The sequence below is a fragment of the Saccostrea echinata genome, unplaced genomic scaffold (assembly GCF_033153115.1).
Source record: "Saccostrea echinata isolate AGI-Se365-2 ecotype Australia unplaced genomic scaffold, CSIRO_AGI_Sech_v1 ptg000008l, whole genome shotgun sequence".
Classification (NCBI taxonomy): domain Eukaryota; kingdom Metazoa; phylum Mollusca; class Bivalvia; order Ostreida; family Ostreidae; genus Saccostrea; species Saccostrea echinata.
In genome coordinates, this window is record NW_026889757.1 from 12489343 (window position 1) to 12561431 (window position 72089).

Genomic DNA, 72089 nt, shown 5'->3' on the forward strand with positions numbered 1-72089 from the left:
ATTTTTCACATATATAGAGACGTCACCATATACCGGTGAAGGGCTTCAAATTTTGACCTTTGCTCGGCACTCAAGGCCATTGAGCAGTGAGGGATCTTTATCGTGCCAACGCCTGCCGTGACACGGGGCCTCGGTTTTTAAGGTCTCATCCGAAGGACCCGCAATTTTCACTTCAAAGTGCCGAGCGCTTGGCGAAGAAACAGTTGCTACTCATTTTTTATCGACTTAGGTCAGTCGCGGCCGAGATTCGAACTCACGATTTCCCGATCAAGCGCTCTACCGACTGAGCTACCGTGAACGGTCGTGTTGGTTTCCAAAAAGGTCCCTTACATATGTGAAGTATGAAAACCCTAGCACCAACTGTTCAAAAGTTATGTCCAAAATTTAAGTTGGGTAAAATTTTGCAAAACTGGGTAAAACTCCAAGGTCAATAGGTCAAATATGATGGTACCCGCAGAAAGGTCTTGTCAAAGGAATACCTATGTGAAATATGGAAGTCATAGCTCCAACCAATCAAAAGTTAGGGGCAAGGTTAAATTTTTGCGGACAAACAGACAAACAGCTAGACAGACAGACGGACGGACGGACGGACAGGGCAAAAACTATATACCCCCGAATTTTCGATACGGGGGCATAAAAAAGAATAGGCTCATTTATCAGATATCTCAAGATTAGTCAAGAATCATGGTATCTTGACATATCACAGTGATGTACAACAATCCTGGACACAACTTTCTGACCAAAAAGTTTTCTCCCTACAGCATTGCGGGTAATGCTGTCTGTCTCCCTCCGTGCGTGTGTGTGTGTGTGTGTGTGTGTGTGTTTGTCAATCTCTCTTTCCTTTCTCAAGTAAATATTCGTCAAAACAATATATCGACGAAAATATATGCCGACCTTGATTGTACATATTGTCGTCGACGACAATATGTGCTAGCGCTTGACTGTACATTTTGTCGTCCATTATGCAGGAAGAAAATAAGGCTTGTCTTGGTACATATTGTCGCTGGCGACAATATGTACCAATGGACGATAATATGTGCAGTGAGGGAAGGTACATATTGTCGCCGACGACAATATGTACAAAAACGACAATATGTACCGTCACATGCAAATACCTCACGTAATCCTTTACTAGGTGAAAAATGAATCAATCTTCGGCTGTTGTATTTACAGATATTCTAAATGTTAATAAAGACGGAATGCTTAATTAATTTGACTATTTCATAGAAAGCTTATAAATTTTCAACATAAAAAGTTTATATTTCTTACAGCTTAACTAATCAATCATATAAATTTAAACGACAAACTTTTTTATTTAAAAAGAACGGAAAATTACTGCAGGATTTTAACATTACTTTATTATTTATATTCATATAATTGATAAACTTTGATATTTTCTACTCCAATAACTCACTTGGTGTACTGTTAATTTCAAAAGAACACGCCCTGTAGAAAAAAGGGAAAAAAAAAAAAACAAAAAAAAACAATCGAGATTAACATCTGAATTAAACTCCAGTTTTTTTTAAAAGATAAAATATTCACAATACTAGTAGTCAAACCAACATGAAAGATTATAAGGGTATGTTCGTAGAAGGTATATGCTACACAGCAGATTGAAAACACAAAAAACGTTTCGTGGATACTTATGAAAAGGATTAAGAAAACGAAAAGTGATCGGTCTCGAAATTCTTTTAAAAAAAAATACAAGTTTGTCAACAGGGCATATAACAAAGCCCCTAGAGACTTAAAAGTTGGATCATATGCCTAGGAAGAGTAAGTATTCCCTTTCGACCGGTCACACCCACCTTGAACCCTATGTATTGATGAGGTAGAAAATAGTCCGTAGTCATTTCAAGTATTAAAAACAATGGTTTAACAATAATTATGAAAGATGTTAGTCAAAATAAGATCCAATTATAGGTTGTATTTGCAAACAAAGTTCCTATAATGAGCCTTACAAAGACTATATTGTTAGAAACCTAGTCAGTTAAAACAACAAATAACATATAATACATGTAATCTTTCTAAGTCTCTTTCTTCACCTCCGATTTAATGAAAATGGAAGGATAGATGGTTTGCATGTGAACTTTCTAACAAAATTCTATGATAATCTTCTGAAACGTTTCATCTATTCTAACAAAGTGTCAAGGTCATGGTTTCAAATTGTGCCCATGGGCTGTCATAATCCGCGACAGAATTCATTTCATTTTATTTGAAAAATTGGGGCTTCCTGTATTTAGGACGTTTTAAAATGATAGCTTTTAGATCGTCATCTTAATTGTATTTACATCACTAGTAATGATGTGTCCAGCAAGACTATAGCTGAAAGAGGAGGGGAAAAAGAACACATAAGAGGATTTTGTGTAGGAAATGCAGGATGTAGCTTTTAACTTGAAGTATTGTTGAATGCAAGAATGAACGTATTGATGTTACTAATGTTTACAGCATCTATACCTTTGATGGCAAAGAGCTAGGTTCACTTTATGCATAAAATGGCCCTGCCATTATATCAATTAATTGATTATCACCCTCTGTCCCATTTCAAGTATCAAAATAAAGTAGAGACTTAGTGCTTTCATTTCCTATAACAAAATTTCTTTTTGAGAATCCAGATATTGGAAAACAGGTTTTGACAAAATGCAATGTTCTTGAATTTTGCAGAAATCATGCGTATTTGACTACCTTCAGCAAAGAATTAAAATATGAGCACAGCTCACGGTCCAAAAATAAAAACATGTTTTGTGATCTTCAGAAGCAATTCTTTCATTATGTAATTGCATATTTTGGATCATAGGTTGTGCTCTATATGAAATATTGAAAAAAACACCTCAACTTTTGGCCATTTTTAAGGGAATTTACAGGATATGGGAAAACTGACGCATTTTATGACGTCATTATGCATTGATTAGAGAGAAAATTACGTCATGTTCAATAGATACACGGCCACCAAAGGTCCAAGTTATAAATACTGCATTTTCTACCAAAACTGAGCAGTTTCGATTTATCAGAAATTCTCAGGGCCAAAAAAGGCCCTAAGTGGCTCTTGCTCTTTAAACTTAAAGAAATGAATGTGTGATTCAAATTATTATGTTTCGTTAACATATGGCGGCATAAAGAGCTTGTGTGGCCACAAACCCAAACACTAGCTTGTATTCTGCAATTGAAGAATCGAAGTATGGACAAGTATGCCCTGATCAAAGATGTGTATTGTTTGCAGGTTTTTTTGATATCGATCTCTTCACATATTTCATTTAGCATCCTCAAATAGTCAATTCAAAAATTTCAATGGAACAGAATGTGTAGCGCGAATGTGATAAAACCCTAGCTAATTATTTATTGGCATATGTAAATTGATACATCATGTATATTTTATCTATTGTATGATCGATGACCATGACTAGGTCCACGTCAGTCGCCCGCGTGGCACAGTGGTTAGAGCGTTCGCTCTAGTGTCGCGGAGTAAGGAGTTAATCCTTACGTCGCGGGTTTTCGAATCCCACTGTGGGACGTGGAGACCAGTCCTTCGAATGAGACCGTATAAACCGAGGTCTCGTGTCGCAGTAGGTGCTCGCACGAAAAAATCCCTCACTGCTCATTCGCCCTAAGAGCCGAGTATAGGTAAATACGGTAAGTAGTGGCGTCTCCATATGAGTGAAAAATTCTCGAGAGGGACGTTAAACAATAAAACAAACAAACAAACAAACAAACAAAAGTCCACGTCATGGTATATTTTTAAAAAGTTTCATCACATTCTCATTGATACATTGTGGGCTTGAAGCATTCTCTATTTTACTTGAGTCATTACTACAGCGAATTCTCATTGTAATTTTGAGGGGGGCGGAGCGAGATTGTATCTCTGTTATAATGATGTTGGAGGACATTTTTGAACAAGAGGATGCAGGGAACCCCTTTATCATTTTGATAATCACTGATTCCAAAAACAGATCAAAAGTTACAACAGCACAACTTTATTATTATGAGGTATATCCCTTATTTGTTAAACTCCTTTTAATGACAATGAAAACCTGTGTGTCAAGCAAAGCATTATTGAAATGGTACGAATTTGGTCTCAAAGTTCTTGTTTGGAAACCATGTGTTTTACATTTTCAATTGTATAAGGCCTGTACATATTCTACTTTGCTTCATATCTGGCTCCTTTAATGGCTCTATTTTCAAACGGTTCCACTGCCGGTGAAACGATGATCACAGCGAAGCTGAGCTTGACGCTGAGAATATAGTTGAAGATACTAACAAGTAATGTGTTATAGATTGCTTTATTGTTATGTGACTGTACGCACTAAGTGACATATTTTTTTTTATTTCGCAAACGTGAGCGATACTGATGCTTATTACAGGTACTTGGATAGTGCTGTGAAGACAGTAGGTGTTGTATTGGTTTAAATGTGAAAGGAGTTAAATGTATTTATAAAATTATTTGCTATTATATTTTTATTTTAAGCTACAGAAAACATCTGAATATAACAAATTTCTGATTACTTGGTTGATTGTATGTTGTTTTACGTCCCATTCGCGAATATTGACCATTAAAAAGGTGAAGGGCTTCAAACTATATACCTATAGTCGGAACTCAGGATCATTGAGCAGTTAGGGTTGTTTATCGTGCCAACACCTACCGAGACTTGATTTTTTAATGTCTCATCCGGGAGCTTGGCGAAAGAACAGAAAGTCTATGTTTACGTCTTAAGTTTGAAGTGGCGTGGTAAACCAGAATCGAACCCGGGCTTCCCGATCACGAAGCGAACACCCTATCACATGGCTTCCGAGATATATATTTTTATTTCATAAGCAACGTTAATTTATACATTAGTTGAGTATATGATTATATATTATCTCCCTTCGGTAAACAATAGTACAACCCAAACCCAGGAAAACATCTTTATTTTGATATGAATGACTTCAGTAATAATGAAAATCCACCAAAAATCAAACACGCAGAAGAATCCACCCACATAACATCAAGTCTTTTCTCGTATAAAACCTGTAAATATAATTTGTTTAGAGGCATGTGGTTCTTACATTTTGCCGACTGAACTATTTTTGGAATTACATATACATCGCACTAATCTTTATTCTTCGCTAAAGATCTATTCGAGTCTTGTACCCTCGTGCATTAAATATGACTGAATACATCATTTTAAGAAGAATTGATGATTGAGTGTTAATGTACAATGATTCCAACTTACCGACTAGTGTTGATGTTATAGCAATCGATGTCCCTCTTGTTACAGTGCCCATAACTAAACCATGGCTAAGATTTTCTAATCCTATGAAATCAACTATTAGAACGTTTATCAATGAATAGTATGTGCCACCAAATGACGCTTGCAGAATTCCATATACTGCAAGCGTAAAAAAGTTGTAATAGAACGATGCCATCAGACAGACAATTCCATTTGCCATAATTGCTATGGTCATCATATGACACCTTTGGATCTTTTTATTATCAGAAATAAATATAAACAAAGTTCTTCCAATTAAATCACTTGCTGATGAAATCGTGAGGAGGTATTCATTCATATCTGTTTCTAATCCTTTGTTCATTGTAAACGGTGCTTTGTAGGTCACAGGAATAGTACAACCAGCAGCAATAAGAAAGGAAAACACCATTAAAATAACGAATTTGGCATCTTTGAACAGAGAAAAGTCAAATAACACAAACAAAAACTGAATGCAACAATTCCTTTTATCGTTGTATTCAGAAGATGCCGAGTCCATTTGTTTCTTTGATTTTGCCGTATTAATCATATCCAGGAATCGTGCCAACGCCTACCGTGACACAGGGCCTCGGTTTTTAAGGTCTCATCCGAATGACCCGGAACCTTCACTTCGAAATGCCGAGCGCTTGGCGAAGGAATAGTTGCTACCTCTTTTTTTATCGTCAGTCGCGGCCGTGATTCGAACACACGACCTCCCGATCACGGAGCGAGCGCTCTACCGACTGAGCTACTATCTGTAAATAGAAAATTAATCATAAAAATAGCTTTTGGGGTATACTACATTTAGATATTATCCTTGGAACATGACAAACATTTTCAGTTTTGGTGTAACGATACTTTATTAGAACAAAAGCATGTATAAATGTTATTACCGAAAATACAGGATTTTGGAAACGAGTTTAATAAACTTCTATTAATTCCTTTCCCTTTGATAATTTGTAATTTAGTCATTTTTAGTTGGGCTCGTTATGAAAACTGCATTTTAGAACTTGGCTTTAACGAGGTTCACTCCTGAGCTTTTGAGCAGATTTTTGTCTTAAATTATATTTTAAAAATTCTGCATCATGTTTTAGTTTTTACAATAAATTTGGACTCCACAATTCCAATTAAACTGTATTCAGTTAAAACTTCTTAATTTAATTCCATACCAAAAGCATTAAGTGAGGAACTATATTTTGTGGCGGAAGGTTTTTTAGAATCATCATCATTTTTTCTCTTTCGACGTATTTAAAGTATTTTAAGTTTGGATTCCTATTTTTCCATGCAGCCAGCTTACAGAGTTATTCTATGCCATGAACTGTTTTATGCTGGTCCTAAACTATATATTAAATAAACTATCATGAATTCTATCATCATATGTGATAAATATAGCAAATAAATTGTGAAAATCTAGAAAAAATAGCTCTAATTTAAGCTTAAAATTAGACTATTTTAATATCTAAAAATTAACTTCACAGAATTCTTTTTTAAATATATAAGATACTTTTAACCATTCTTCTTAAATTCAGTAAAATGTCATTACACTCAAATGATTTTATTCCTTGTTAAATTTTTAATGCCAGAAAAATTATATTTTTTGAGTGCAAAAAGGTCAAATAATTGAACATGCAGAGTTATTTTAATTATTTTGTTTTCACAAATTTTAATGTGTCTATTTAAGATGGAATAAGACTGTGTTTTTTCCCATAATTTATTTGAATAAAAAATATAGGAGAAAAAACTTCAAAAATTGATTTATGTGTAAGACGCATTTACAGTGCAAAAAGGTCAAACTAAATGCCCTGAGCCCCCCCCCCCCCCCAAAAAAAAAAAAAAGCGCATTGACTCCCGTTTTTTGTTTTGATTTTTAATTAAGCTATGTGTGTAGATTCTAAAAATATACTTGAAAAAAAATTCTCATTACTTTTGGTGGCAGGATCCAACCTCCATAAATCTACACTACTGTAATGATTTTCCCCTTAGATTCCAAAAAATCCCCTGACGTTCCCCTGTCTGTCCCTGACATTTTCCTGTCTCCCCCTGACTTTCTCCTATGATCCCCTGTCGTTGTCCCTGATTACCCTGTCTACTCCCTGACGTCCCCTGACTTTGCCCCTGTTACCACTGTCTAACCCCTGATGTCCCCTGACATTCGCTGACGTCCCTGTCAACTCCCTGATGTCCCCTGACTAAGTCCCTGACCACCCTGTCAATTCCCTGCCGTCCCCTGACATTCATTTTGACCAAGAAAAGGGTTAAAATATGTTTTTGTTGCTATTTACTTGTAAGAAATCGATACCTTACTCCTAGCAATTTTCAAGTTTTGTGAAAATGTAGATTTAATCATTAGTTTTCTGTTTGAAATATCTTTAGCGAATTCTTTCAAAATATTATTTTATTGATTGTTACTAGTTTTTATTCAATTATCAACAAACAAATGGATTTATTTAAAATTTTTATTTATTTATTTTATTTATTCACTTCAATTAAATTTAATTCATTTTGTGTAGTTCTTCATATACAGAGTCCGGGTAAAACAAATTTGCTTCAAACTATTTTTTAAGCAGATTCAAATTACTTTTCAATCTTTTAATTTCATGATGGGTATCAAAATCATCGTCTCATTACAAACAATCTGAATCTGGAATTTGTTTTATTGTTCCCTTTTACTTTGGGAAAATAAAAATTTCCTCAAAAACTTGTCACGGTTGTGAAAGAAATTACACCTAGAGTGGATACGGTTGTGCTGCCACAGAATAAACAGTGTGTAGTGGTCAGTCAAAAGAACAATAGGTGTCTGGTGTACACAGAGTCACTGGTCAACTATCAACAGCTCGGAACTACTCTAACAACCGTGACAGTTTTTGAGGAACATTTTTAATTTTTTTATCAAAGTAAAAGAAGCAATAAAACAAATTCCGAATTCAGATTGTGTGTAATAAGACGATTATTTTGATATCCATCATGAAATTAAAAGAATTAAAAGAAATGTAAATATGCTTAAAAGATACTTTGAAGCATATACATGTACTTTGTTTTACCTTACGACTGTTTATGCGAAACTCACAAATTAATTGATTAAATAGAATTAATTAATTAATTAAAATAAAGTGAATTAAAAACTAAATAAATATATAACATTAATCAATTAATAATTCAATAAAAAAATATCTAAAAAGAAATATATGAATAGATTTAATTAATAAATTAGTCAATAAATAAATAAAACAAATAAATAAATAAATACATGTGGATATATACCGGTAGATTAACATATAAATAAATATAGATATATTTACTTGCCATTCATGACAAGACGCAATAAATATGTAATTCATTCTTTTCAAAGTAACTGGCATTTACTCTCCTTATAATTTCTCTAAAAGCTACACGTACTAAACTAAAACAATCAAATACAATCATATTAAGAAATAAATTACTCAAAATATTCAAACAAATAACAATTGAATAAATATATACCCCGGTATTTTCACAAAACTTGAAAATTGCCAAGAGTAACGTATTTCTCACAAGTAAATAGCAACAAAAACACATTTAACCCCTTTTCTGGGTCAAAATGAATGTCAGGGGACGGCAGGGAATTGACAGGGTGGTCAGGGACTTAGTCAGGGGACATCAGGGAGTTGACAGGGACGTCAGCGAATGTCAGGGGACATCAGGGGTTAGACAGTGGTAACAGGGGCAAAGTCAGGGGACGTCAGGGAGTAGACAGGGTAGTCAGGGACAACGACAGGGGATCATAGGAGAAAGTCAGGGGGAGACAGGAAAATGTCAGGGACAGACAGGGGAACGTCAGGGGATTTTTTGAAATCTAAGGGGAAAATCATTACAGTAGTGCTACATATGGAAATCCAACTTATTCCCATTGTTCTATTTCAAAAATAAAATGTTTCAGTTTAAAAGTATCTTTAACATCCCAGACAAGGAATTGAAATTGAGTTATACTGTACCTACACTTAATTCGAAAACTTTATTAAAACCCTTTCCAAGACACTTTGCAGTGTGCAGTTAATGTTCTACAGAATCCCTGCCTTTACTCACAAAAATATTGACTGCTGTTCAGGAGAAACTTCAGATGTACCATGCTACAACGGAAAAAAACGGAAAAATCACTAGGCAATCCAGTTTGTAAATAATGGCCAAACAACTAGTATGAAAAACGTCAGGTATTTGACTTAATGACAGTTGTCATAAAGTTGTTTTTAAAAGATATGATGAGCTTGAAGAATAATTATAAATATCACTTTCTGTGAAGTGAAGTGATCCACATTTACTGATGCTGGCCAAATCTCTCTAAATTAGAATCAGCAAAACTTAGAACAATAAAACAAAGACAACAAAGTTTATCATTCTCAAAAGGCTAATTGAACAATACAAATGAAACAAGAGGCCCATGGGCCACATCGCTCACCTGAGCACATTGGCTAAATTCAGTACAGTATTGAAAAGTTTACAAGGAGGGGGGTGTTGAATTTTAAACTACCTGATGATGCTTTCATATCAATATAACAAATGGCTTTGTTGTTCTTGAGCAGCAGATTTTTTTCCCATATATTCATTTGTTTGATCCCCCATTGTGGCCCCACCCTACCCCCGGGGGCCCTCATTAGAACAAATTTCATTCTACACTACCCAAAGATGCCTCCATATCAATTTGACTAATTATGGCTTTTCTGTTCTTGAGAAAAAGACTTTTTCCTATATATTCCTCTGTAAACTTTGATCACCCATTGTGGCCCCAACCTATCCCCGGGGTAATGATTTGAACAAACTTGAATCTTCACTATCTGAGGATGCTTCCATATAAATATGACCAATCATGGCTTTACTGTTCTTAAGAAGAAGATTTTAAAGATATTTTCCTATATATTTCTATGTAAAACTTGGATCCCCCATTGTGGCCCAACCCTACCCCCGGGGGTCATGATTTGAACAAACTTGAATCTACACTACCTGAGGATGCTTCCATAAAAATATGACCAATCATGGCTTTGCTGTTCTTAAGAAGAAGATTTTTAAAGATATTTTCCTATATATTTCTATGTAAAACTTGGATCCCCCATTGTGGCCCCACCCTACCCCCAGGGGTCATGATTTGAACAAACTTGAATCTACACTACCTGAGGATGTTTCCACATAAGTTTCATCTTTCCTGGCCCAGTGGTTCTTGAGAAGAAGATTTTTTAATGATGCCATTATTTTTTCACTAATTCCTAATTATCTCCTCTTGAAAAAGGGCGTGGCCCTTCATTTGAACAAACTTGAATCCCCTTTACCCAAGGATGCCTTGTGGCAAGTTTGGTTGAATTTGGCCCAGTGGTTCTTGAGAAGAAGATGAAAATGTGAAAAGTTTACGACAACGACGACGAGGCCAACGACGACAACGACGACGACAGACAACGGACAAATTTTGATCAGAAAAGCTCACTTGAGCCTTTGGCTCATGTGAGCTAAAAAAGATGATTGATATACAGAAAAATCTACAAACAAAACAAATATATGTATAGGGCATAAAACATTGACCTCCGGATATTACAGAAGTGGGATCAGGTGCATAGCAGGAATAAGCATCCTCTGTCGACCACTCACACCCGGTGAGCCCTAGTATTGATAAGGTACCCAGAATATTCTGGGTATTGATAAGGTACCCAGAAGCAATTGGTATGAAAAAACGTAAACTAAAACTGAAAACTTGCTTGGCTCTGGGGATCTTGTTTGGATTGTAGTTTCCTCTGAGAATCTGATATCCACACAGTTTTGTTGTAATCTACACAAAATTCGCTAGATCAAATTAAAAAAAAATATGTTTCCATGCTATTTCAAAAATGGTAATATGCCAATATGTTATATACATTCCATTGTTGTTCTTTCTCATAAAATACATGGTAAATGTTGCTTTTTAGCTCACCTGAGCCGAAGGCTCAAGTGAGCTTTTCTGATCACATTTTGTCCGTCTGTCCGTCTGTCCGTCCGTCTGTAAACTTTTCACATTTTCGACTTCTTCTCCAGAACCACTGGGCCAATTTCAACCAAACTTGCCACAAAGCATCCTTGGGTAAAGGGGATTCAAGTTTGTTCAAATGAAGGGCCACCCCCTCTTTCAAGGGGAGATAATTAAGAATTTGTGAAAATTTGGTGGTATCTTTTAAAAATCTTCTTCTCAAGAACCAATGGGCTGTAAAAGTTGAAACTTATATGAGACCTTCATTACATAGTGTAGATTCAAGTTTGTTCAAATCATGACCCCCTGGGGTCGGGTGGGGCCACAATGGGGGATCAAAGTTTTACATAGGAATATAAAGGAATAAATCTTTAAAAATCTTCTTCTCAAGAACAACTAAGCCACGATTAGTCATATTGATATGGAATCATCCTCAGGTAGTGTAGATTCAAGTTTGTTCAAATCATGACCCCCAGGGGTAGGGTGGGGCCACAATGGGGGATCAAAGTTTTACATAGGAATATATAGAAAAAATCTTTAAAAATCTTCTTCTCAAGAACAGCAAAGCAACAATTAGTCATATTGATATGGAATCATCCTCAGGTAGTGCAGATTCAAATTTGTTCAAATTATGACCCCCGGGGGTAGGGTGGGGCCACAATGGGGAATCAAAGTTTTACATAGGAATATATAGAAAAAAATCTTGAAAAATCTTCTTCTCAAGAACAACAAAGCCTTGTTAAGTCATATTGATATGGAAGTATTCTCAGATAGTGTAGATTTAACTTTGTTCGAATCATGACCGCCAGGGTTAGAGTGGGGCTACAATGGGGGGATCAACATTTTAACAAGGGAATATTTAGGAAAAAAATCTTGAAAAATCTTCTTCTCAAGAACAACAAAGCCACAATTAGTCATATTGATGTGGATTCATCCTCAGGTAGTGCGGATTCAAGTTTGTATCAAATCATGACCCCTGGGGATAGGGTGGGGCCAGAATGGGCGATCAAAGTTTTACATAGGAATATATAGAAAAAAAAACTTGAAAAATCTTCTTCTCAAGAACAGCAAAGCTTTGTTAAGTCATATTGATATGGAAGCACTCTCAGATAGTGTAGATTTAACTTTTTTTGAATCATGACCCCCAGGGTTAGGGTGGGGCCACAATGGGGGGTCAATGTTTTACATAGGAATATATAGAAAAAAATCTTGAAAAATTTTCTTCTCAAGAACAGCAAAGCCTTGTTAAGTCATATTGATATGGAAGCATTCTCAGATAGTGTAGATTTAACTTTGTTCGAATCATGACCCCCAGGGTTAGGGTGCAGCCACAATGGGGGATCAACATTTTAACAAGGGAATATATAGGAAAAAAATCTTTAAAAATCTTCTGCTCAAGAACAGCAAAGCCATTTGTTTTATTGATATGGAAGCATCCTCAGGTAGTTCAAAATCCAAGCCCCCCCCCCCCCCTTTAAACTTTTCAATACTGAAGTGATTTGTGCTTTTTCCTAGCCAATGTGCTCAGGTGAGCGATGAGGCCCATGGGTCTCTTGTTTTATTTCCTCTACAAGACACGCGTACAAGTATTCAACATTGCTATCATGTAACAAGTCACAGAGACAAATCACAATGGCAAGAGTATAAAGAAAAATTATAGTGGTTGATTTTCAATACAAAATATAATTGATAAATACTTTAAACGTACTTTTTTCCAAGGGTCATAATTCCGTGGAATCACAATTTCTGTTCAACGGATTTCTTTAATTGCAACTATATGCCTTAAAGGAACTTTAAGTACGCTGGGGCTTTCTGAGGAAAACTGTGACCGCGTATACATAGCATAAATTAATACAACACAGAAAAAAGTACTCTACAGTACCCTGAAGTGTGTTTTTCTGAAAGAATAAGTGTGGAAAAGAAACATAATACATGTCAATTAAGATACACCTATAAAGAATAACCTTGCCCACAAACAGTTAAATTCTCTACCTTGTCTGTTAATGATAACGAACGTCGCTAAGGATAGTTGATCGTGCCCCCTCAACTGAAAATGTATAGCTGTGCCCCCCCCCCACCCCCCAAACTGAAATTGCTTCCTACGGGCCTGTCCTTAATCAACAATTTGACCAGATTTTAAATTGTAACTTATTCTGGAAAGTTCTTTTTCAAACATTTTTTCTTGTCGGTGATTTTGGTGGTAGTTTTTAGAAGTGGATTTCCTGTGCTGATATTTTCACCGATATATTTAATGAGACTGGACTTTGTTCATCAATTGATAAGTAGGAGTACTTTTATAATGTGGTTATCATGTTGTACTACGTTGTATAATACTATAAAGGCTAACGTCCCGCTTCAATTAATAATGGTATCTTCTTAACCATGATTTACAAATAGAAATACAAATAACTTATAATTGAAAAATTGAAAAATAACGTAGACTGTCAAATTTTACAAATCTCTATATGTTTTTTATTAGAGATGGTTTACTTATATTTTATAAAGCCTAGCCTATACGATTAGTTTATGATATTTAAATTGTCAAACAAAACAATTCTGAAATACCCAAGAAACTTAATTTGACAAAAAATAAATCTAGCAATTTGTATTCTTTTACTTTTAGACGAAAAAAAAGAAACCACGAATTTTCCCATTGTGTTTGCTTTCAATTTGACTATGTTCAGGTAAATTATCTTAGTCGGAGACGAAACAGAAGTATTCAGGGCACAATACTATAAGGAAATGGACTTATTTGAAAGGATCGAAAATAGGATCCCTTTTACTGTATTGAATATATATTTATATATCCTGACTTCTCTTTGTAGATTATTGTTCAATTATCAAAAATGCATTGAAACATAAATATTTTTTTTATTTTTCAGGTTTTTAACTGTCAGCAATTTGTTAATGCATAGAAAACCCAGAGCGTTAAACAAAATGTTAATTCTCAACTCTCTGTATAATGATTAAATATGCATTTACAAATGAAAAAAAGAAATGTGTAATTTAAAAAAAAAATACTTGCACATATGAACAATGATGAGGCTGCTACTTTTTGTTTCATTTCGATATTTGCTTACAAGAGACAGAATCTGTTTAAACTCAATGTACTACATAAATTCGGATTACTGCTTTTATTTATGATATAAAAATACAGATATTCTTTCTTAATAACATAATTAATCGGATTCTGTTAAGTAAACTGCAGTTTTATTAAATATGTTTCATTGATACTTACATAACTGATCTTGATATATTAATGAAACCTTTGCTTCAATAAGTTTCAATTTTCAATAATCATTTCTTGTTAATACTTATAGACTTACTGAGGTATATAAATACTTACATGGAACATAAATGAGAATGTCGCCTTAGAGGATATGAATAGACTTCTGTATTGCTGTATGATCTGATCAGCAACTTTGACACACACAATGTACGTATTCATGCGAATCTCATATAACTGTATGAAATGGCTGCATGAATATCTTTACACAGTATAGAAACGGGAGCCTAAATTCATTTTTTTTTAATTTTATGACAAGAAGAAATATAAGATTCTTAATGACATACAGTATTGAATTTCTAATGTCTCACTAACAGAACTGATTTACAATCAGTCTATACTATGTATGAATTTTTGTGTTATATGACTTGTAATAAAGTTGGAAGTGAATAAGATATTTTGTAATACTTTGACTGTATATATTTAGTTAAGTGTGATATGTTCTGTCCGATAATGTATTTTTCAAATATACAAATCAGAAAAAAATGTGGGCTCTGATCTCAATCTGCGCAGCAATAAAAATAAATTAAATCAAAATATTAATTAATTACACACGTTTTGAATTTTGAGAAAAAATATCAACTTTTACACTTAGCAGGATAAACGTTGACCGAAAAAAGAAGAGAAACAAAAGCTATTTTATTTTTCGAAAGGTCAAACTAAATAAGAAAAATGACTACTGTTCTAGTTGTTTAGAGCTCTATGATTACAGTGTCATGATGTGAAGAAAAAAAATCATTTTTAAAGTTTTCTCCTTTTCAGAAAAAAAACCGAGCTGTCTTCTTATTTATTTTTCCTTCATGTCATTCTATTTTATCACATAGTCCGTTGGCTAGCTATGTATCCTCTCTTATATTATTCATAGGTTAACAGTCCGGTCTTGAAATAAACAATGCCACAGATCCGTTAATGTGCCTGTACGTGCATCAAGTATTTTACAATTATATATAATTTGAGAATTAATATTACTCTAATTACTTTACAAACATCAACGTTTCCTTTAAACTTTGTAAAAACAAGCACTGCATTGTATGCGCTACACTTATGTTTTTTAAATGGAGGTACTAGTTGCACATATCAAATAGAGCAATCTATGAAGAGAAGAATCAGACTGAAAAGAGACGCAAGTCATCCTAAATTCGAGACGCAAGTCATCCTAAATTCGAGAAGCAAGTCATCCTAAATTCGAGACACACAGACCCGAGAACAATGAATCAAATAGGTCAAATTAACGCTATAGTGTATCTACAGGGACGAAGTACTTATTGAGTGATCATCTGTCCAGAAAGCTGGTCTTGCGACAGAGGTGAGTGCTTTTCATGTCTGTTTGTTTCCAAATATTTACAAAGAAGTAATCCAAATTAACTAAAAATTAAGGGGAAAAAAGATTGCATTAGAAGCTTTTCCAAATATTATAAAATCGCTAGTGTATTTAATTCATTATTTTTTGATAAATATGTTAAACAAAATGCAACTCATTGGGAAAACCTCTTAAAGATTTACATAAAATTCGCAAAGAGACCGCGTGCAAAATCAAGAACTTTACATTGTATCTAGATACTGCACAGACCACAGCTTGTATTTCGAAAGAAAAAAAAATGGCATAAAAAGAACAATTACGAGGGTTGTCCTTTAAAATCTTGGACGTCGCGTTTTATCAGAAAATAATGCACGCACTGAGCTTTTCAGGAAATATTCAAGCACATCTTAATATATTTGATAAATTCTAGGCAAAAATAAGGATTTCATTATACTTGAATGTGTACAGGGTATGGTCCTACGGCGCACGACCAAAAATAAGGATTTTATCAGGGAATATTCGAGTATTTTTTCGAAATAAAGTTTTAAATAGAAAAGGTTGGAGTAAAACTATCAATTTTTTAATTCCCTTTCTATTATGTCGTCATTAAGAAAATTTCAAGGAATTTGCTTCATTTTTGACAGTTTTCCGAGCTCGAGACTTTATAATGGGAAAGTGTAAACGCAACACACGAAAAATGGCGACGTTAGATGACGTTACGGCGCACCGGAAAGCTGTGTAGTTATATGTTGACTGAGTAATGACGCCTTAAAAGACTTTAATTGATAACGAAATGTTAAAAAAAGTACAAAATTATCATTAATACATTAAAAAAAACAGGCGAAGGAGTATTTAAAAAAAAAACGTGGGATTTTTTATCGAGTCACCCGGTAGATCAAAATATACAGACAATCAATTATTAGCAATAACAAAGAGGCTTTCATTGCAGACCGTCAAAAAAAGACCGCCAATTTAGTTTAGTGTAGGTGAGAGTACCTTCCATAACTTATTAATCACGTTTTCATAAGGTCTCATGTGTGTGCGGAATTGGTCACTCGACTGTTTATGAAACTGTTTATGTTTTTGTATAGGAATAAAGGCTGATTCGAGTGGGTGCGTCAGTAAAATTTCCGAAATTAAAGTGGGGCTTATCCAACTTTTTTACGCAAGGATGAAACGTGACGTTGCCTTTGATATTTTGACGTCATCATCCGTTGCTGTGTATATTGATGAAAAATATACTAAAGAGTAGGGAAAATCTTAGAAAGCAGTGTTGATTATTTTTTAATCTAGACTACTTTTCCACGATTTTATCGGACAACCACTCATATATATTTTAGGACCAAAAATTTAATTACTAACGATTTTTACCAGTCAATGGATTAATGATTTCCGGAAAATCTCATCAATAATCTAAGAATTTTTGCGTAAAATGAGGTAAAAATTGATAACAAGACGCTAAAGTCTTCTCCGGAAAGACAATAAGATTTTATAAATGATTTTTTATTCTTAAATCATGGAACTGCGAACATGTAACCCCCATCAACTTGTATGCATTTTTCTTTATCAATTACTTATAACAGGTAACATAACATAAATTTACATCATTTATTTCATATAAAGACATGTAAAGTGTATGCTTGATTGACTGTATTCAATTGGTTCTATCATTTAAATATTTGACTTACCGTGGTTTTTGTTTAAGTATATTTCACTCATTCGTGAAACAAAGTAAAAGACTATTGTAAGCTTCCATATGTCTACTATGTAAAACGATATTCATACAGTCGATTCACTCAGTGAGACTCGCATGACACGTACAAGTATGTGTGTCACAATAACTGAAGCTAAGATCATACTGTCAATAAGGTCACTGTCTTATAGAACTCTTAAGCGACATTCTTATTTATATTCTATGCAAGCATTTATATTCCTGTCTATAAATACTAACAAGGATTTAGGAAATGGAGAAGCAATGCAAATTTTTTAAGCGAAGTTCATATATCATTAAAAAATTTTTGAAAAGAATATTATCGGCAGAATCAAATTGAATCTTGAAAGAAAAGTATTATTGAAAGTCTAAACGCATTTTCAATGTTTTAATAAAAGTAGTTACCAGATTTACCAATAATACCCATAGCTCCCTTTCTTAGGAGGAATTCTTCAAAATCATATGTCACTTTAAAATATTTTTAATATTTCCTAAAATCGAACTGAATTTGAATTACCATACTTATACTGGAACTTTTAACTTCATAAAATGCCTTAAAAAAACAGCAGGTTCCAGCAAATGTTCTACCAAGCCTCTTTCTTCGTTCCTCATTACTGTCACGGAAGCTCAGTCGGTAGAGCGCTCGCTCCGTGATCGGAAGGTCGTGTGTTCGAATCACGGCCGCGACTGACCTAAGTCCTTCGCCAAGCGCTCGGCACTTTAGAGTGAAAGTTACGGGTCTTAGGATGAGACCTTAACAACCGAGGCCCCGTGTCACGGTAGTTGTTGGCACGATAAAGAACCCTCACTGCTCAATGGCCCCGAGTGCCGAGTAAAGGTCTAAATTTGAAGCCCTTCACCGGTATATGGTGACGTCCTTATTTAAGTGAAAAATTCTCGAACGGGACGTAAAACTACATACAATCAATCAATCAATCAATCAATCGTTCCTCACTAAAAAAACAACCGTCAAGGAGAAAATTCAGGGGTACTGTACAACAACATATTCAAGAAGTGGTAAAAATCAAATGTTGATACTTACAAAACTCCAAGGAACTTTTAGAAAAATTGAAATCACAAAGTCAATCAAATCAAAGCGTACGACTTCAACACATTATACAATCATTTCCAATGATAAGTTAAAGTCTACGATTTTTGACGTCATAGACAGCTGCTTATTTAATACAAATTGGACTCTTAAATTTACTTCCCTTGTCATTCGGCATTTGCAAAATTATTTTGTTAAAAAACATTCTGATTGTACAAACATGTACTCTGAAGTTGGTATTAAAAAGATGCTTGAGTTTCTGATTGACAATATGTAGTCTTTTGAGATCAAGTCTTCCAACGATCTGTCGGAAAGCCGATGGAAGCAATTGCGCCCCATTATTAGCAGAGCAATTTTTGTATTCAAATAAAACAGAGTTTATTCAAAAACTCCTACCTGAGAAAAAGAAAACACTTGTTTCAATGGCTTCAACTCGACATTTAGATATATCGACGACGTATTATCAATTAACAATAGTTACTTCCATTCATATGTCGTCTCAATATATCCATGTGAACTTGAAATTAAAAAAAAAAAATAACACATAGTCTAACACATCTGTCAAATATACTTACTAGAAAAAGAAATTATTGGTAACCTTACAAGAAAAAATTATGATAAACGTGATGACTTCAACTTTTCTATCGTCAACTTCCCTTATTGATGTAGCAATATACCTTTATCACCAGCATATGGAGTTTTTGTTTCCCAGTTGATTCGATACGCAAGAGCATGCTCTACGTACAAACAATTTTTAAAACATAGAACAAAGATACCAACAGTCTTTTTAAAGTCATCATTTTGCAAATTCTATGGTCGATACAATGATCTTTTCAGCAAATACAATCTATCATTAAGTCGAGTGCTGACTGACGTTTTCATACTCATTGTTAGGCCATTATTTACACTGAACTGCCTAAGGATTTTTCCATTATTTGCCGATCATGACAAGGAGCACATGGCGAGTGTGACCGGTAGACAGGGGATGCTTACTCCTCCATGGCACCTGATCCCACCTCTGACGTATTTAGAGGTCCGTGTTTGCTCTGCTCCCAATTTGTATTGTTTCAATGGACTTTTCATTGATAACTGTTCCTTATCTCCATGTTTCATGTAGTTTGCATTCAGTTTACACGAAAGGCAATCCTGCAGAAAACATTCTTATTCTTATGAATGTCTTGGAATTCTGATGTGTAAATATACTGCAAATGAAATAAGCATTTGTTTCTGATGTGAAACTTCTTTCACTTTTAGATGATTATGTCACTCCGAACGAAGTCGGTGCGACATATTGTTAGTGCTACACCTATGTTTTATACTTTTATGTTCTCAGAAAAGGCTCAGGTACCTTGTGAAAAACGGAGCTAACTTCGTGCATACTTGCTTACTCTGCTATCTAGTATTCCAGCCAAGGGATCAGTTCGGGTGACACTTAAGCTTTAGCTTGACATAGTCAACTTTCTGATTTTATTGTATTTCAAGGCTTCAAATCAACCATCACATATAAGCACTGTCATTGAAATTGGATTTGCAAGCTTCTTTCGTAACAATATTGCATAACAAGTAAATCAGTCAGTTCACAGATATCGAAGTGAAAGGAGGAAAACCAGGTCCATCATTATCATAAATTAGGAAGACAAAACAGCATTAAAACAAAATATTTTTGTTGATAAAATAATCTTTTTTTCAAATGCAAGGTTATAAATGGATTTGGTTAGTAATAGATTAATTTTGCTCAGGATTCCCGATCGACTTTCTGACAGCTGGCAGAAGTAATATTACACTATCTTCAAAGAAACTGCGTATTTTCTATGTATAATCTTACAGAAAATGAAAATAGCAGAAAGAATTTACGTTAACTGAAATAAATATACGATGAACTTTAATCAAATAATTACTTTACAATTTACTTGTTGCTGTTTATAATTATCCCTAAGTCAGTTAACTTTATAATTGAGAAAGCTAAATTATAATTACAGATAATCTCTGACAAAATAAATAATCAATGATGTATGATTTCTCAACAAATGAAATGAAACGAAACAAAATCCAAATAAAACACACATAAAATATAGTACGTCCACAACATGAAACATGCAGAACATACACATGACATACATAAAAACAAAACAAACAAATACACACATCTTACCTCACATGAGGAGTAATGGTTATTTACCATATATTCTAATCATGTCTAATATTGTACATGCAGCCATTAGGACACTATCCTAATGGATAGTATCCTAATGCATATAAAACGTATTGTCTATTTAATTTTACGATATGGTTAAAATTTGTTCAGGAACACGAAAATTGACTATCTCATATATTACTCTTGAAATCTTTAATAAATAATAATTATTTAATTCATACTGCACTTATCTGAGTACAATTAATCAACTAAAGCAGTGTGCACACATTACAATGACTCTAGGTCTCAAACTCCTAAATAATGAAACCGACGACTTTACGTAAATAAATACTTTATAAAATTACACCTACATTAAACTATAAAAATAATTATCTGTAATCCTAGCAGATTTTAATAGACAATAATTTAAGTAAATCTGACTCTGCCTGGCAAATATATTGTAGCACGAACTTGTACCACCGGGAAAGTGAAAAACCGCCAAAACCAGGTAACCTAATCGAACTACCTGCGGTGCAATGAACCATAAAATTTAAATAATAAGGTTATACAGTTCCAGGTCGTTTGTAGAAATAGATAGCATATTCTATAAATAAATGTAATTCTTTTAAAAATACTTATTATTAATAACAAGAACTCAAATCATTCTATCATAGTAATTTTATTTACTTAGTATCATCACCAGTTCAAACCTGAAATGAAATATGTTAATTAATATTACACTCAAATATTTACTATGAAATACTGGCTATAACACAGATAATTAGAAACAAATGTAAAGTATCACCAAATCACTCATTAATATCAAACATCATGGATAATATAATAACTTACTTGGACAGAAAACTTTTTCGCGTTGGGGGCACTTTTGGCATGATATTCCACAGTACTGTTCATAATACGCTGTCAAGTGAAAAGATTGGCACGTAGCAGTGTGTGAAGCCCGATAAGGTACTTGCTAGCCCTGAAAATTTTGAAAAGTTTAATTAAAAAAAAAGGTCTGCTGTAAAATTGTTAGTCCGGACCTTGAGGACAACAGGATTTTTTTTAAAAATAAATAGATTTTGACATGCTACTCTTTTTTTCTTTTTTTTCCCAAAAATATATTGATGGTAATTAGGATAGAATGCCATGATATTTCTGAAAATATAAATTAGTAGAATATGTCATAATATTTCCGGCAAAAGAAGTTGAGTCTTTATTTGAAACCGAATTAGGTCCTAGGGCTATTCATATACAAGTAACACAGAAATGATCTATGCTTTGGTCTGATGTGGTATTTTGACTGATATTTTAAAATGGGATTCTTACTACCATTTTGTTCTATATTACATAATATGGCATATGTCCTCATGAATTCTAAGAAAGTAATCTTGCTTATTGAGCTACTTATACTTTAGATTAATTGAAAGAATATATATCGTGTGGAATAGATTAAAGTGAAAAAATGGAGGAGGATAAACGAGTTCCGATAGATAGAGGCTGGGCATGGGTGATTCTTGTCGGTAAGTGCTATATATAAAAGTCATTAAGATCATAGAAAATATAGAGAACTCTTGCACTACGAACGTATACAAGAATTGCAATATTTTTTTAAACAAATGTATCCAATAAAATGTTTAAAAAGGACATCAAAAAATACAAGCTACAGAGATTTAAGATTTTGTAACAGCAGAGGCTTATTAATATTTACATAAAATTTGTTCAGGTGCGATCTGCAGATAGTATTTATGTGATAAATTGCCATACTCTCTTAAGCAAACTTCATTGTCGTGTTCCTGGTCATTGGCTGTACCTCCTCCTTTGGACTTTTCTTTGCTGAGTTTATGAGTGAATATAAGGCGTCCGCCTCTAGCATCACCGTGGCATTGTCGGTACAGACTGTCATATTCAGTTTCTCTTGTAAGTCTCATATAGAGTGCAATTCCTTTTTACTGACTCTCTTTCATCATTAGACCAATCATGAGATGATTATAAACAATTTTCCAGATATTATCAAAGGAGATGTTTTTCCTTCCATTTTGCTCACCGCCCAAGCATTATCTGCAAAATCTTAATAAATTTCTCGGGTTGATATGATTTACATGTACCTCAATATTTCTTATTACAGCTCTCTTTGCCATGAATTTTGGGTGTGGTCTGGCATCTAATCGGACTTACATTATACTTGGAGGTCTCTTTGGTTGCTCGGCATATGTCATTAGTGCCATAATAAAGGACATGTCCTATCTAATCCTATCCCATGGTCTAATATTTGGTATGTAGCTATATGGTTAAAATTACTCGGTTTTAAAAAGATTTATTTTTTAGAAACTTGCATTTTCTCAATTATATCGTTCGTTTTAATTTTGAGAGAAGAGATATGGGGTAAAAATCGGATTTTATAGTAGGAACTTTATAATGTTTTTGGTAATTGAGAAAGTTTATACTTGAACAAAAATAATGATTTTAATTATAGCAAAGCCTAGACTAACTGGCTTTGATTTTTTTTTTTTACATGGATCTTTATGTACGATGTTGCTACTGAAAATCTGATGAAAAATCCTATTCCATCAAACTCAACTTGGTATAGTAGCAAGGTAAAACAAGAGAACAAATAGTCTGACGATGCTGTCAAATCTGAGAACAATGGTCTCATATATAAAATGTGAAGATAATGAACAGTGACCAATCTTATAAATCCAGTAAAGAATATGAATCTAGAACAGGGCTAAAGGGACCCCTGGAAACATCAGAGAAGGCAATAAATGCCTAGGAGGAGTAGACATCCTATATCAAAACGATGCTTAAGCATAAGCGGAACACAGTTTACATATTAAGTAATTAATATTCTCGTGTAACACATTATATTCTCAAAGTACCTGTCTGATTGAATAAGATTTTCGAAAATTCACTTTTTTAAACATGCATTAGCCATGGCCATGTTAGGTTTAAATCACAAAAGCAAAAAATATGCAAAGTTACCATTTCACTTTTTTTTTATCATAGACATTATCTCTTCCTAAACACTGATTAAATTTTTAAGGTATATCTTATGGATTTTCCTATGGACCAGCACTGGTAGTTCTAGGCCGATACTTCAACAAGAAAAGAGGATTGGCGGCAACGTTAGGAAATATGGGAGCCAGCTTTGGAAGTTTGATATTCCCACCTGTCATAAGGATTCTCCTGGACAACTACGGTCTTAAGGGTGCACTTGTTGTCATTGGAGGCCTCTTTCTAAATCTTTGTGTAGCAGGAGCTTTGATGAGGCCAATTGCATTCTATAAAGAGCGGATTAAATGTACTACAGTAAATTCAAAAGAACTTATTTTGTCCCAGAACATTTGGACAACGCACGATGAAATTGAAGGTGGTAGAAACCACACACCTAATGTTGGAAATCATACGACAATAGACAATTGTTCGCATTTCAAACTGACCCAAGAAAATTGCTACAAAGGAAGGATGTCAACTGTAAAAAAAGTTCTTCTTGATAAAACAAAAACTATATGCAACGCATCGATAAAATTTCAAGTTTTGCAAAATTTGCTATTCAGGATGTGGATTCCCGTATGTTTTCTAGCAATAATCGGATGTGTTCAGATAGTGATTTTTATACCTCCACACGCTAAAGATCTTCAAATAGCAGATAGTAAGATTACTCTCCTGGTGATCATGATAGGAGCTTCAAACTTGTTTTCTAAGATTTTTGTAGCTTTTCTTATCCATCGTAGTTGCATGACAAAAACTCACATGATGGCTGTTTCTTTGATAATAACCGGGGCATCTTGTATGTTCATTTCATTGTATACAGACTTCTTGACAATATCAATCCTATCCGTAATATTTGGATTTTTTGGAACTGTTTATTTTGGTTTATTTCCTGCTGTAATTGCTGAATTTGTAGGAGTAGAAAATCTTTCCAGTGCAATGGCGATAAATATGTTAATGCAGGGACTAGGACTGTCTATTTCCAACCCAATACTAGGTAAATCTAGACATTTGATAGAAATTAATGTTGAATGAATATTTTAAGGTTACTTGAGTCTTTCAGGTAACATATTGCTATATACTATATCGCTATGCGTCGAATGGTGTTTGTAATGTGACGTGTGAAACTTTTGCACATTTTTTCCAAACCACTGGGCCAATTTGGAAGAATTTTGCAAAAACGTATCCTCAGGAGGTGGAAATTCAATTTTTCTTTCAAAGGAAAAGCTAGGTCTCTTTCTAAGGAAAGGACGATAATCAAGAAATAATAAAAAGAAAGGGTCATTCAAAATCTTTTAGTTTAAGCATGTAGTCAGAATTGATAAAAAAAAATTGTGAAAGCTTCTTAAAATCATGGCCCCTGGGGCAGAGATCTGGTAACAAAATGTGCCCTAAGATTTATAGAAATTTATTGATAAATTTGACGATTTTCCTTTCAAAAAATACAAGACTACATATTCTCAACCCTATACATGTAAACAAACATCCCTATGTAGTGTAGATTCAAAATTATTCAAATCATTGTCATCGAGACAGGGATGAGGCTAGAAGTTTGATGCAAAGTATATAATAATATAGGTGAATATCTTTTAAAAATCCTTTATTTCTGAAATTTTGCATCGCAGAAGTGAACAACACTTTTAAATAAACTGTTTTTATACCTACTTTCTTCTGTCATACCGATACGACTCCCCCTTTTTTATTTTTTAGTCCAATTTTGTATTTTATTTTTTAAAACGTACATAATTTTATTATTCACTGCGAAATATATATTACATCCTGGCGTGGACCAGTCAATCGCTAATACAAAAAGATACATTATACGGTTATCTATTTCAGGATATCTAAGAGACACATCGGGATCTTTCTATGCTTCCTTCTATGTCATGGGATCAACTCTTATTATCAGTGGAGTAATACTGTTCTTGGAACCTCTGTGTAGAAAGTTAGAAAGAAGAAGAGCTGATTCTAAAAACATAGAACAAGAAGTTGTTGTTACACCATAATGATGATGATGATGATGTTGATGAGGGAGAGAGAGAATGTATATAGCATTTCAATTCAGTCTTTTAATAAAAAATGTATATCCTGAATAATTACTCTTTATTTTGAACAAAAACACACTTATTTCAACAGTTGAAAGGAAAACTTCAGATTTTTATCAGATACGAATATGCTAATTCTAAGTTGTGACATGATCCGGCGAGTTTTCCTTTGAAGTCAACCGTACAATAACTGCGATATAGAACACTTTTTGTAGGCGTTTCTTATGCAAACGAACAGAAACTGTACATTATCTGCAAAATATCAACGATACTGTACAGTTTATTTTTAGCGTTGAGGGAAAACTGAATCCTATCTCAAATGATATAGACATAAGAATCATTCAAACTGATTGATAGTGCTGTTTGCACTTATCTAAAATTTGAGATAAATTAAGAATTTGACAACGTAAAGTTACCAATGCGGATTCAAAAATTTTTGAAAGGAGGGAGTGAGGGTAGTAAACAAATGGTTTTCTTCGGGAAAAAATGTCCAAAATGGAAAATAGGGGATTTCGTTGGGGTAGATTCATAATCAGACCTGACACTATGCGAGTGATCGTTACGTGTTGATAGGTTAAAAGTATACACAAGTTTAGCAAACATAATCTACGAAAGCCAGAAAGAAAAGACAAAAATGGTGGGGGGAATATTGACCCGTGCGAGTGAGTGCTGGATCCGCCTTTGGTTACTCTGTATTTTGTTTCAAACATGAAGGTAATATGCCCCCTTTCTTTCATCCTGTTTATTTCAATTTGGTGCCAAGAATTTTGTATACACATGTATGACGACCGGTCGATGACATTGTCAGACATTTGTTTAAGAATATACAACCTCCCCGAAACATTTTTGCTTCAAATACATTCCTACATGATTCTTACATGTATGTATCAAAATGTTTTGCACTAAATTCTTAGCATAAATTAAAAAAATGTCAGCAAGAGCTTAATAGAAAGGGAAAAAAACTATGCAATCAAATATTAATTATATTTTTGGAAAACACAATATAATGTCTCTCATACTATAGAGACCAGGACGTTCACCTCACTCGGCATTTTAGTTGCGATTGCTAAAAATGGGGAACTAAATCAACTTTCTGCCAAATCATCTGATAAGCTGAGAAACATGTACCTAAATAGGCATGTAAACTAGTGAGGTCATAAGAAAGGTCATGTCACAAGTTATTTAGAATACTCGTTTCCTACTGTATCGGAGATACAGAGCGAGGCCCGGCTCGAGCTATCGCTCTCGCCTTAAGCCCCGCCCTGTATCTCCGATACAGTAGGAAACTCGTACTCTGAATTTAACTTGACAAAGTATAACTCAAGTATAATTTTCATGAATTGTCATTATGTTTTATTTTTTGTATGATTTTATGTTCGTTTGAGTATGAATAAACGTTACATGTTTTATATAATATAATACATGCACTTTGGATAATTATTTTCCATTTCATTGCATAGTATATCTCTACATGTTACCTCAAATAATATCATTTTTTACAATGCATAGCATTGCTCTTCATATTACTTCTTTTTATTTCAGTACTTTAACTTACAGGTAAGCATAATTCATATCAAAACACAATGCTTAAATTAATTTCCGATATAAAACATAAAAGGTTTTTTTTTTGGATAATATTTGGTTTCACAAAATCCATGTATAATACCCCCTTATCAATGAATTCTGCATATAATTTCATACATGTCCATGTACTATATTAGTTTTCACTGCATAATATGAAAGCATATAAGCCTAGGAAAGTATGTAGCCTTTGTCAATACTACACAATATAGTATACACGGTATAATTTGACTATTGTTTCATTTTCATGAACTGTTTAGAACAAATATATGTTCCTCAAAAGAATGTCCAGCAAAGAACTACGTGTATTTCATTATTTTCATATGTATCTAATATGTATTGAAAGGTATCTGAAATATACTCTTAATTGGTGGATTCCTCAATACATCATATGAAATCTTCCTTCAATACGCGGAACCAGATTGGGATTCCATTCCTAAATGGATTACTTTTGTTTATGGTACCTGACTATTGAAATTATCTGCATATATATCATTTAGTATATTAAGTATCCAAAACGAATTTATGAGCTATGGCTTCTTCTTGATGATTAGGACCAAATTGTTAGTTTTTTATCCACTGTACAAGTCCTTAAAATTCTCCATTCATCTCCTATTACCTCAATTATTATGTGTTTTGTTTTTTTCTTGGCCCTAGATCGTGAATTTTTCTTCAGAATTTTGCTGGATAATCCATAGTGGCACCTAATCCCACCTCTGATGTCTTAGAGGTCTGTGTTTGCTCTACTCCTATTTTGTAATGTTTAATGGACTTTTGAGCTGGAATACTGTTCATTATCTCCACATATTTCACTCTTTCTATTTTTATAGGGTTTGTCAAATAATTTCTATTTTTATAGGGTTTGTCAAATAATAATCGGACAGAGAGGTAAGCATATCGATACTTTCTATAGAAAATTTGGGTATATTCTTTTTATTCCGATCATCCATCACTATGTCTCATTATCTTTTACCTAGAACTCCTCTAACATTCAAAGCAGGAACCAAATCAAGATAATAAATTGTACTCTAGATGTGCAATTTGGTTTCAGAGTTTTTATTTCTTCCTCAGGGGCCAAATCAGAGTAAAAAAAAGACACTTTCCTACAAAACCTGGTTCCCAGAACTTTTCTTACATATTAAGAAGTAGCTAAATCAACTTTTGCAAAATAATTGGTGGTGTCTTGTAGATGTGCGATAAGGTTTTGAAAATTTCATTTTTATTCTGGAGACCAATGGAGGGTCGAAAAAATGACGAAAACCTGATTCCCATAGCCCCCCTCATATTTTATGCAGTACCCAAATCTTTTAAAATATGATAGGTGATCTCCGAAAAAGTGTAATATGGTTTGAAATTTTCATTTTCATTCTGGGATTAGGCATGACCCATAAGAAATTGCCAAACATAATTCTCAGTGTATCGTGCTATATGCAGCAAGAATGTATTTGGTTTAAGGACTGGAATATTAAGTATTTTAAAGATATTTGAACAATTACAAAAGGAAGAGGATTGGGATGACCTAGGAACTTGTCCAACATTAAACTCAATGCAATTTGATATGTGCAGCAAGAATATATATGGATTACGGGTGGGCATCTCAACTTGATTTAAAGCTACTTCCCATGTACAAAGGGGGGGGGGGTACGTACGGGTATTAACGTCTTATGACAACATCTACCCGTAGGTTTAATTAACACATGTATGTTATACTCGTAATTCAATTCCTTTTAAATAAACGTTCTCCTTATCAAGCATGCTGTTCAAGAGAGAGTCTGTAGTTCCAAGTATATGCTGTTTATTTTTCAGCATGTGTTTCTTCTATAAAGAAGAAATTTCAGTGAATTATGAAAAACTAGAATAACAAGTAGAAAATTTAACGTGCCCAATTTAAAAAGAACACTTAGAATTTGATACATGTATATTCGGTCAAAGATCTGCATCCAGAACCTATCCATCCATAATTTTGTCAATGGTGCATCAGGTTTAATTATAATTGATGTTTCTCATATGAAGATATGGTGAAAATATCTGTCCAGAAAAATCCTCATGTTGTATTATGGACTTTGAAAGTAAAAAAGAACACGGAAGACAATTAATTTCTCATTCTGACTTGTTCCTTTTCATTACAACTAAGCTTTTCATTACAACTAAGCTTTTTAATTTATTATATTAATAAGGTGATTTCTTTACTTTTATAGGCTGGAACATTTTGGCACCATTCAGATACCTCTTTCCTGTCATATACTTGATAAACTGTGGTATTTTCCTACTACAATTACTCATTTAATCATTAAAAATTTACAATCTTCGTGGTCTTTTAATGACAATGAAAAACTGTATGTCAGTGGTTTACATTTCCAATTTACTCAGGCCTGTACATATTCTTCTTTGCTTCACATCTGGCTCCTTGAATAATTTAATTTTCAAACGGTTCCACTGCCAGCTTTATCTCCATAAATATTTTGAATGTTTGGAATCATCTTGTGACAGTGAAACGATGATCACAGCAAAGCTGAAAAAGATACTTTAGCTCGACGATGAGTATTTTGAATAACAAATATATTTGGAGATGTTAACAAGTAATGTACAGTATTATAAATTGCTTCCTTCTTATGTGACTATGCACTTACTGACATACTTATTTATTTTGAAAACATGATCGATACTGATGATTCATTTAGGTACTTATAGTGCTATGAAATAGTAGGTGTTGCCTTGATTTAAATGTGAAATTGGTTGCATACATTAAGGAAATTATTTGCTATGATATTTTCATATTTTAAGCTACAGACAACATAATTGAGTATGCAACACCTGCATTTCTGCTTGCTTGATTGATTGTATTTTGTTTCACGTCCCCCACTGTGGGACGTGGAGACCGGACCTTCGGATGAGACCGTATAAACCGAGGTCCCGTGTCGCAGTAGGTGCTGGCACGAAAAAGATCCCTCACTGCTCAATGGCTGTAAGTGCCGAGTATAGGACAAAATTTGTAGCCCTCCACCGGCAAGTGGTGGCGTCTCCATATGAGTGAAAAATTCTCGAGAGGGACGTTAAACAATACACAAACAAACAATAAAACGTCCCCTTCGAGAATGTTGATTCGTCCCCGTAAACTTTATCATGCCAACGCCTATCGTGACTGGAGACTTCGGTTTAAATGTCTCATTTGAAAGACCAGCGGCTTACTTTTAGTGCCGGGCGCTTGGCAAAAGAACTATTTATATTTATGTTTTATGTTTGACGTGGCATGGTGAACAAGAATCGAACCAGGGCTTTTCGATCACGAAGCGAATGCCCTATCACGTGGTTTCCGCAAAAAACAACATTAAATTTTCCTTATATTAGTATAATTACATATTCTCTCCCTTCGGTAAACAATAGTACAACCTAAACCCAGGAAAACATCTTTATTTTGATATAAATGGCTTCAATAACAATAAAAATCCACCAAGAATCAAACAGACCCCCATGAGGTAGAATCCACCCACATACGATCCAGTCTTGTCTCGTATAAAACCTGTAAATATAATTTGTATAGAGGCATGTAGATATTACATTTGACCACTGAACTATTTTTGAAACTACATGTACATCGCACTAATCTTCATCCTTCGCTAAAGATCTATTCGAGTTTTGTACCCTCATGCATTATATACGTGCGTATGACTGAATACATCATTTTAAGAAGAAATGAAACTTGACAGGTGAGGTACAGTGATTCCAACTTACCGACTAGTGTTGATGTTATAGCAATCGATGTCCCTCTTGTTACCGTGCCCATAACTAAACCATGACTAAGATTTTCTAATCCTATGAAATCAACTATTAGAACGTTTATCAATGAATAGTATGTGCCACCAAATGACGCTTGCAGAATTCCAAATACTGCTAGCGTAACAAAATCGTTATAGAACGATGCCATCAGACAGACAATTCCATTTGCCATAATTGCTATGGTCATCATATGACACCTTTGGATCTTTTTATTATCAGAAATAAATATGAACAAAGTTCTTCCAAATAAATCACTGGCTGCTGAAATCGTGAGGAGGTATCCAATCATATCTGTTTCTAATCCTTTGTCTTTTGCAAATGGCGCAATGTAGGTCACAGGAATAGTACAACCAGCAGCAACAAGAAAAGAAAACATCATTAGAATAACGAATTTGGCATCTTTGAACAGAGAAAAGTCAAATAACACAAACAAAAATTGAATGCAACAATTTCTTTCTTCATTGTATTTAGAAGATGCCGAGTCCATTTGGTTCTTTGATTTTGCTGTATTAATCATATCTAGGGATACGGTACTTGCAAGGTTCATTGAGCTTCCACACAATTCTACTGACTGTATTTTGCTATTTCGTATGTGCGTAGAATCAATATTTGTCAATGAATGTGATTTCCCATTTAACTTAACAAGTGAATGTAGAGAGTGTTTTGAACCAGTGAACGTATTTCGGATATCATATTCAATGTTTAAGTTATTCTCCTTGTCGTTAGAGATAAGACATTCGTTATGATCCGTTATATCGGATATCTTGTCATGTTCTTTATTCTTATTTTCTTTCTTAGTAGTTTGTTCTCTATCAATTGGTCTCATAAGTAATCCAATAGGAAGGAAATGAAGATACAATCCGCCTGCTATAGTGAGTGTTCCTTCCAAACCATATTCACTAAAAAGAAAGGTTAACAGAAAAGGCAAGGCCAAGCCCCCAAAACTCCCACCAACATTAGCAATTGCATTGGCCATTCCACGATGTTTTTCAAAGTATTTTCCTACCATCAACATTGAAGGCAGATGGGCAAACATTGCCGATATAGCTGTGATAAGAGAAAAGTATCATATTAAGTACGTTTAAAAAAGCTTATTTGATTTTAAACGTTACATGTAGTTATGTACCAATTCTTAAACAATGAATGATGTGCAGAATATAACGATATACACTATCCTAATGATAAAGTGACATTTGTCGCGGTTTCAATTTAACAAATGGGAACTCAAGAACATTGAATTATGATTTTTTAAATAAATATGTATGTAGTGTTTAACAATGTGAACCAAATGTATCGGTACACTGAATTTATATCAGAAGTGCAGATATATCTGAAAGGTTTCTTTACAGATAATAGTATTATGGTGAGCGTAACTTTTTGCTTAAACGTCTCAAAGTTTTGTAGTTTCTATAAGACAGTCACTATAATATGGCAGTTTCATTCACTTTTTCATTTGTGTTTCAAGGATGTAATTAAAAAAAATGCCATGCTAGTATCTTTTATAAATACGAATAATCCTTCTTATATGGTGAACATACCGAATAAAGCACTATGCGTGAAAAACAAAAATTCTGCAAACGGTGCATAAGCATTTCCTAACTGGCACGCTAGTCCTATGATTGCGGCACACATTACCATAGTCCTTTCTGTTAAGTATCGAGTTCCGATACCCATGATGATGATTGCTGCAAAGGAAACATACAGCAGAAGGTATAACTAATATATTGTAAGATTAGATATTTGTAGTTTTCAATTATAGGGAACAAATACGGTAATTTTGAGTTTAAGAATGTCTCTGAACTACTTACAGCTAACACTGGCTACAATGGTTTGAACTGAGAGCACCATAGACAGTATTGAAGCACTGGTCGCGTATTTCTTTTGATATTGTACAAAAAATAGTCCGAACGATTTAAACATTCCTAGGATGATGAAATACTCCAAAAAGCAGGCTACAAGAGAAGAATAAATATATTTTAAAATATTTGTATATGATCAGAAATAGCAAACTATGTTATCAGATGTACCCACTAATCAGATCTTTGATATATCAACAAAACCAGCTTGGATAATTAAGAGAGAAGAAAAGTCGCTTGGTTGTAGGGAATACAAACAAAATATGTAGATTTGATTTCATTTTTCCTTTTTTAATAGATCAGACAATTACAATTCAAACACAGAGGGAGACACGTAAATGTTATAATCTGTTGTTATAAAAGCCAACCCAGGTTGCATTAACCTTCACTACCCCGTCTTCTGTTCATAATTAATTCATATCCTGATCGACCTCCAAAGCAATATCAATGACAATTTGCAAAATTAATGAATTAAAGCAATATCGTTCACTCATATTCGAAAACAAATCAGTTTCACAATTTTGCAGAATAACATTCCAGGAAGTCGAGGAGGTTCGAGGAGGAGAAAGTCAAAAATCATGCAAAAAGTTCAGTCTTTGAACATCAAGTATTCACATGTATGTTACGTACCAAGAAGAACGATCCAGGCCCAACCTCTGTCCACAGAGGCCGACGAACTTTTCCGAAAATTGAAAATTGTCATCTGCAAAAATAACATCAAATACTGTATTCATCACTTATAAGCTTTAACCCACCCCCACCCCTTTTCCGAATATATCACTTCTTTAAGAGGTATCGGTGGTCATGACCAACGTTTTAAAATACAGAAAAAGAAAAGTTTTATATAAAAATATATAAAATTGCATAAAACATGTGATGTGTTTTTTTTTCTCTAAATAACAGATAATGGCTAGAAAAATAATACGTTATACTTTAAGATGGATCTGTGGGATAATTTGCTGAAATCCCAGCCTAATTAATTGTTAATAATAGGTTGCCATTAGAACGTGCCGTTAAATATGGTAAATGATGTAATATTATGTAAACAGCTGTTCACAACTTCAGATTAAGATAAAACTAAGAATGTCTACAACAGTTATCCTATTCCAAGATATTGGAAGGCTTGTATAAAGTACTATTTTCAAAAACGTCAAGGTCATTCAAGCATGTTTTAAAAATTATAGATACACAGAAAATACATAACAAAGAACCATGCGTGTTGAAAGTATCTTTTGTGTATCGTAACAGTATGAATATGAATCGCAATGTCCTTGATGGATGTGAAATATTCAATGGAATGACACTTACCTGCTCTCATATAAAGAAGAACCTTGACTTGAACGGTTTATTATACACCGGTATCTCCAGATACAAACATTGGCGATAAGGAATCCACTTCCATGAGAGTTAACACACTGAAAAGGGAACGTTGACATCGATTCTGAGCGACCTCTAGGCAACATTTTATAACGCATCAAGCGCTGAAATGCACACACATTACACGGCTGTAAACACTGATTAAACACTTAAACAGGTTTTCAGGGAATGGATCCAGGTTTTCTCTTTTATTCGACCTGAACGTTTATTGGCTATATGTTCCAATTTACGAAGTAACCTTACTTAATCAAAAGATTTAACGTATAATTGTTCATTTTTCGCATTTCATAGTCACCTCATATATTATGATGTTGTTCGACATATGTATGATTTCAGTGAAAATAAACCTATATAATTAGTAATAATATAGTATGAAAAGAAAAATATAGGCGATTATGATTCATATCCGTCTCTCACTGAAATACAAGGAGAATTATGTTGAAGTCGTTAGCATTACGAGGGAAATGAATTGTTAATGATGAGTGAGTGGCTAGGATTTTGTCCTTAATCACAATTACATCGTTAAATAATATAACACAACATACATAGACTGAGTATTCATAGTTTTTAAACCTTATTTTTGAGGGAGGAAATGTGTAAAAGCAACGTTTATTGTTTTGTATTTTTAGAATATGATTTTTTTTTCAGTGACAGATTCACTTTTCATTCCGATTTACAAATATATAAATTATACACTTACGTGGGTCTTGTACAATTTGTTGGAATCGCCACTGGTAATTAAGGAATAACTGTCTTATTTTTTGGATTCATGATGTGATCAATCGAGTGGCTTGCGTGATAATTTGCATAAACGCCGAAGGCGTTTATGCATAAAATTATCACGCAAGCCAATCGATTGATCATCGTCATGAATCCAAAAAATCTGACAGTTATTCCTTATATTTACATGCTCCTGATTCTGCAAATTCCCGTGCTAATAGCCCCGCTTCTGTCTCTATTTGTCCCGCCCCGCACGTGATTTTTTTTCTAACCGCACCTATCGATGAACCAGTAGATTTATGTAGAAATAAAGTATTTTTACAATTTGCAATTTTATCTCGGACAAAGACATTGGAAATGTAAATATTTATGAATCAGCACACTTAAAACCGTCCTTAAAAATATCCAAATGCTCCTGTTTTCAGTGAATGACTCCTCCAGATTTCCTCATGGTCATTCGAGAATGCTTGAATCGCGTGATTGAGTGAGGTCAATGTTACAATTACCTATTCAACCTCTATAGCTAAAAAATATTCTGTTAAAATGTATTTGCAGAGGTAAGAGATTTTGTTACAATTTTCAGCGGCCCATGCTGACAGATACTAGTAATTATTCTAGATATTATTATAACAAAAGGCACTGCAGAATTTTAAACACTCAACGAAAAAGAAACACTTTAATCAGAATTTTATTTTTTTTAAGTAAATATTAGTAATAGAACAAATGTTACATTCGTAAGATATATATAATGCAAATAACATTTAGACATTACAAGTTAAGCCAAAAAACTGAGATTTGTTGATCGTTTATACATGTATAAATTGAATATCAATATGATTGTAAACTTTATGATTTTGATACTTCGTATAAAGAATATTCAGTATTTTAAAAAGATTAAAGTTATATCAACAAAGTTACATAACTTTTATTGAGAAATAAGATAAAAATAATTTTCATTTATTTTTTCAAGAATGAATATATAAAAACATAGAGGAGATGTAGATGTAGATGTAGAGGAGATGTAGACATTCTGGTGCATAGGAGATGTAGACATTCTGGTGCATATGCAGAGGAAGTTATTACTGCAATTTATTTTCGGTTAATTATGCAGGATTGTCTGCTCGCGAAAATTTTATCCTCGCGAATATTTATATCGTGTAAGAATATAATCAACGGTAACCAAAATTCGCAATTTTTTTGTCTTGCTTATAAATATCAAGCATAAATCTTGCGAAAATAAGGTGAAAATTTGGTGATCTACTGTACAGTATTTAACTTTGCTAGTGTTGCCAGATGATCCCACTTTGGCTACTTTGTCCCCAAGTTCAAATGAAGTGTTCCATAATTTTCACATATTTTATATTTGTTAAAATAGAGTAATTTTAAAATTCCTCTTTTAAAATTCACGATTGATAATTTACTTTGGGGTACTTAGTTGCTCCCCTTTTGTACGAACAACAGCCTTAATGCAATTTCACGAAACTTTTTTTCATCATATTGAGCACCATTTTAGATAGATGCTTTCTACACACATTAAATTTATAAATTGTTGGCATGTTTCGTGAAGGGTACGGTCTTTTTATTTGACCCCAAATGTTTTATTTGGGTTATAATCAGGAATGTCCCAGGGCAACGGAGGTGCATATATTACACATGTGGTCAGAGAAACTCTTGTCTTTTTTAAGTTATACATGCTTCTCAATAATACATACAAATTGTTTTCTGGAAATTACTATCCAATCACTCTTTCAGTATCTCTTGATGAGCACAAGCAAGTTTCTCAAAATGCAATGCATACACGAAACATTCCCGATTGAAACTCAAACATTTAAGGTGAAATTTACGATGGAACAAGAAGACTTTGGTAAAAACATGCCAAGGGTCACAAAGACACGTGTCAGACACTTCAGCGAGAATGGTACTCAAATTCCAAGAACGTTCTCTGAAAACTTAATTCATAGCAATCTTAGTATTATTAAGACTGTTTTTCCTGTAAAAGGGGGGCAACTAAATACTAGAAAAGAAAATATTAATTATAAATGTGAAAACTATACATGTAATTATAAAATTGCAAAATTCATTATATGTTTTGTTTGAGTGATTATTCAGTAGCAATATAAAATCTTAATGATTTACCGTCGATTTAAAAAAAAAAAAAAACAATACCAGCAATACAGTGTACGTTTTCTTTAATTACTATATTGGTGTTTATTATAAAATACCCGTAAAACCAACTGAATTTCATTTCAGCAGAACAAATAGCTTGTTAATTAAATATTGATCAGCATATGTCTGCTAAAATTCATGAAACATTTTCACTTTTCGACACAAAAGGCTTGAAAAGCAAAATAGCACCACCTACAATGGAGCATATCCCCATCAAGTAAAATCCACCGACATATGAGCCTGTGTTGTCACGTAAAACACCTAAAAAGTAAAGATGGACATTGGAAATTAAATGCAGATTATGCAAGTTAAATTTTAGGGTTTGAATAACTTAAGAAAGATTATTATTCCTTTAAACATAAGCCTAAGAGACCAACAAATCAACTAACAAACACACACACACACACACACACACCCACACACACACAGAGAGAGAGAGAGAGAGAGAAAATACAAATTTAAAAAAAAATCAATAAGCTATTTGATTGAAGGTTTAGGTAATATACATGCATTTGTTTTCTTTGAAGAAGAGCCTTTTTTCTAGCGATTGTTCTTCTTGATTTGGCAATTATATTTAATATTAATCTATATAAGAGAATTATAATAACAACTTTCGTTCTGGTCATATTAATATAATAAACGTACCAATCAGTGTCGATGTTATAGCTATAGAAATTCCTCTGGTCATTCTATTTACTGCTAGGCCGTGATTCAGACTGTCTAATCCTATAAACTCGACCAACAGAATGTTTATCAAAGAATAATACGTTCCACCTAATGCCGCCTCCAAAATGCTAAATACAGCTAAAGAGACAAAACTAGTACAGAACACTGCCATTAAACACACGATTCCATGGACGACCATCGCAATTGCCATCATATGATGCTTCTGGATTATCTTGTTGTCTGCTATGAATATAAATAGGAATCTACCGACTAAATCACTGGCCGATGAGAATGTCACAAGGTATCCGATCATATCACTTTGTAATTTTTGGTCTTTGGCGAAAGGTGGAATGTAAGCTACAGGAATAGTGCAAGCAGCAGCGATGAGCAACGAGGATGTCATTAACAGGTTAAATTTTCCATTCCTGAACAAAGAAAAGTCAAATATTTTAAACAGAAACTGCAAGCAAAGACCTTTTCTATTTTCAGTTTGTTTTGAGTAATTTTCTAAATTTGGTTTTGAATTCTTGAAGTCACTTTTTCCCGTGGATATTGACACTGTTTCGTCTTCAGAACACATAAAGTTTGAAGAAAGAACATTTTGTTCCTCTTCGGATTTTGGGGGTAACAAAGTGATAGCATTTTCATTTTTCTCTTCCTGTTTATAAAGCGAGTCATTTGAGGCAGTGACAGCATCTCTCATTTTGTGTTCACCATTTTGTTGTTTTCTTTTCTTTGACTTAGAAAATCTATCTGGACTCTCCTCTTCTTTTATCAAACGATGGTTTTCTATTTCATTAATATTTTGTGATTTATTCGTCTTTCTTTCAATTGGTCGCATCAAAAGACCAATAGGAAAGAGGTGAAGGTGTATTCCACCAATTATGATGAGGGTACTTCGTAGTCCATATTCACTAAATAAATACGTCACTAACTGTGGTAAAACCAACCCACCAATTCCTGCACCGAAATTCGCAACTGCATATGCCATTCCTCTCCGTTTCTCAAAATATTTTCCAAGTATTAACATAGCAGAAAGATGAGCAGATTCTGATGTAAGTGCTGGAAGAATGATGAATATAATCACATTCAATATGATAGTCATGGCAAATAACAAGCTATCATAATGGTAGTGCTTAGATGACTTAAGAGTGAAAGGACTTAAAGTGTACCTAGGATTTATATTTTATATTAAATTCAAGAAACATTAGCCTTTATAGATTCTGAATTGAAATAATATTTTCTCTTTGTAAGCCAGGCCTTTCTGATGTTATAATACAACTGCTTGTTTATACCTAAAATAGTTCGATGCATTAGTGCTTAAATCACTCTAAGAGAAGCAGACGAACCACCGAATACACTGTTTTGAGACTTTGATTAGAAGAGCTACCAAGCCCATGGCCCATGGGCAAGTAATCTTTCTACTTGTGTGGCAAATGAAAACGTTGATAAGCAGATAGTAATATACCGAACAGATATAAAGCAGAAAAACTCATTTGAGTCTGTAACCTAGGCGAGCTATATCATATTTCCATACCATAGAGGGTGCTTTGTGTGAAGAAGAGAATAGAAGGTTGTGGTGCAAATGCATTGCCTAAATTGGAGCCAAGTCCAAGGATTGCCGCGCAAATAACCATTAGTCTCTCTCCAAAGTACGTTGTTCCAATACCCATTATAAAAATGGCTGAAAAATCAGAAGAGTTACAAATTATTTCTGTTTAGATTTAGGGATAGATTTTTTTTTTCCTGAAGATACTTCATTTTATCAAAAAGATCAGATATTTGTTTCTTTGTGTAGGTAAAGTGACTGAAGGTGATCAATAAATTATTTTCATGCAGAAGCGTGTTTCATTTATAGTTACGATAGATAAAATTAAGTGAATGCTTTTATTCAAGAGGTATCTATAGAGCATCTAAAGAAGTTCATACATATTTACAGGAATGAAAATCGAAGTTGAATCTCAACCCTTGCGTTGATGATAATTACATATATTAGCCTTTATAGTATGGAATAATCGGAAACTGTGGAAAACTATTTCATCATTAATATTTCACATTTTAAGTTCACATAAACCACTATGAATGGAATATAATTGCCAAAAAATTACACTAATAAAATAATAATTATACTAATTGACAATTTTTATTGAGAGCACAATGAAAAGTTGGGCTATGAATACATGTATAACTAGAAATTATAATGTATGAAATTCTTGAAAAGCTACAGAATTAAAGTTTGATAACTTTTTTTTTTGCATTTAAGCACGCAGCTTTTATAATGCTTAACAATTAGATGTCTTGCTAAAACGCATCAAAACGTATTGAAAAACTAAATTTTGATATTTCAAATAGTCATATTTCATCTTATTCTCTTCTTCAAGGAACAAATTCTTGAGTATATAATAATAATCAGGATATATATTGTGATACTTACAGCTAACACTGGCTATAATGGTTTGTACAGACAGGACCAGGGAGAGGACGGAGGCAGTAGTTGAGTACTTTCTTTGGTATTGCACGAAGAATAATCCAAAGGTTTTGAACATACCAATGGTTAAAAAATATTCCAAAAAGCATGCTAAAAGATAAATTTAATTATATATATATATATATATATATATATATATATATATATATATATATATCTCCTTTATACCACTTACCCAATAATACGAACCATGCCCAACCTTTGTCAACTGAGGATGACGTACTTTTCCGAAAGTTGAACATTTTTCATCAGTGATATTCTATGGTAAATGAAATAATGATTTTTTTTTAAATTCTTTATTCCTGTATTATTTGTAGATCTTTGTAGATATTTTACTGAATCACTTGCAAAATAGTTAAATAAAAAAATCCTTCGTATGTAAATTTCATGAGAATATTTTTTTGCGTTCAATTTTCCTTGAAGGACATCAATAATCATAGTATAAAATCATTCTAAATCCTTTTAAGAATATCATACATTTTTCCCGAGCGTTTGGACGAAAAGGAAAGCAGCTAAACCAGACACCAGGAAAAGAATTGAAAAAAAATCGCACACATTTAAATTCAAAGTCAACAAAAAAATGGCTATCCTACAATAAATATATTTATACCCTCTCCAGTGAAATTCTGTAGATGATTTTATTCACTTAAGCGGCTCACCTGATCTCAGATGTGATATAGTTTACATTTCAAAGTCATTAAAGCCTTTGAAGCCTTCTAAATCTGAAAGCCATGAAAAATTCTGATACTACACACTGTCCACACATGACCTACATGTAGATGAAAGGTGTAAATTTTGTTAAGCGAGACTGTCTGTCCGGTCAATCGTTTCCTGATATGGTCAGTAGCTATGTGGATGTTTTGTTGGAGAACAATGCATTTAATATCTTTAAAAAATGTTTGGTTGCCTTCTCCCCACCTACTGGCTTAAAAATGGCCCGACTCAAAACTTATTTTAATCTCCAGGAAGCAATTATTTTTTTATGCATTCTAGACAATAGATTTTAAAAATTTAGCATTGTAATTGAAATTTTCTGAGAATAAAAAATGTTCTCACCTACCTACCGACCAAATTTTTTTCATTCTGAGTCGGGAAAGGGCAAACAAACATTATTTTAAAGTTTGCGAGACTGTAGTATTTTTGATAATTGCAAAATTAAATAATAATTCCTAAGGAGAAAATGAAAAGTTACATTGATCAAAATGCAGTCTGTCCGATTTAGACCATTCTCGCCAAAAATGTAAAACATTTGCAAATAACTTATAAACAAAGTCAGTAAATAATATATATGAAAAACACGCACTAATGAATTTGGTTATGAAATCAACATTCTATGGTCATTAATTAGAACGAAGTGAATATATTGAAATAAATGTGGATAACTACAATTTCTGTCAACGTGAAAAATAAGTCATAGAGACATATCGGCACGTTAAAAAACTAAAACAAAAGGAGTTAAGTGTCTGGAAATCTTTTTAAAAAGAAATACTGAAAGTTTGACACATTGCAACCTTATGAAACAGATTATAAGCAATGCATGACGCATTCATTCAATGAAGCTTTCTTGACAGATATTTTAAGTCTAAAAAGATTATAAGCTTGGCTTTTGATTATTATTTTAACTTCCGTTGAATAACATAAATATGCTTTACCTGGTAGCAGAAGCTCCAACATTCAGTATAGTACAGATTGTGTAACTGTGTACTACATACCTGTGTTTCTGTGCAAAACCTTAACTGGTGATTCGTTAGGGAAGGGAGATAAAAGGAATATTATTTGGAGGCCGCCAAAATTAGTCAAGCAGCAGATAGATTTGTAAACATACTGATTTTGTTTTTGTTTTTTTTGTTTTTTTGTTTTTTTTCATATATCTTAGCAAGAGTACACAATGAATATTAAAATTATTTCAATTAAATATAATTTTCATCAAATGTAAGTATGACATTGTTTTTTTTTTTTAAATCTTATTTTCTTTCAGCATTAACTTTGGTATTTAAATAATTTGTTCACCTATCCAAAGGCTCAAGTGAGCTTTTCTGATTGAAGTTTGTCCGTCTCTCGCCCGTGAATTTACCTTTTTTTTTTCATTTTTGATTTCTTTCTTCTCCTCTAGATCTACAGAACCAATTTCAACTAACTTACCTTGGGTAATTGCGTTACAATTGTTCTGTTCAAATAAAAAAAGCCACGCCCCTAATGAAGGAGGAAATAATAATATAATAAAGAAAAGGCAAAAGTAGGGTCGATGGTTTTAAAAATACAACAACTGAGCCAGAAAAGATAAAATTTATAAGAAAGCCCTCTGACATACAATGATGGGTATTGAAGTAGTAATTTTTTTTCGTTGAAATGGAACGTTTGGGTCTTATTGAACGTCAATATATTGTTCCCTAATGACACGCCCATTTCTTCAGAATTAAAAATTAGCAATATTCGTCGCAATGTTTTAAAGTCATTTATGGCGTATTTTTTATAAGTTCAGACTAACTAAATTTTAAAAGATCTTTCTATTTGTTTTATTACTTTATATAAAGATAGGACTTTCCTGTAAATTACCCAATTTAAATCAATCATGTTTCAAAAATATAAGAAATTTAAAACAACAACCGGTTTATTTACCGACTCCGCATTTAAATAACAGACACAGTTCAAAATTAGTTTAACTATGGAAACACGAGGTTATTCAAGTTCAAATTCGGTGAAAATTTTAATTTGCACGCAAATAAGATATATCATGTTTATCTACACTCAGTCTCGTGTTTTTATTGTTTCTTAGCTCAGATACGCCATATATAGCTTTAAGAGACTGGCAATGCGAGTTATGTTGAAAATGGGGATATCCTGATATTGGGAGAGATAGTGAGAGATTGTAAAACTCTTCCGTAAAACTCATTCATTGCAACTAATATGTACATAATTACATGTACATGTACATGTATGTACATGTACGAGGGTTGATCCAAATATAATGTCACAACTCCTATAAAATCTTTAATAATTAAATGTTATCAACGAAATTTGACATATTAATAGCCATTCTCTGTAAGCATTTAAACTCTTATATAGGGAGTGTGGCACGCTAGGTCTTAGATTTTTATGAAACTTGGCACACATTCCTATATTGATGTTTGAAACAAAAATTCATAATAAAATGGTTGCTATGGTCAATGGTTACCATGGCAACCAAGATACATTTTTCATGGCCTAAAAAATGCTAAATTTTGATGAAAAATGACCATTTTTGACTAATTAAAAGTCTTTAATACAACAAGATATTTACATGACTTTATTTTTTTGTCAAAATACATCATTTTTATAGTTCTTTAGATAATTTCTAGTATTTGAGTAACTTAACCTCATAGAAAAAATATCCCCCCTTTTTAAGTATGATTTTTCTAAGGAAAAATTGTAGATTTTAGGCTTTTTTGAAAAGCCTGTTATAAATTTTTGCGGACATATTGGAAAAAATAAATACATTGGTTTGAAAGTCCATATATAGTTGTTATATAAACTGCAAAGAATCACTTGGTATTCATATCTTGTTTTCATGTTACCATGGTTACAAACTAATGCTTTTTTTAAGAATTCCAGACAAGGGCAATAGGTATCTACTATCAGTTTCCATATAAATACCTGAGTATTTTAAAATGGATTAAAACTAAATTTGTACATGTAGTACACAATAGCAAAAACAAAGAAAAACTAGAGCCGAGCTCGTTGCAATGCAACGAATAGGTCTTCCGTCGGAGCTCCGGACAGAACATAGCGACCTTGAGTCAAGGTCATGCAACATTTTAAGGTTATAAACAATCCTGTAAGGGGCATCAACTTCCAATGTTTAACAGAACAAAGACAGTAAAAGAATGTAAAATTCCCCTGTCAGTGAACTTGAACTTGTGCAAATAATCGTGCGTCAAGCCAGGACACATTCTGCAGCTGGTTAAGAGCAAACACCATCTGTATGTCATCGACAAAAAAAAAATTCACAGTCACGTATTCTTTCAGACTATTCATCCAAAACATCATATTCTAAGTGACCTCGAATTTAAGTCAAGGCCATTACACACTTTGGATGATATATTTATCATCTTTTCAGTGAAATGCAAATGCATGCAATTTTTTCTATTACAAAATTAAAGACCTTTTTGTTTGTTTGTTTGTGTGTATGTTGTTTAACGTCCCTCTCGAGAATTTTTCAATCATGTGGAGACGCTACCATATTTGCCGATGGAGATCTGCAAATTTTGACCTATACTCGGCACTCATGGCCATTGAACAGTGAAGGATCTTTTCCGTGCCAGCACCTAGTGCCAGACGGGACTTCAGTTTATACGGTCTCATCTGAAGGATCGGTCTCTGCGTCCCATAGTGGGATTCGAACCTGCGACATAAGGATCAACTCCTTAATCCATGACTCTAGAGGAGACACTCTTACCACTGCGCCACGTGGGCGACTAGACCTTTTTGAATTTTACACTTATTATATCAGTGACCTTGAACTTGCCTAAATGACCTATTTTAAGGTCAAAAACAACCTTTGAACTAATTATGAGCTTCCAGTGATACTCAATGACCAAGATATTCCTGAAAAAGAATATTGCACTTTTCTGTCAGTGACCTTGAACTTACCAGAAAGACCTTGGATCAAGGTCAAAACACATCCTTGGATCATAAGCAATCTCTGTATCAAGTAATAGCTTCCAGTGATTTTATATTACAAAGTTATAGCATGGAAAAAAAATTAATATTTATCTGCCAGTAACCTTGAACTTGCGGGAAAAACCTCTATTCAAGGTCAGGACAAACCCATCTCAAGCAATCTGAGAAAAAGTTTCCTGTGTTCCTCCCACCCCTTATAAATTTATAATCCAGGCACGAGTTTTGCCACTTCTTCTGCCAATCTAGTACTATGTTATCTCAAACCGGTGGATCATAAGCAATCTTTGTTCCTAGTATGAGCTTCCAAAATTATAGCACATACAGTAATCTTACACTTTTCTGTCAGTGACCTTGAACTTACAGGAATGACCTTGAATGAAGGTCGTGGCAAACTCTTTTTGTCATAAGCAATTCCTGTATCCAGTGAGCTTCCGGTGACTCCCTATTAGAGATAAATGAGTCGGACAAAACTTTGCTATTTTTTTTAAGTGACCTTGAACTTGCCGGAATGATGTTGGATCAAAACCATGACACACCCTCGGATCATTAGTAATCTTTGTACCAAGTATGACCTTCCAGTTTCTTCATAACAAAGTTCTATCCTGGGCAAACTATCACGTACAGCCGGACAGCTAGGCAGACGGACAGTGTGATTCAAAGACTCAAAACACCCCCACCCCAAACCAACACACTTCGTTTGGGGGGATATATAAATTCCTATGTTAAATTATGAACACTCTTTCCGGCCCAAACCTTCTCCCTGGAATCAAGATTTGAAAAATAAAATGAATGTATGCTATGTTGGAAATTTTCTCATTCTAGTCCATGGGTTCTTGAGAATACTATTTTCAAATGACCCCATGCGCGGATCTAGAGGGGGTTGGGGGCAGTTAAATGTATATACTAAAGCAAGTAAAAGTAACCCCCCCCCCCTAGAAAACGCAGACCCTTCCTCGATAACGCGGATCTGTGTTAAAATGGTATGAAAAGTCTTAGGTATGAAGCTTTAAAAGTCAACGACCCCCCCCCCCCCCCCCACACACACACACGCACGCACATAAACACACACACGAAATAGGTTTTTCACGTTTGTGAAAAGAATTTCTTTTTTTTGGATCGTCAAGAAATTTCTGGGTTGAAATATTTTTTTATTGGGATCCCCTCCCCCCCCCCCCCCCCGTGGAAAATAAATCCTTGATCCGCGCCTGGACCCCATCTAATTTTTACTACATGTATCCGTTAAAAGAGGATGTGACCCTTCATTTGAACAAAACTTTACCAAAAATATTCTATGTTAATTTTCGTTGTTATGGCTCAGTGATTCTAGATAAGATAAAATGAGAAAATTTTACAAGTAACTTTAGAACGACAACGACGATAACGCTTATATACGCCAAGAAAGCAAACAAAGCTGAAGAATTATGAACAGAAAAGCTTACTTTGGGCCTCTGGGCTTGGGAGATGAGATACTTATTTAAGAAATAAACAACAATGTTAAAAAGTTCTCTGGGAAATGAACTTGGTTGGTCACGTGATCAAATCCTGTGAAGCCCTATGGGCTTCTCAGATTTGATCAGGTACCAAACAAGTTCATTTCCCAGAGAACTTTTTAACATTGTTGTTTATTACTTTTATTTACATTTGAGACGAATTTTCTGAAAAGAACTGCATTTATTAAACGAACGGCCCGCCGTATTCATGCTATGTTGTGACGCGAAGTGACCTAGAAGCTGTTTGGTCTTGAGAGTTCTCCTCGCTCCAACATTTGAATACTTAAATATTGCTGTTCAGCAGTCCAGTTCAGGAAATATCTATTTATAATAAAAAAAAAAAAAAAAAAAAATGATCGCTACTGAGAATGATCTTACTATTATTGTGTGAGTTCTTTATATGAAGTCAAAAGCGGTGATATCGTCTTCAGTTTACATACCTTCAAAGGAATTTCGGGTTAAAAAGGTAAGCGTGATTTTAGGCTAATTAAAAACATTCTTCACACCGAAGAAAGAACTAATGATCATTTGTTGAACGAAAAAAAACATATATGTTTCAATAATTTTATCTTTTTCATCGCTTTAACGGCTTAGAAGTTCCGAAACCAGTGTCACCGGGACAGAAATATGTAGACAAGATATCATCTCGCTGTGTGATACGGTCACGCCATGACCTCTGACCCCCTAATAAGTTTGTACAGAATTGAACATATTTTCTCTTCAATAGGTTCACCTAAGAAAAATATTTGCAAATGTAAATAATAAAAATTGAAATTATTTTGTCATTTTTTTACGATCGACGGGCCTGCATTTCAAAGAGAGAGAGAATTTCTAGCTAGGTCTTTGAATAACAGTGACATCGGTTCAGAAAACCAGGTCCCTAGGAATGTACATGTATATAAAATAGGCAGTGCCTTTCTCTCGGAATACATCACCTGCTTCTGTAAAGCTCCATCCTCACTTGTACTTACATAACCGGCTGCGAAGGAAAACATTCTATTTATTTCGGGGATGGGGGTATACGTATAGCGATGAGAGGCAATTTATTCACCTATACGTTCATTAAATATGAAGATTGCTTCTGAGTATTTGTATACGATCGCACGACTTTCGTGTTAATTTATAAAAGTTAGATTATGTAAGCAAATAACAAAACTAACTTTTGTTCTAGATGAATTAAATAATTACTTAGCCGTTTGTAAGTTTTTTTTAACATTTGTAAGAACCACTTTATTTTAAAAAACAAATAATCGTCCTATTATGGGCGCCCATGATATATTAGACAGGATGTTTAATTAAAATATAATTCAGATATCGACATCCAAGAGAACAACACATTCTTTTTTTCAGTGGCGGATAAAGGAATCTAGAAAAGGGGGCCCGATCAGTTTTGGGTCGGGGTAGGGGCCCAAAGCCACATAAAAATTGATTTATTAAATCTTGTGTATATTTTGGATACAAAAAGGGGGCTTGCAGGCCCCCTGAACCTCCTCTAAATCTGCCAGTGTTTTTTTTTATTAGTCAGCCCACGGGCTGACTAGTTACGGTGGGATAAAACTGCAAGTACGCTTGCATAATTTGGAATTCTGGGAAAAAGATGTACACGACTTGTTCTAAAGAAACTCGTGCTATTTGCTCCAACCAAAGGGCGTGATTCTTCACAAACACCTCTAAACAAAGACGCGACCTCGATCTATTTATAGACTGCATTGTTCTTCGTCGTTCTCGACGAAAAATTAAAGAAGAGATTGTTCTAAGTGGGAAATATGATACTATGAAAATATTTCAGTGCTTCTTATAGAAGATGAGAAGTTCATGCCAAGAAAAGGTATGCATTCTAGCTGTAGAGCGAACTCAATAAAAGCCGACTTAGCGTTAATCTGTGATTTCCCCCCAGGAGATGTGCGCGAGGCAATTAATTCATCAGTTTTGAGGGAGGGATCTTAAGTTTTACTGGGTTTAAATTAAAGCTAGAATACTAATTATTTAGAAGCCTTTGCACCTTTTCCCCCGTTTTTTTTGGGGGGTGGGGGGGGGTGGGGGGTGGGGGGTGGGTTCCATCCAAATCAAATGCGGTTAAAAAAAGGAAAATAAAAGGAAAAGAAAAGTTAAATTAACTAGAAACTCATTGCGAGCAATGAGAGGTCTTCCATCCGATTTTGAATATAAAAAACGTAAATTCAAGCTGAAAAGGTGATAAAAGAAATTCAGACACTCTGGAGATTTAACCCTGGTTGTCAGTGTGAAAATCCAACGTGCTCTCCATTAACCATTCACTTTTTTGCACCACTTCCTGTCACGACCGGAAGTAAAGGCGATACAAGATTTCCTCGCGATTCAAATAAACTGATTACTGACTATCAGTTCTGAAAGTTTTAGACTTCAGTCGTTTACTGTTGCCGAGCAATATTGTGAGAACAAATTCTAATTCTGAGGACAGGTAAACACGCGACCGGAAGTGAATTTTATAAAAAAAAAAAATCTCTGACGTTTAGCTATACATTTGCAGTATCTACAAAATGCATAAAAACATTTCAAGTACTTTATCGATAAGCAATATTTATGAGAAAGTTAAATATAGAAATAACGTAGTTTATCACCTAAAACCGGAAGTTGACGTTTTTGTTTCCGGTGGAATCTAACATATTTCAAAACAGCGAAAGAGATGCAATAAAGTAATGCAAACTTTAATTTAAAAGAGAAAAGTTAAATTTTTTGATTTCTTTGATCACTTCCTGTGACGACCGGAAGTTACGACTGACGCGTTTAACCAATATGGTTTTGCCTACTCCTCAAGGTCTGCTACTCATAAAAATTTGGTGTTTTAATCTTTTACCTGTTTTTGAGATCTCGCTCAGACAATGTTTCATTTTGAGGACAGAAAAACACGCAACCGGAAGTGAATTTTTGAAAGATATTTGAAGTTACTGTAGACCTTTGCAGTCTTGCATAACATATTTAAAATTCATTTCAAATACATTATCTATAAAGAATATTTATAGGAAAGTAAAATACTCAAATTTTGTAGTTTTTCTCTTATAACCGGAAGTTGTGGTTTTTGTTTCCGGTGGAACCAACATCTTTCGAATCTGCGAAAAAGATGCAATAAAGTAATGCAATTCTTAAATAAAAAAAGAAAAGTTGAAATTTTCGATTTCTTTGATCACTTCCTGTGACGACCGGAAGTAACGGCTGACGCTCTGAACCCAAATGGTTTTGGCTACATCTTAAGGTCTGTTGCTCATAAAAGTTTGGTGTCTTAATCACAGGGCTCGACATTAACTTTTTTCCCTACTTGTCCATTCGGACAAGTGACCAGGACATTTACTTGTCCGAACTTCAACTTCACTTGTCCGAACATTGTTCAATAAATATAAAATACTGTCAACTTGAAAACTAAAATAAAGTCCATTACATGTGATTGATTAGTGATGTTATCTATAAATACAAAAAACATAAAAACAAAATTTTATCTAGACTTTCTATCCTGACAACAACATAAATGTTCACAAATGAAACTGTCAACATCATACAGAATCTAAACTTCGTAACTCGGCGTAACTTCCATGCCTTTGCAGTAGTATGCAATTAGTGAACTTCGATCCCGATCGAGTGTGAACTCAATTACATAGCAATTCATATCGGGATCAAAGTTCGTTTTTTATGTACTGCTTCCGTCTTTACCGATGAACTTTCAACAGTCGTTCTTTTTATTATTTGAAGACTTCTTTACATTAAAATGCACTTGTCCAATCGGACAAGTGCCAAGCAATATTCACTTGTCCGTAATTTTTTTTTCACTGATACCGGACAAGCGGACAAGCGTTAATGTAAATCTCTTACCGTTTCCGAGATCTTGCTCAGACAACTTCTCATTTTGAGGACAGAAAAACACGCGACCGGAAGTGAATTTTACAAATCTTAAGATACTTGACGTTACTCTAGACATTTGCAGTCTAAATAGCACATTTAAAATTCATTTCAAATGCTACAAAAGACATTAATTACTACAAAAGATATTAATGGGAAAGAAAAATACTCAAATTATGTAGTTTTTCTCTTGTAACCGGAAGTTGACGTTTTTGTTTCCGGTGGGACCAACATATTTCGAAACTACAAAAGAGATGCAATAACGTGATGTAAGTATTAATTTAAAAAAGAAAAGTTGAAATTTTACGATTTCTTTGATCACTTCCGTAAGCGACCGGAAGTGCCGACGACGAACAAAAAGTAGCGACCCGGCTAGTATCTATCACGAGCTATAATCCCTGAAAGTTTGACATTGATATCTCTTGTCGTTCTTGAGATTATCCGCGGACAAAATGTCATTTTGAAATCAGAAAATGGTCTGTAACTTGGCACCGGAAGTAAATTTCCAAATTTTCTCTCAGATAGATCAAGTTCATTTTACAACACACTATTCCTGAAAAGTTCATGTAAATCCATTCAATGGTCTTTGAGAAATCGCGTGCACAAAATTAGAAAGTGACTTAAAACGAAAAAAGCGAATTCCTAGAGTATGTTTGAATCAACATTAAAACAAATTATATATTTAGTAATCCAATAAGACGCTTTATTATCCCTACTAATATCGCAGAAAAATATTTAAAAACAAAAAAATTGAAAAAATCGATTTTTGAAAGCCACTTCCTGTAGCGACAGGAAGTGCCGACGGCGTACAAAAATAAGCTTCCCGGCAAGTCTTTATCACGATCTATTATTCCTGAAAGTTTTACATTGATATCTTTAGCCGTTCTTGAGATTATCCCTGGACAAAATTTCATTTTAAAATCAGGAAATGGTCCATAACTTGGCACCGGATGTGATTTTTGGAATTTGCTCCCGGATAAAATAACTTCAGCCTACGACACATTTTCCCTGCAAATTTCATCCCAATCCACTCAATAGTCTCTGAGAAATCGCGTGCACAAAATTAGAAAGTCAAAAAAATAATAATAAGAATAACTAGAGCAAAGCTCGTTGCAAAGCAACGAGTAGGTCTTCCGTCCGATTTTCAGAAGCACTGCTTGTAAGATGGATAAATGAAAGTAAAGTATTCGTTAAAAAGAAGGCCTCCAGACCAAAAATTATGTCGATCTGTATTTAGTTTTTTATGATTTTTATGCTGATTTTCTTTAAATAAAGCAACTACTTCCGGTATGACCGGAAGTGACCCCAATCGACAGAAAATTGGGTCAAAAGTCTTGGTTGAATTCAATCATTTGCTTTTATGTTGATATCTGCAGAAATACGTCATTTATAGTTACTTCCGGTTTAGCCGGAAGTTGAAAAAAGAGACGATACTCGACAGGAAATACAATCAGACGTCCTCTGTGACATGCATAATTCAATTCAATACAGTGCTGCTATCCTACAAGTTGACAATCCTATCCTATCCTATCATGAATCCTGCATCCACAATCCTATCCTGTGATTTCAGTCTAATCCTATCTTATCCTATCCTGCTGCTCTCACTTTTTTTTAATATTAAAGAGTTAATTTGACAAAACGAAAAAAAAAAATATAAAATGACCATCAAATAAAAATCAGTTACAGTTATGTTATTAATTTAAATGTTATAAATTTTCATGGAGAAAAAATAATTGAGATCGACATCCATTAATTTCCGACACCTCTCACGGATTAATTTGCAAGTAACCAGTTAAAATGTAAACAAAAGGATTGTAATAAAACGTAGGCAAGTATTGATCTAGCGAACATGTGAAGAAATTGGAACTTCAGAAAAATTGAAGAAAAAAATATAATTAAACTTTATTTGTGTTTAATTTTACATACTAACAATGATCGGGAGACGTCAAGGTATTTGTGATTTCTTTTCTAATTTGTTTTCTATGAAAAGTAAATGGAGTTAAAATTAGAGAGAGAAAAAGGGGGAAACAATAAAGATTGCAGATACTTTTCTAATGTTATGACAAAGTAGACAAAAGGAAGAAAATTTAAACTCTTTATAAGAATCAGACCACGAATACCAAATCTTTCATGCGGGGTAGGTACACTGAATTATAACCGTACCCATTGAAGAAACAATTTCCCTATCATGTCTACACATACTAAATAATGAAAAAAGTAGAATTTGTTTGATGTTTTAACAAGTGTATGTTTCATCTGTTCATATAAAATTTATGCAAAACTTTACTTTTCCCTTAACTGGGCATCATGAAAATAACATATAGATCTAACTGCACCTACTGAGTATATCAACTGTATATTAGATTTTACTTTTGACGTAAATCTAAATAAGAACTTCAAGATATGACAAGACCATAAACCGAGAACAGACAAGTCAAAATTTAGATCTAGAATATGTTGACTTTCATTTATTAAATAAGTTAAATTGTCTTATTATATTCAATTTTAAATGTATGATAAAAATTTGTTTTATATTTATTATTAAAGTTATTCTTGTTTGAAATGTTCAGTTCATCATTTGTTTGTATGTGAATATTTTACAAACATGCAACATTTTCATCATGTTTGCTAAATAAAAATCAAGATATTCAAAATGTTAAAATTTCTTATTTCGCTTCAGTTTGTTCTCAATTTATGGTCAGTTCAGTGCCGTACAAGTGTATCTTAATTAAAAAAAAAAAATATTTATGTGTGAGAATTTAATCAATTTATGTTTAACAGAAAACATTTTCCTAAATCTTCATAGTCAGACAGGGTGACAGCAATAATTTTTGTAGTCAGCTCACACATATTCCTTAGATCTTATAAAACATGCATAAGAGTCCACAGTTGTTACAGTATTTGTAGCCCAAATTTAAGTAAATCTTGTTTTTGACCTTGACATTTGATCTTGAATTTTATTCAGTGTCTAAATGAGGAATAAAAATAATTAAACAAGTTCACAATATTTATTCAGGGTAATTCCTGTTTTCAGTGAATATAAATATAATTATATATATTGGACCAAATACATATTATCTACAATTTATATTTACAATGTATAACAATTGAATGTTCATTATCAAGAGACAAATTCATTAAAAGTGTTCATGTAAAGTATACATGTATTTCAATGCCAAGCTCAAAGATACATGTACATCTAGTTTGTTTAAATTGAAGTTTATCAATGTCTTATTACAATTGTATAATGTTTTACATACATATTATTTGGTCTACTTGTCCGTTGCTCAAATTGAATTTCAAATGTCAAAGTAGTTGTCAGAGAGATGGTCATAAAGTAACCGAACAGTTTCACAAATGTCGTCAATGCACAGAAAACAAATACATCACACACTGATCTCCTTAGTAAAGAACACCTTCATTTCAGACTCTAGGGGGCTCTTGGACACTGGTTTGAAAATCTCTCATTATTTATTCCAGCAGCAGATGAGATGAAGTGCAATTTCTACAGCTGCAAATTTGCAGGATTGTCCTGAAGAAAAAAACACACACCATTATATGCATGTAGATTGTAAATTTTGTCATATACATTATACATTAAAACTGTATTTGATTGTGATTATCTTTCTCATTTCAAGTACAATTGTCTTTGATTAATTTCACCTTTTTCTCTCCCAGAGTAATGCATTAATTTTAAAGAAATCAAGCAAAATCAAATCTTATACTGCAACTTCATAGTCGTAACTCATATCTTAATTAAACAATCATAACTTACATAATTTACTTGTAGATTATAATTCATTTCATCTCATCGACTTGCTAACTAGTATGAGTACATCTTTGGATGTTTTTTTCCTCTCTATTTTCTGCTTGTATTAATCTATTAAATATGTTGTTTGTTAATTTCTTTTCATTTTTGCTCAAAATTTGAATATAAAAAAAGAAAACACATATAACATGACCATGATGACCAGAACAATTATATTTTAATTTCAGTTTTACTGTCAACATTTTAAAAAGAAGAAAATCACTTATTCATAAAATCTGCAGACACTTCATCTCAACTTAGATAATGATTTATATGTATTTTAATGATACACACATAAACACACAAAGAAAAATAATCTAATCATACCTACTTCTAAATGTAAAATCCTTTATATTGTGATGACTGATGAGGGCAGGCAAAACTGGGTACCATTCTCTAGAATGAAGAAGAATAATAAATGATTAATTTATGTTACATGTTTTATGTTCAACTCACAATAGGTCATACATACAATGTACATGCAAGTGCTGAGTGAGCTTATTATATACAGTCAGGTCCAGTACAATCAGTACATTTAGCTACGTAGCTAAAATTACTTACCGTAGCTTTATTTACCTACCTCAGGTAGCTTTATTTAGCTATTTCAAGGCAACTTTTCACAATTTTGCTTTTTATTTTAAAAAGACAAAAAGTCGCAAGAAAATATCAACTAATATTTATTCTAGGTATCATTTAAAAAGCAATCTAAAGCAGAGATAGTTTTAACATTGCTGCGTTTTATCACTTTAAGGAAAATATGTATTCCCATTGTTTGAGTAACTGTACACTCCTTGTGCGCGATGAGGCTGGATAAGTATGATTACTTCACATTGTGCTCATGTTAACCAAAACTGGTTTTCTTTGTTATTACACTCAAGAAGTAACTGTTAGGTCACAAATTAACTGTTGTATATAGCCCCAAAACTTTTAGAACTTTGATTGCAATTGTGCAAAAAAAGACACATCTCCAAGAGTGATTTTTTCAGGAATTGTTTTCAGATGAGTTCAAAGTTTAAAATTATCACTGCATCAAAGTGCAATTTTCTGCACTTTCTGGGAAAAATTCTTATTTAAGAAATAAGTTTGATTTAGTAGCTAAATAAAGCTACTTCAGGTAGGTAAATAAAGCTATGTAGGTAATTCAAGCTACATAGCTAAATCTAGTGATTGTACCAGACCTGACAGTAGCATAAGAAATGATCATGATGATTCTGCATTAATTATTCTAAATTGCAATCAGATAAGAAAAAATATTTTTTAACCACAGTAGGGAAATGATTTTATAGCAATAACAAACTAAAAAAAGGTGTAATACATCTGATCATGTGACAAAGTATTTAACCCCCCTACCCGTCCCCTTTCTACACAACCTCTTTTTTCCGCATCCGATTTCTGTGTATATTACAATAGAATAAAATTTTAATAGTTCAAGTCATTAAAACATTGCCTAAAGGGAGAGATATGTATAAACATGCACACATTTACAGTGTGTAGTATACTTACATGGTCTTGCACCAAACAACTGCGATTATGATCTGTTATAGTCCGCCGCTGACGGTTCAAGTGGAATTATCCAGACAAACAGAGCACGTTTAACAGAGAAACATGTTATTTGAACTGTAACACGGGTAGGAATCGAGTTAATCATCCAAACATGCTGAAGAAATACGATCTTTTGATGTCCGATCTCTGCTTTGTTTACATGCGAAACTTCTTCCGGTGATCGTTCACGGTTAGATCGTACGCCATATTACTCGAAAGTAATTGAATAAATATGTGTTAAGAAAAAAAAAATGTTTATTTTCTTTTGTGATTTTATAAATATTTCTTTTGTAAACGTTCTATGTCCTTTTGCGTTTCTGTAATTTATTTTGAAATATGAATTAACATTTACTCCAATCTGAAGGCTGTAGGATACAGGATAGGATAGGATAGGATAGGGTTGGATTAACTACTATATCTTTCTATCGTGAATCCTCAATCCTGAATCCTATCCAATCCCATCCCATGTCAACTTGTGGGATAGCAGCACTGTACCAATATCTGTGAAAATAAGCTTTTTTCTACTACTTCCTGTTTGGCCGGAAGTGACGTCATTCGACGCATTTTGATGATCTCGCAAGCTGCTACTTGTCATGTTGAACAACTTTGCTTCTTTGAAGTATTACAAATTCTAAATACTTTTTGAGATATCAAGAAAAATATTTTGACCCCTTTAGATTCCTTATTTTAGGGGCCAGCCCTTTTTTCGAGATATCATTTAAAAGATCTTATAACTCTGCACAAATTTTGTAATATATGTTTTAACAAAATATTTCTAAGTAAAAAGATATCGTACAGAAAGTGTTCGAAATTTTGAAACTTTCGATACGACTTTTTTCAGGCCATAGCGAGTGTGGGCGTGTGGCACTTCCGGTGAAAGTTAACTACGTATTACAGATCTACATATATTGCTCTGTCTTCCCTAAAAGTTTCACGTTCCTATGATTAGTGCTTTCTTAGAAAACCTGCGGACAAACTGACCCTCCAAAAATCACTAAATCGCAAAAATCTTCGGACCGGAAGTGACGTCATCAAAATAAAAAAAATATGTATCACGATTTTTTAATGTTCTATCAGCCCTGAAAGTTTCATAAAAATGGAGCGAACCGTTTTCGAGAAATTGCGTGCACAAAATCGGTAAGAAAAAAAATAATAAGAAAAACAGTGGAAAAGAAACCGAAGAATAACAAGAAGGTCTTCCGTTGAAGACGGAAGACCTTAATAATAATAGAAAACAGACGGAAAACAATAAGGTCTTCCGAAGGAAGTCGGAAGACCTTAATAAAAAGGGACGGGCTGCGTGAGAAAACGTTAACACTGTTCCCTAATGAAAATGTATTAATGGACTGTAGCCCGATTCATCGATATTGTGAGCACGCTGAATTTTTTGAAAATAGCTTTGTTGTAAGCTTAAAAGATCGGGTTCGGATTTTAACATTTCTGACTGAATATCCTGAAATAAATATGAAACATTTAAATAAGCATTTCTTTGGGTTAAATTAAATATGTGTAGCACAAATTAAACTCCCAACATGCATTTTTAGAAGGGAAACACGACAATGAAAGCGAGAATTGTTTTTAATATACCGAAAATCGCTATTTCTGGAAACTGATTAATTCTAAATAAAAATCAAATAAATTCCAAATGTAAAAGAAAGAGAGAATGCTTGGTACTAAAATGTCGTATCATATCAGGAAAATCGAATGCTACTAACGACATCTGAAGAAATAGCCGATAAAAGGTTTAGTTCATTTCTTCGTTCACCTGCACTTTAATTTCAAACACAACAGAACTTGTAGTTTTTGCCGTGAAACTTCATGACTTCTATAAACTTATAAGACTCATCGTAAAACTCTCAAGAAAGTTTCTCTGAGGTCTATACTACAAATGTACCAAATATGTTGTCGATCCGAGGTCTGGTTTGAATTTTACAGAAATATTCTACGTTGTTGTTGATGTGATTTTTTTAAGAAGGGGGGGGGGAATGAATTATTTATTTTATGCCTCTTTTAAACTAAGAATTGTAACTACTTTCACATCTTTAAGCCTGATTGTGACCTTTGGGTCAAGATCAAAGGTCAAGATCAAAGGTCAGGGCCATTTCAAAAAAAAAAAAAACCCAAAACAAAACAAAACAAGGAAATCTTTACTTTCTATGTTTTTACCTGATACTGGAGCTGGATGCATGTCCTTACTTTTTCATTTGACCCAATGTCAAGGCCAAAGGTCAAGGTCAAAGTTCAAGGTCATTTGGTGAATTGCTATATTTCACACATATATAAGGAATTTCTTATGTTTTTAAATGACTTTGACCTTGACCTATATTTCAAGGTCAAAGTCAAACATGCCGATGCAGTTGGTCCCATGTCTCTAGGATACACCGTTTTAAAAAAGGTTCATTAAATGTAAGCAGCATAAACTTTCAGGGGCAGTAACTCATACAAGGGACCAAAGAATGCTTTTGCAATGATAGAATGAAGAGAGTATTAAATGAGTCGAAGACACTGCTGAAGGCTTGGAATCTCTACGTTTTACGGTTTCGGAGGAGTAGCGATAACAAGGTTTTATTGCAAAAGGGGTGACAACTTTTGAATGGGTCAAGCTTTGGGGACAAGAATGAAATCTTAAAATAGTTTTAGAAGGACATATCATAGATGCAAAGATATTCAGTATATGTCGAAAGGTTTTCTACAGAATCTCTGACAAAAAAGCTTTTAAAAATCAGCAAAAACTACCATACATGTTTTTAAAGAGAGAGAAGTCATTAGCAACTGAAAAAAAGAGAAAAACAAAGAAAAAAAAATTAACTACCTCCAGCAGGATTCGAACCCCAGACAGTGGGACAAAGTTTGGATCAGTCATATCTTTGCAATAAATGCACGCATCAAAATATTGAATACATATTTAGAATTCTTGTAAAACACTCTATAAACCCTGTAAATCCTAAAGAAAAATATTGAAAAACAAAAAAGTTGAAAAATTGGACTTTTTGAATTCACTTCCGTTTGCGACCGGAAGTGCCGACGACGAAAAATAAAGGTCGTTCCCCATATTGGAATTTATTGTTCTATTTATTCATTGAGTTTCAATTTCATATCTTTAGCCGTTGTCGAGAAAAATTCTGGACAAAATGCCATTTAAAAAATACAAATTTCCCCCAAAATCGCGAACGGAAGTGATTTTTGAAAAAATGAAAAGCACGTCTGGAGATATTTACATGATGCATCTTCCGCGAAAAAATCTCTGAAATCTGCTCACTCACAGCTGAGATATCGCCATAACTATGAAAAAAAGAATAATAATAATAATAATAATAGAAAACAGACGGAAAACAATAAGGTCTTCCGAAGGAAGTCGGAAGACCTTAATAAAAAGGGACGGGCTGCGTGAGAAAACGTTAACACTGTTCCCTAATGAAAATGTATTAATGGACTGTAGCCCGATTCATCGATATTGTGAGCACGCTGAATTTTTTGAAAATAGCTTTGTTGTAAGCTTAAAAGATCGGGTTCGGATTTTAACATTTCTGACTGAATATCCTGAAATAAATATGAAACATTTAAATAAGCATTTCTTTGGGTTAAATTAAATATGTGTAGCACAAATTAAACTCCCAACATGCATTTTTAGAAGGGAAACACGACAATGAAAGCGAGAATTGTTTTTAATATACCGAAAATCGCTATTTCTGGAAACTGATTAATTCTAAATAAAAATCAAATAAATTCCAAATGTAAAAGAAAGAGAGAATGCTTGGTACTAAAATGTCGTATCATATCAGGAAAATCGAATGCTACTAACGACATCTGAAGAAATAGCCGATAAAAGGTTTAGTTCATTTCTTCGTTCACCTGCACTTTAATTTCAAACACAACAGAACTTGTAGTTTTTGCCGTGAAACTTCATGACTTCTATAAACTTATAAGACTCATCGTAAAACTCTCAAGAAAGTTTCTCTGAGGTCTATACTACAAATGTACCAAATATGTTGTCGATCCGAGGTCTGGTTTGAATTTTACAGAAATATTCTACGTTGTTGTTGATGTGATTTTTTTAAGAAGGGGGGGGGGAATGAATTATTTATTTTATGCCTCTTTTAAACTAAGAATTGTAACTACTTTCACATCTTTAAGCCTGATTGTGACCTTTGGGTCAAGATCAAAGGTCAAGATCAAAGGTCAGGGCCATTTCAAAAAAAAAAAAAAACCCCAAAACAAAACAAAACAAGGAAATCTTTACTTTCTATGTTTTTACCTGATACTGGAGCTGGATGCATGTCCTTACTTTTTCATTTGACCCAATGTCAAGGCCAAAGGTCAAGGTCAAAGTTCAAGGTCATTTGGTGAATTGCTATATTTCACACATATATAAGGAATTTCTTATGTTTTTAAATGACTTTGACCTTGACCTATATTTCAAGGTCAAAGTCAAACATGCCGATGCAGTTGGTCCCATGTCTCTAGGATACACCGTTTTAAAAAAGGTTCATTAAATGTAAGCAGCATAAACTTTCAGGGGCAGTAACTCATACAAGGGACCAAAGAATGCTTTTGCAATGATAGAATGAAGAGAGTATTAAATGAGTCGAAGACACTGCTGAAGGCTTGGAATCTCTACGTTTTACGGTTTCGGAGGAGTAGCGATAACAAGGTTTTATTGCAAAAGGGGTGACAACTTTTGAATGGGTCAAGCTTTGGGGACAAGAATGAAATCTTAAAATAGTTTTAGAAGGACATATCATAGATGCAAAGATATTCAGTATATGTCGAAAGGTTTTCTACAGAATCTCTGACAAAAAAGCTTTTAAAAATCAGCAAAAACTACCATACATGTTTTTAAAGAGAGAGAAGTCATTAGCAACTGAAAAAAAGAGAAAAACAAAGAAAAAAAAATTAACTACCTCCAGCAGGATTCGAACCCCAGACAGTGGGACAAAGTTTGGATCAGTCATATCTTTGCAATAAATGCACGCATCAAAATATTGAATACATATTTAGAATTCTTGTAAAACACTCTATAAACCCTGTAAATCCTAAAGAAAAATATTGAAAAACAAAAAAGTTGAAAAATTGGACTTTTTGAATTCACTTCCGTTTGCGACCGGAAGTGCCGACGACGAAAAATAAAGGTCGTTCCCCATATTGGAATTTATTGTTCTATTTATTCATTGAGTTTCAATTTCATATCTTTAGCCGTTGTCGAGAAAAATTCTGGACAAAATGCCATTTAAAAAATACAAATTTCCCCCAAAATCGCGAACGGAAGTGATTTTTGAAAAAATGAAAAACACGTCTGGAGATATTTACATGATGCATCTTCCGCGAAAAAATCTCTGAAATCTGCTCACTCACAGCTGAGATATCGCCATAACTATGAAAAAAAGAATAATAATAATAATAATAATAGAAAACAGACGGAAAACAATAAGGTCTTCCGAAGGAAGTCGGAAGACCTTAATAATAATAATAAGAAACAGTAGAATCACTATAAGGTCGTCCGTGAAGACGGAAGACCTTAATTATAGTAAACTAATTGTTCATTAAAAATTAGATGCCTTTCAAATTTTTAAGTATTTCCATATCAAAATATTTTTTCCCTATAGTATAAATTAACATCGGGCACGATGAACTTGGTTGCGCCGTATTATGGTATCATACCGTCAATTGTAGTTCCATACATATAAAATTATTATTTTTTTCTTTTGATTTTTTTTATTTCCTTCCAGTCTATTTTTACAATTTTGGTACCTGTGCCTGAGACATTTTACGTACTTTGTAAATAGATAAAGGGTTTTGACAGGAACTATTTTTTTTTCAGGGCATAGGAGGCTACTTCTTGGGGTAGAAGTTTATTTTTCTTTAACTAAGAAAACTGAAAACTTAGGATCCACCCCCTCAAATCTGCTGCCGTTAATTGTCTTGCCAGCGTTAGGGGAATATGGGTGATTTGCATCAATTACACTTTTATTGACTCCATCGCTGTGGAAAACTGGACGGGATTTCTTGGCATGTATATGCAGAGCACATTTAACACTTGATATATACCCTCAATCGCCGTTGCAAGTTCAAGGATTTGTATTCCTCTGAATGCCTGATGCAAGACTCCCTCGATCAATACCTTGCATAAGACAGGTACGGGTCGGAATTCACACAATAATCCACTTGCACAAAGGTCCCAAGACAGTGAAAAAAAAATCTCTTTACTTTAATGATGAAAGTTATGAAAACGTCAGAATATCACTTAAGATGTGTAAATTCTTATAATTTACACGATGATAGACATGTACATGTAAGTGCCGCTTGTGCACGTGAACCGCGCCCACAGGTGAGAAACTGACCACAGTAGAACTGCGATAGTTGAGAGAAACTGCGCGGATTTGTAGACAGCCCCCCCCCCCCCCAATTAGAGAGAGTGGGCGAGATGGAATCCAGTATCATTTTAGGGTATACGTACTGTATGTATAAAATATTTTGAATCTCCAGTTTATTACTTTATTTTGGAAGCAATTCTTTTCTTTCCTAATAACACTAAAATGGATGCTTAAATTTAGAAATTGAATTAAAATATACATACACCCTCCCCCTTCCCCTATCATGCATTGCCTCGAACCTGCACGATTAAAAAACTTTTATCTAATAATAATTAACACAATCTAACCCAAGGTCTACCTTCCTTTTCAGCATCATATTAATCTATATTATTTATAGAACTTAACAGTAAAAATGAAAATGTATACATTCTTACACGTTCAATGATTGGGATCATAGTGGCTTTGTTCATTTCTGAGACGAACTTTATCTGATGTCCGCGCCCAAGAGAAATTAATCGGAGGTCATCATAATGATCACGATGTAGTTTAACTAAAATTTATTCTATGCTTTATTAAGCGCTAAGCGCATGCGCAAGCGCTTATTAGGGAGTCTTCATAAACAGGAAGTCATCCAATCAACGACTCCTATCGGCATTATGTTCTTCTAAACATAGCACCTCAGATATTCCGATAAGCGCATTTTCTAAAAATAGCACCGCTGTAGTGATCTAGCGCAGTGCTATCATATCTTAATTTTATGATGGATCTAGCGGTGAAGACCAGTAAAGTTGCTTGCACTTTTTTCTTAACAATGTTTAACATTAAAAAATGAGTTGGTGTACATGAATACCGGTATGACAAAGCAATAGTTATACGCCAGTATGAATGTACTATTGTACATGTATTAGTATTTGTTTTTGTCATCACTTTTACGTACCGTATTCGATGATGGGCCACATCGATAGAAATATGATTTTGCGCGATAGCAACAAATTACTTGAGTTGTTTGCATATTCATGCTCCAAAGATCGTAATCAATCTGATCAAAGTCTGGGCATGAAAATAATTACTCGGCACCTAGGTGAAGGTATTCTTTAAGTAGTTAAATTACGCTCATGTCAAACGTTAAATTTTTTTTTAACATTTTGAGACACATAAGATCGACATTAAATTCTGAAAAAGTGTATGTAAGTAAAACTGTGACAATTGTTGAAAAAGAGCATACTTATTCACCAGAGTTCTATTAACTAACTTAGCTTAGCGCTTTTCAGTACTGTAAGTACTTTGATTATTTATTATGTACAGAATTATGTTACAAATAAGAAAACGACTGGGCGAATTTTAACTTAGACGACAATGACTTTTAATGAACACAACATGATGGATAAAACAAATCATATACCATCACAAACCAAGAAAGAAACTAAGTCTTTTTATATTCCAGTGGCTGACTCTCAGCTTTTTTTTAAAAAGCTAATCTTGTTATAAAGACTTGCAGAATAAGCGAAATACTCCAGATATTTAATAAAAATCTCGAACCCGATCTAAAACGCGTTGACAAAGTCAAACCAGACGGTTTTAGTTTTTAGGGCATTTTTACAGTGATATGAGAAAAGTCTGATAATTCCTGTTAATTTTAAGAAATAAAGTTCGTCATTTTTCAACCTCGTTCGGTATAATATAATTTACTGATAATTTTTTCCGTTAAGGAGGAACACATGGGCGAAGGATAAAAAAGAGGTATTCTGCATGTACATGTACACAACATTGTTATTGTGTACTCGGATTAAACCGAAAATCCTTCGTTACATTGTATTTGGGTATAATTTTCACATGTTCTCAGGCGAATATTCATTTATTTTTATCTGTCTAAAGACAATAATTTCAGTTGATAGAGAAATGCTTTTATTTCATCGTTTTTCCCCATCCTTTTGATTTACACGTTTGCTTTGTACACAAAAGCGTGTGTTCATATACATGTACCGCTGTTTCTACGCGCTATCGATATGATCAGGGAGAACATGATATTCTCCAGCAATTTATTTTTATGAAAACACTCAATGAAAACATATTAGGTGAAAATATATATACCGATAGTATCTTAATATCTTATTAGTATATACCTGTTTAATTGCAATGTAACCAAGCGTAACGATCGCTTGCCAGGACTTTTTTGAATATAATTTATAACCGTTATTAAAACAACTCGTCAGCTGAGCGGACCTATGATTTAAACAGTAAAATAGGGAAATTCCAGAGTTCGAAGTGTATTTATTTTGGGCGCTCTTCCACATAAACAAATAAGACCGCATTTACGCGTACTTACATGCATGTACCAGTAATTCGTATCATGGGAAAATTCAGTTTATTAGATGAAATAAAACCAAAGCATAAGGTTAATCTTCCTAAACAACACGTTTTTAAAACAATCTCTAATATAACTGACGGTATAAAATAACAAAGAAATAACGGGATTGTGTAAATTTGTATTTAATTTAGAATGAGAACAAATCTTAACCTGTCAAATCATTTATAAAACATACTTCGTTTCCCAGACACTAATTGTCGTGCGTAATCTTCACATGCACTGACCAAGAGGTCACAAGTTTGAAATGTATGGCTTCTCATTGCGTGAGTTTTGTCAACACATGTCGGAGTAAACTATCTAAGCCAATTGATTCCCAAAGAAAACTGCATAGGAAGTTTTTTTTGTACACTTTTTAACGGGTAAAATTCATTCGACGCTCGATAGAATTTTCAAATACAAGTGAAATACTTAGGTTACTTGCGTCCGAACTAGTATTTTGTATGCAATAATATTGTAAGTTAGGAAGAAAATAATACAAACTCAAAAGTAGTTAACTTTATTTTCGATTTTCCTGACAATTAAAAATGTGACCTCTACGTACAATCATCGTGATAATTATATACATGCTGTTTAATGTTCATGAAAGAAATAGCAACTCGTTAAATAATAACATTAAAGAGATAAATAAACTGTTTCTTTAATACGCAAACAAAGTGGTCTTTTCGGCATTCGAAATGCATTGAATTTGAAGTCAGTTAAGACTAGTTGATTAAAACGAGCGAGTGATAAACAGTAAGACGAAATAATATGAAAGATTCTGAATGATTTTAAAGTAATTTTTCACAAATTTTTCTCGATATCGAGAAATACAATGTTTATAAAAATAAAATTAATATGCAACTTTCTTGTAATTCAGCGAATAAAATATAAATTGAAATGTACTAGCGACTTAATCAAAGATATTATAAAATAATCTGAAAGATTCAACATATTTATCCACTCATCACTTAGTTTACAAAATGTATTTGGAAAGGCCATTCTATGGTTTGTTTTGTGTATGACCTTAGGTCGCTGGATCACACGCCGATTGATCCCCGGTGACCTCCTCTGCCACGCGCTATCGAGGGAGGGGTTACATAATTGTAAACACACAAGGTAAATGTAAAAGGCGTGTACTTAATGGCTGTGAATGGTCTATGTTTAAAGTTTTGTTTTATTTTCTAACTTTATTGTTTGTTTTTATATGATAAGAAGAAAAGGTTATCTTTTTTCCCTGTTAAGTAGACTGGTTTATCCAAATTTGAAAACAAACGAAATAAAAGGGAAAGTTGTCAGTAAATAATTTAGAAATAAAGCTCTGAACACTTCAAGAACCCGATTCTAAAGAATATTAGCATCTAATGTAGCTAGGTTTATTATTTATAGTAAGTTTATTTTAATTACACGCATGAAGAGCTCTTGTTTACTTGCTGAATGAAAACGCTTACCTGTATATGTGTTATGCTTCTAGCTCATTTAGAACACAAGACTCAAACAAAATAACGTTTTCTTGAGATCAGTAAGATGTTAACTAACAACTTTAATTACGGCAGCTTTTTCGAAATATTTCGATGTAAATGTATTGTTGCGTGAACAGACAAAAACAGCGATTAAAATTCAAAATGATTTTTATGCACCAGTGTTTGGAATTAAGATTATAAAAGATCGGTAAAGTAGTCGTACTGATTCGATATAATTAAAAACATAACTTTCCATTAATTAACAGCTCTTTGTACAAAATTGACATTATACGCGATCACAAATACTACCTTTGTTTATGGCCACAGGTGGCTAGTACACTGGTGACCTCGATCAAAGGCGTGGGATTCGCGCGTTGGGTTACATAACTAAACATCGAGCTGAACATGGAGACCGTAATATGCATAAAGCTAATGATCGTGAATTATTCAATGCATACAGTTTAAAATCACTTACAAAGTTTGTTGTAATAATAAACGTAGAAAGATAGATTTAATATTCTCCGCTTTTGAACACTATTAATCTAATTTAAAAAAGAAAAGAAAGACTAGTTGTAATAAATAATTTAATAGTGAACCATAAACCACGTTTCAAACCTTATTAAAAAGAAAATTAACATGAAATACCGCAGGGTATATTATTGATAGCAAGTCTGTTTAAGTTATACACATGAAGAGGTCTGATTTCCTTGCCGAATGAAAAACGTTACCTGTTTACCTGGCCAGCTTTCTAATACGTATTACGCAATACCCATGGTATACTCGAACAAAACAACATTTTCATTAGATCAAAAAGGTGTAAAAGAACAATTTTGTTCCCAAGATCCAGATCGAAATATTTACCGTTTTTGAGTTATAAAGCAAAAACTTTTAAGGGCCCAAGATCCCTAATCATAGGGGCCAGCCCCTTTTAAATAGTATAATATGAAAGCCCTTGTAATTATGCACAACTTTTGTTCTACATGTCTTAACAAAATATTTCTAGTTTTCAAGATATAAAGGAAAATATGTCAAATTTTTTGCTGTTTTCCGCGTTCTAACTTTTGACCCCTCTCTAGCGCCATTTTTAATGCAAAAATCAAAAAACAAAAACCGATGTGCACAACTTCAATGCTTCCTCTTTTCAATTTCAAAGAGTTTTGTGCTCCAATTATAACCATTTCTGAGCCTTTGTCTGGAAATCGGAGGCATGAAAAAGTCAATCAAAGGGGAATAACTCGTGAACAGAAGGTAATTTCCGAATTGTATTACGGTATTCTGACAGTGTTTTGTAAAGTCTAAAAGCTCTGAAAATTTGAACAATATCTGTTTAAAAATGAGGAAGATATGAAGCGTCAAAGTTGGCGTCTAGGAAAAAAAAAAGAATAATCTTAATCATCACAATCAGTAGAAGGTCTTCCGTTGGAAACGGAAGACCTTAAAAATCAATTTTCATAACAAAAGGTCAAAGGTCAAGGTCAAAATGGCTCCATTTAGATGGAAAAGTAAGGAAACTAAGCACATTTTTTCAATGCCATAACTAATACTTGTGTTTTAAACAACATAATTATGAATAAACAAAATTACAGTTCTGGTGGACAATACTTGTAACTAGCATCACATGAATTGGTAAATACGGATACAATGGTATATAAAATTTGCCTTTTTGTCCCCTGCTTTCACTTAAAGTTGGGGATATTTATTTAGGTCTGTGTGACGTCTATCCGTCTGTCAGTCTGTCTTTCTGCAACACTTTCATTTCTGCACGATGTCTCGTGAAGCCTTTGAGCCTTTGCAATGAAAGTTTATATAACAACTCCCTGTGGCCTTGGGAAGACCCCCATTGATTTTAAGGTCAAAGGTAAAGGTCATGAATTCATAAATTCTGTCTGTTTTAACACTTTATTTCCGTGCAATATCTCAAAAACTTCGAGCTTTTGCAATGAAATTTTACACTGAAACTCCCTATGGCCTAAAGAAGACCACTATAGATTTCGAGTTCAAAAGGCCAAAGGTCAAGTTCAAAAATTTATACATTCTGTTTGTGTGTAAAATTTTCATTTCCGTGCGATATCTCAAGAAGCTTTTAAGCTTTTGCACTGAAATTTTATATCATAACTCCCTTTGGTCCCGCCCGCAACTCTTAAAAGTATCCCGTCCCCACTACCCCACCATCCTCCGACCCCACCCCTCAAGATCCGTACATGCTCTTTTTTCCTTAAGCAGGGGACACAGCTTCTCTGAATTAGCTTGTTAGTATAGATTTAACTTGAGTCCTTGAAAATATTGAAAATAATCTGTCCCTGTCTTCTTCCTATGGTTTTACATTTTTTAAAATGAACATGATAAAGTAACCAATGACCAGGACTTACTCTATCCCTTCCAGGAACCATGTAAAAGCACTTACCCCACATAAATTGGTAAGAGTCATTTGTAAGAAAAACACGGATCCCTTGTGAAACATTAAGAAGCGTTATATATAAATATGAAAGAAAGCGGTTCATTCATAAGTGATTAACCCCAACCCGCCCCCATTCCCTAGTATAGATTTTTTGTGTTTAATTTTATGATTTTATTTCTTTTGGAAGAAAGGGGTGGGGTGGGGGTGGGGGGCTTGTCAGAAATTTATTTATGTTTTCATTATCAATAAAATACAGCTACACAGATTTACTATTAATTTTACTGCTACAAGGTTCAACCTACATTTTTCTTAGTCTAGAGAAATGATAAACTTGATAAAAATGATAACTTTAAATATGATTCAGACAATTTGTATTTCTAGGCACCCCCCCCCCCCCTCATAAAATCAAAAGTATAATTTTCACTGGTCAAAAGGAATCAATTACAAAACAAAACATTTTCATTACTGACCTTAACAACTTTTTTTTATTCTTTTTTTTTTTAATTCGATAAAGACCATTCCCTTAAAGAAAATACTTGGATCAGGAACATTATCAATTTCTTTGTAAATATTTTCAAAGTCATTGAATAAAAAGTTCAAATCTGAAATATACACAGTTAACTTTTCTCTCTTTTTTTCTGAATCAGATACAGATAAAGGCAAACAGTAGTATCAAAAAGATTGAGTTTTCTGTTACATCCCTCACTAATACAGGGTTTTTAGGTGTGGATTGTTTTCTACATGTAGCCTTAAAAAAGAGATAAAATATACTTTTACGTTCTTTAATTTTAGAATAAGGGTGTTAAGAGTATCAGTTTATATTTTAAATGTAGCAAATCCTATCAAGTGAAAACACTCATCATATAAAATTGTAAATTATGAATGACATAAATTCTGTTTAAAACTGCATAATATGACTGCGTTGACTATTGGTTAAGGGACGACCATTTGATTCAGTGGGGGGGGGGGGGGCAAATATTTTCAGAGTAAGATTATAATCTAGGACAGATTATGTATTTTTTGCTTCACTGAAAAAAAGTCTGAAAATAAAATAAACAATCCATCCCACCCCAAGGGAAAACGCCCAAACTTTATTTTTTTTATTTGGGGGAGGGGGGGGGGGTTAGGCATTTGTTTCCGTAATAATTTTTTTAACCCATAGTATAATAATAATACTTATTATAATATGGGTTAAAAATTATTACCAAAACAAGTGCCTTTGGGTTGGAGGTTGTAGCACTTATCAAAAATGGATTATTTATTTTCCTGCCAGTTGAGGACAGATTATTTATTTTCAACATTTTCAAGAACGGACTTTAGTTTCTAAACTCTGTAACCCCCCCCCCCCCCCCCCGCATCAAATGGTCATCCCTTTAATGACAGACATCAACTTACATACATCATTCAATATAAACTTCAACTTCCAGTTCTGTACAAATATGTAAATGTAGCTTGACTTTAATTATTTAGGTAAAATCAATAGCCTAGTTCTCTCACATTATAATTCAGTTTTTTTGTTTTTTTTTCCACATTTGTTTTAAAAAGGCACTGACTTCCCAAGGCTGTATTCATTATAATATATCACTCTGACTGAGACATTGTACCTCTTCTTACAACCAATTCAATATAATTCTGATATCTCAAGTTTATCTTTTATCTCCATTTTAAAACTCCTAAGACCTTGAGGCTTAGGCTTCAATATCATGAATGTGCACATAGCTGATTTCCTGTACCATGTGGTCTTTTACATTTCGCCACTGTTCACTCATCAAAATTACTTTTGCATGCAGGAAATAAACAAAGAGGTTAAAATTTGTATGCACATTAAATAAACAGAAAAAAACCCACTTGATTTTACTTGAAATCCAGGATACATGTTGATAATGTAAACAACTTCCAGTCAGTTTTGTCCAATGATTTTTTTATCTCTCGCACTAAAGAGCTCACAATTATCAAAGGGAGATAATTCAATTTTTAAATGAATGTCTGCTATTTTAATCATAGATTTCTTATATTTATAGACTGAATACCAACAATGTTTTTAAATGCCTTTTAAAATCAGATGTCATACTTTTTATTTCTGTGAGTAACATGAATTGAAGTAGCTGCATTTCATTGATTGACATTCCCAAAAATTGCATTTTTTCAGAAAAAATCAACTTTAGACACCGTTTCCATGGTAACTACTCAACATTCATATGATCTAACAATATTTTTTGGAATAGTTTATGAGGTGGTCAATTCTAGCCAAATTTGAAAAAAATCTGTGACTATGCGTGCCACAAAAGTTTAAGTGGTTACAGAGAATGGCTATTAATATCCCTATCTTTTTAAATTTCAGTCCATTATATAAAATATTTTTTATAATATTGAGATAAACATGTAACGCTAGATTTTGTCTATCGCCGTATGGCAAGAATCGAACATCTGAGCATGATTAGTCATATTGATATGCATTAATCCTCTTTTTTGTTTGTTTCAAGTTTGTTTAAAGCAAGGCCCCCGAGGTAGGTAAAATTTTACATCGGAATATAGTTGATTTTTTTTTTAAATTCTTCTCGGGAAAGTGGAATCATGAATACTTATATTAATAGCATCCACAAGCATCTACAAAGCTGTTCAGATTCAAATTTGATCAAATTATGGTCCCTGTGGGTAGAATGGGACCACAATTGGTGATTAAAGTTTTAAGGGAACATATAGGAAAAATCTTCAAAAATCTTTTTTTCAAGACAACAGGGCCACGAGTAGTCACATTGATATGCATTAAAATCCACCTGTGACGTCACTCTTTTGTTTGAGCGCTCAATTATTTTTCAGGAATGGAGAGTTCCATATTACATTGAAAACGGATTTTGTTAAATTCTATTCTCCTTCCCGTGCCTCTGCCGAGGAAAGAACTTAGAAAATTTTAATAAGTTTATTTTCATATAAAGAAAATAAATGTGGTACTGTTGAGAATCGAACCCGGTATCCTCACCTTCGTAGTCAGGTACTCATCTTACTACGCTATCAAAGCTGTTGAAAAACTGTGGATTTAAATAACTTTAGTACACTTTTTTCGCCTTACGTAATTTAAATACTATTAATATGTTGAATGTATATTAACAGGGTATCTTATAAATATTCTTTGTTTTATATTAACAAACAATAATAACAAGCGTTTAAAAATGTGGATTTTAAGCGAGTTAATATATACTTGTAGCGCTCCAATCCTTAAAAGCAATGGGCCACGGCCCCTTCGGGTCATCGGCTCCATTACTTTTAAGGAATGTAGCGCTATTCGTACATAAACTCTAACATAATCCTCAGGGAGTGTAGATCCAAGTTTCTTCAAATCAAGGTCCCATGGGGTAGGGTAGATCGACAATAGAAGATAAATATTTTACATGTGAGTATATACTTGGATATGTCCACGCTTAATCATATTAACATTGAAACATTCTATTTTTTTCGATATATGGACCTTTGGGCTAGGATGGGGTAAAATCCGGTAAAAACAATTTTCCCGTATACATGCAATTTCAAAAAAGATCTGCAGAATAGCAAGGTGATATAGATATTGAGACAACCTAATGTGAAGATTTCAGTTTGGTTAAGTTATATTCCCTTGAGGCTGTGGTTTAAATTTATGGAACTAAAACAAAGAAAAAAAACTTACTTAAGTTTTCTGTTGAAGAATAGCGGGACCAAGGTATATCCCTTCCATTCATTTTGTCATTAACCTGATATTGTGTCATTGAAAACTTGAAGATATTCTTCGTTATTGCATAACAACACAAACATGTGACTGGGCATTGTCAAGTTACAGGCTTAGAATGATTTTGTTTGCCAAAGGAGATGGGCGAACAAAACGTGCAGAAAGCCTATAGCTTCAGAT

The 72089-nt window shown here is 33.5% G+C and overlaps 3 protein-coding genes and 1 long non-coding RNA gene across 4 annotated transcripts; 1 reads left to right on the forward strand and 3 right to left on the reverse strand.

Moving 5' to 3' along the window:
* The first annotated feature begins 22085 nt into the window (after positions 1 to 22085).
* On the forward strand, positions 22086 to 25654 carry LOC133180882 (monocarboxylate transporter 12-like). The gene is made up of 5 exons (XM_061315326.1): positions 22086 to 22180; positions 22434 to 22577; positions 22786 to 22932; positions 23701 to 24645; positions 25488 to 25654. Exons 1-5 carry the CDS (start codon positions 22123 to 22125, stop codon positions 25652 to 25654), a joined length of 1461 nt encoding a protein of 486 aa, XP_061171310.1. The 5' UTR covers positions 22086 to 22122.
* A 5015-nt stretch (positions 25655 to 30669) lies between these two features.
* On the reverse strand, positions 30670 to 34483 carry LOC133181092 (monocarboxylate transporter 12-like). Its single transcript, XM_061315638.1, has 6 exons — positions 34216 to 34483; positions 33538 to 33610; positions 32860 to 33003; positions 32590 to 32736; positions 31007 to 32098; positions 30670 to 30794 (listed from the first exon to the last, which is right to left on the reverse strand). Exons 2-6 carry the CDS (start codon positions 33608 to 33610, stop codon positions 30685 to 30687), a joined length of 1566 nt encoding a protein of 521 aa, XP_061171622.1. The 5' UTR covers positions 34216 to 34483; the 3' UTR covers positions 30670 to 30684.
* Positions 34484 to 37254: 2771 nt separating this feature from the next.
* Positions 37255 to 40382, reverse strand: LOC133180883 (monocarboxylate transporter 9-like). Its single transcript, XM_061315327.1, has 4 exons — positions 40271 to 40382; positions 39374 to 39520; positions 37816 to 38898; positions 37255 to 37431 (listed from the first exon to the last, which is right to left on the reverse strand). Exons 1-4 carry the CDS (start codon positions 40380 to 40382, stop codon positions 37307 to 37309), a joined length of 1467 nt encoding a protein of 488 aa, XP_061171311.1. The 3' UTR covers positions 37255 to 37306.
* Positions 40383 to 53372: 12990 nt separating this feature from the next.
* LOC133181094 (uncharacterized) lies at positions 53373 to 55802 on the reverse strand. The gene is made up of 3 exons (XR_009720434.1): positions 55655 to 55802; positions 54483 to 54547; positions 53373 to 53875 (listed from the first exon to the last, which is right to left on the reverse strand). It is a non-coding gene; the product is annotated as an uncharacterized LOC133181094 (long non-coding RNA).
* Between the last annotated feature and the right edge of the window lie 16287 nt (positions 55803 to 72089).

Coding starts and splice junctions, on each gene's coding strand:
- LOC133180882 (XM_061315326.1), top strand. CDS start 22,123: ATGGAGGAGGATAAACGAGTTCCGATAGATAGAGGCTGGGCATGGGTG. Junction 22,181..22,433: donor GGCATGGGTGATTCTTGTCG/GTAAGTGCTATA, acceptor TACTCTCTTAAG/CAAACTTCATTGTCGTGTTC. Junction 22,578..22,785: donor TGTCATATTCAGTTTCTCTT/GTAAGTCTCATA, acceptor TTCTTATTACAG/CTCTCTTTGCCATGAATTTT.
- LOC133181092 (XM_061315638.1), bottom strand. CDS start 33,610: ATGACAATTTTCAATTTTCGGAAAAGTTCGTCGGCCTCTGTGGACAGA. Junction 33,004..33,537: donor GGCCTGGATCGTTCTTCTTG/GTACGTAACATA, acceptor CTTCTCTTGTAG/CCTGCTTTTTGGAGTATTTC. Junction 32,737..32,859: donor CATTGTAGCCAGTGTTAGCT/GTAAGTAGTTCA, acceptor TTTCCTTTGCAG/CAATCATCATCATGGGTATC.
- LOC133180883 (XM_061315327.1), bottom strand. CDS start 40,382: ATGTTCAAAACCTTTGGATTATTCTTCGTGCAATACCAAAGAAAGTAC. Junction 38,899..39,373: donor CACACAAAGCACCCTCTATG/GTATGGAAATAT, acceptor TCATTCTTCCAG/CACTTACATCAGAATCTGCT. Junction 37,432..37,815: donor TATAACATCGACACTGATTG/GTACGTTTATTA, acceptor TTTACTTTTTAG/GTGTTTTACGTGACAACACA.